General features: G+C 38.5%; 7 protein-coding genes, 1 non-coding gene and 1 pseudogene across 15 annotated transcripts in view; 4 read left to right on the forward strand and 5 right to left on the reverse strand.

The window, feature by feature from the left end:
* Positions 1-587, forward strand: part of LOC114824882 (uncharacterized) — a 1,007-nt gene extending 420 nt beyond the window's left edge. Inside the window, exon 2 of the mRNA XM_029102402.2 lies at positions 1-587. This exon is cut by the window's left edge and continues 70 nt beyond it. Coding sequence (XP_028958235.1) covers positions 1-495 — 495 coding nt within the window. The 3' untranslated portion in view covers positions 496-587.
* An 18,984-nt stretch (positions 588-19,571) lies between these two features.
* Positions 19,572-20,067, forward strand: LOC114824883 (uncharacterized; annotated as a pseudogene).
* A 6,633-nt stretch (positions 20,068-26,700) lies between these two features.
* LOC103420351 (uncharacterized) lies at positions 26,701-27,741 on the forward strand. Its single transcript, XM_029102403.2, has 2 exons — positions 26,701-26,957; positions 27,057-27,741. The coding sequence occupies exons 1-2, from the start codon at positions 26,950-26,952 to the stop codon at positions 27,622-27,624; spliced, it is 576 nt and encodes a 191-aa protein (XP_028958236.2). The 5' UTR covers positions 26,701-26,949; the 3' UTR covers positions 27,625-27,741.
* A 1,353-nt stretch (positions 27,742-29,094) lies between these two features.
* Positions 29,095-31,975, reverse strand: LOC103420350 (protein FAR1-RELATED SEQUENCE 5-like). 3 transcript variants are annotated; one of them, XM_008358412.4, is made up of 3 exons: positions 31,747-31,975; positions 30,778-31,232; positions 29,095-29,534 (listed from the first exon to the last, which is right to left on the reverse strand). In XM_008358412.4, coding segments are annotated over exons 1-3 (648 nt in total). In that variant the 5' UTR covers positions 31,748-31,975; the 3' UTR covers positions 29,095-29,342. The 3 variants fall into 3 exon arrangements, with proteins under 3 accessions (XP_008356634.3, XP_070678613.1, XP_070678612.1); XM_070822512.1 differs by having other exon boundaries at positions 30,778-31,272; positions 31,747-31,958; XM_070822511.1 differs by having other exon boundaries at positions 30,778-31,276; positions 31,747-31,958.
* A 3,485-nt stretch (positions 31,976-35,460) lies between these two features.
* Positions 35,461-37,786, forward strand: LOC114824884 (protein FAR1-RELATED SEQUENCE 5). 3 transcript variants are annotated; one of them, XM_029102410.2, is made up of 3 exons: positions 35,461-35,650; positions 36,337-36,758; positions 37,426-37,786. In XM_029102410.2, the coding sequence occupies exons 2-3, from the start codon at positions 36,384-36,386 to the stop codon at positions 37,627-37,629; spliced, it is 579 nt and encodes a 192-aa protein (XP_028958243.2). In that variant the 5' UTR covers positions 35,461-35,650; positions 36,337-36,383; the 3' UTR covers positions 37,630-37,786. The 3 variants fall into 3 exon arrangements, with proteins under 3 accessions (XP_028958243.2, XP_028958244.2, XP_070678616.1); XM_029102411.2 differs by having other exon boundaries at positions 35,470-35,650; positions 36,340-36,758; XM_070822515.1 differs by having other exon boundaries at positions 35,521-35,650; positions 35,777-36,758.
* On the reverse strand, positions 37,604-39,475 carry LOC114825126 (uncharacterized). The gene is made up of 2 exons (XM_070822517.1): positions 39,028-39,475; positions 37,604-38,469 (listed from the first exon to the last, which is right to left on the reverse strand). Exons 1-2 carry the CDS (start codon positions 39,124-39,126, stop codon positions 38,182-38,184), a joined length of 387 nt encoding a protein of 128 aa, XP_070678618.1. The 5' UTR covers positions 39,127-39,475; the 3' UTR covers positions 37,604-38,181.
* On the reverse strand, positions 39,392-42,167 carry LOC103445518 (uncharacterized CRM domain-containing protein At3g25440, chloroplastic). Of its 4 annotated transcripts, XM_029102408.2 has the most exons (5): positions 41,793-42,167; positions 41,380-41,698; positions 40,802-41,209; positions 39,764-40,356; positions 39,392-39,482 (listed from the first exon to the last, which is right to left on the reverse strand). In XM_029102408.2, the coding sequence occupies exons 1-4, from the start codon at positions 41,873-41,875 to the stop codon at positions 39,799-39,801; spliced, it is 1,368 nt and encodes a 455-aa protein (XP_028958241.2). In that variant the 5' UTR covers positions 41,876-42,167; the 3' UTR covers positions 39,392-39,482; positions 39,764-39,798. The 4 variants fall into 4 exon arrangements, with proteins under 4 accessions (XP_028958241.2, XP_028958238.2, XP_070678615.1 ...); XM_029102405.2 differs by lacking the exon at positions 39,392-39,482 and having other exon boundaries at positions 39,622-40,356; XM_070822514.1 differs by lacking the exon at positions 39,392-39,482 and having other exon boundaries at positions 39,622-40,356; positions 41,380-41,673; positions 41,793-42,084.
* Positions 42,168-46,679: 4,512 nt separating this feature from the next.
* Positions 46,680-47,711, reverse strand: LOC103420352 (calmodulin-like protein 3). The gene has a single exon (XM_008358414.4). It carries the CDS (start codon positions 47,424-47,426, stop codon positions 46,968-46,970), a length of 459 nt encoding a protein of 152 aa, XP_008356636.1. The 5' UTR covers positions 47,427-47,711; the 3' UTR covers positions 46,680-46,967.
* Positions 47,712-49,615: 1,904 nt separating this feature from the next.
* On the reverse strand, positions 49,616-49,711 carry LOC114825308 (small nucleolar RNA R32/R81/Z41). Its single transcript, XR_003773950.2, has one exon. It is a non-coding gene; the product is annotated as a small nucleolar RNA R32/R81/Z41 (small nucleolar RNA).
* Between the last annotated feature and the right edge of the window lie 8,381 nt (positions 49,712-58,092).

Consider the following 58,092-nt stretch of genomic DNA (forward strand, 5'->3'; position numbering starts at 1 on the left):
GTTCACGTCATGGCCCTGGACGGCCTGGTCAACGTGAACTCACTCTTCACCATCGCCGTCTTCGTGGGGCTTTCTCTGGCGACTCCGGGACAGAGGAGCCTCGAGAACCGGACATCCTGCGACGCCGGGATCGACGTGGCGAAGGAGCTGCTGGTGTTCGAGGTTGTCTCCTTCAGCTTCTTCCTGTTCTCATCGCTGGTGGCGCAGGGACTGAAGCTGGCGATCAACCTGCTCAACAGCAAGGATGTCAAGGAGGCGTTGCATACCAACATCAATATGAAGGTGTTGAGATTCGGGATGTTGGGGTCGGCTTTCGGGTCGGTCATGGGTTGCGTGTTTCTGGTGCTGTCGATGGTGAATGTGATTCAGATCAGGCTGGGGATGCTTTCGTGTGGCAGCAAATCCGCCGTCCATGCTGTGGCGCCGCTTGTTGTTTTGGTCACGACGGCTCTTTTGGTTTATATTTCTACTGCTGTTTATGCTTTTCTTCACTAGCTGCTGAATGCATATTTATGCAAGTCTCTTGTACGATATCATGAAAGTGTAAGATAGACCCTTAAGCAATATAAGAGCAATTCCACCCCTAAGGACTTTGCGCCAGCACCTAGCGCATTTATCCACTCAAATAAACAGTAACAGACTCTAATGAACAGTAATAGGTCAAGGCATCTCCACCCCTAAAAAAATGCGCTAGCACCTAGTGAAAAAATGCGCTGGCACAAACGATCTCCATCCCTACAAAATGCGCTGGCACCCAGCCCATTTAAAATATTTTTAAATTTTGTCTAAAAGAATAAAAAAATAAAATAGTTTTAATTTCGGATAGGATTTTTAATCAATCTCGTCACGCCACGTGTCATTATCTGAACGTACTATTTTGTGAATAGATTTCCGCTAAGATTTTCAACCAATCCCGACACGCCACGTGTCACTTCCGTTTTACAATAATTTAGCCAAGATTTCGATAAGATTTTTAACCAATCACGTCATGCCACGTGTCATTATCTGAACGTACTATTTTGTGGATAGATTTCTGATAATATTTTCGACCAATCCCGACACGCCACGTGTCACTTCCGGTTTACAATAATTTAGCCAAGATTTTGATAAGATTTTCAACCAATCACGTAGTGCCACGTGGCATTGTCCAGAACCTCATCCTTTCTTTTTTTGTCCATATAAACCATACATCCCTACATCCATCCTCACACCAAGCTCAATCCTTCTTTTTAGCTCAGAATCCTTGTTCATCGTTTTCAAATCTTGAGTTCTTATTACAATGTCTTCTTCAAGAAGGGTGTATAAACAGTTGCAGGAGCAACAACAAAGGTTGTTGGCACAACAGGCAGAATTGGCCAATCTCGAGGAAGGTGGAGGTGGAGGTGGAGATGAGGCTTTCTTCATGGAGGAGGATGAGGGTGGAATAAATTAAAATTTTGGTGCGGGTGGAATGCATATAAAAATTACATAAGAAATAACATAAAAATTACATACGAAATTAAATAAATCAAAATATTGATGTGGGTGGAATGCATATAAATAAATAAAAATATTGTCACCTGATCCGCTAAACTTGTCCCACTACGAAGGTTACCAGAAGCATGAGAGATGGCGTTTTTCTAACAAGTAAAGGATGCGTTGAATTTTTTCCAACGACCTTGAAGACCTTGACTAGTTCTGGCGTTTTCTCCATGTACATCTGTTGACCCTAGAAACTACCAAGCCTACGTGGCGCGCAGGCCGAGTAATCTATAAGCTAACTACGTCCTTCGGTGAATGCGGGGCGTGCCAACTCGTCGGCCGAGCTCGGCCGAGGAGTAAATTTTGCTGATGTCGCGTTGGATGCGCGGCTGACTTCTGCGTCTTGCGATTGCGGCCGAGAAAGGAACGCGTCTCGGCCTTTTGGGCTCTCGAACCTGAAGACAAGGTTACTATCCTTACGAAGTTCAATATCAAATTCGGCTCTCAATGTGCCGAATGTAATAACTGTAACACCTCACTTTGCCGAGAAGACTGATGAGATGACCTCGACCAATAAGGATTCAAAAATCCTTCTCGACCGAGACTTGGATAGGTAATCAACCGTCCTCGCCGCAGTGCTGTTGATGCCAACGGAAGATGCTGCGAGACCGGCTGATTCTACGGTGACAGAGCTATCTATGCCGACTTAAGATATCACCGGTTGCTTTCACAGTGCTGTTGATGCCAACGGAAGATATGTCAGCGAAAAAAGAAAGAAAAAATCTCAAGTTGTTGAGTTTGCGCAAGGCAGTTGTATTGATTTGCAGGTCATTTTTCCGTTGTTCGTGACTCTGTATTTATAGTGGCTGATGTACTTGCTTGGCACGGCTAGATAGAGTTTGACTGCAACTCTAACTCACTAAATAAAATTTGATCCATAGCTTTTAAAATTCTGCGACCTCCAAAATAAAGCCCATCCAGGCTTTATCACATCTAATCTACCTAGGCTTCTGATTTTATTAAAACCTCCAGCAGAAACCTTCACTTCAATCACACAAAAAGCCTAGTCTAGCTAGGTTTGTTGTGTCATCATCTCAACCTAGGCCTATCACATCACCACCAAAATCCAATCTAATCCTATCCTATTTAGGCTTCTTCATAATCTATGCAACCTGATCCCCACCATATTTTAAATAAACAATAATCAATTTGCACCACACACCACACATTCGCGCTCCAGAACACCCAAGTCAGATTGACTTGTGCTGCCATGTTTCCAGTTGGAAATATATCTCTTATCTTTCATAATAAATTACTATTAAAAGATAATTATGATAAAACACCATAACATTATCCTTTAATAATAATAAAATGAATTATCTCTACTTTTCATCTGACGGTGTGAAACTTTGCTCATTCAACGGCCTTGATTACACGGGCCGATTGTGTAAATTTGGGTCCAAACAACATCGCAAAACGCTTTCGTAATTTTACTCCACATTTCTCGCTTATCCATCACATTCCCCGTAATCGGGTCATGAGTAGTGTGAACCCAACATTCACACAACGTAATATCTTCAATGAGCCTCCACGAAGACATTTTTTTCTCTTAAAGTGTAGAAAATATTGAAATGTAGATAGTATAGAAAGTGTAGAAAATATTGAAATGTGGTGTAAAGGTGGAAGATGAGGGTTAGGTATTTATAGGAAAAAATTTAACATTTTTCAAAATTTTATGTAATTTTTTTAAAATTTTATGTATTTTTTAATAATTTTTCTGTATTTTTTTAATAATTTTTAATGAATTTTAATATAGTTAATTAATCTGGACCGTTGGATTTGAAAAATATTCAAATCCAAGAGACAGGGAGTTGCCACGTAGCCAACGGACATATTTCTGACCGTTGGGCCTTTTTTTTTTTTTTTTTTTTTACTTTTTTGTGAAAAAAAGTGGACCGTTGATCTTTGATCCGACAGTCTATTTTAAAAGTAAAATTAAAATTTTTTTTACCGTTGGATTTCCAACGGCACAAAGAGAGCCACGTCGCCAACTCGGGGGGGGGGGGGAACTGAGTGCGCTTGCACGCGGGCCCGCGCTCTGAAATCCTATCGGGCACTCGCTCCAGCGCCTCCGTGAAGCGCACGCGCCAGGCAAACTGCCCAACTTCTTGCTCAGTCTTTTTTGGGCTGGTCCAGAGCCCAGCTCGGGCTGGGTACCAGTCAAGTTGAGGGGGTGGACTTGGTTGACAGGGTCCTGGCCTTGTTTTTGTGCTGGGTCCTGGGCAAAGTCCACTGGGGTGGAATTTCTCTAAGGGCCAACTTTATATTAACTTAACCACCAACCTAAAGAGAATGCATATTTATGCAACTCTCTTATACGATATCATGAAAATGTAAGTTAGACCTTAAGCAATATAAGGAGTGACTCTATGGATTCATTTGGATGTACTTTTAAAAATGATTAAAAAAAATTTTGGTTAAATTGATTTGAGTTCCAAAAGCACTTTAAGTGACTTTTTGAAGAAGCATCAGATATGTATTTCTTGTAGGAAGCACTAAAGTACTTTTCCAGGATCCATTTGGATTTTTACTAAGGATTGGTATCAAAAACATTTTCACCAAAAGCGCTTTCACTCATTTTAAAAGCACATCCAAACGAGCCCTATATCAACTTAGCCACTAACCTGAAGAAGATATCGTCCCAGGAAATAAGGCAAGGAACTAAAGTTCTTCTACAACTCTACACAACTGGAAAACAAGGCTCACTAAATGGGGCTTGAGTATTTCTATAAAACTTGCGTGTAAAGTGAGAGTGTAGGGACCTTAGTTATATATTGTATGTGATGGGTCTTTGATTAGGAGTCCTCCCCTTAAGAAAACCTTATCAAAGATTGACCTTATCATCGAGAATCACTTATGCATTATATCGGCTAGTAGAGTTCTAATTTATCTAAGAGTGTTTCTAACTTGAATACCGAAGGAATACAACTCCTGAAAAGTGTACCACATGTGTCAATCCTAATCTCCTTGTTGTCCCAAAAGTCTTTGTACAAATTACAAAGTGTTTGCTCTCAAATAGTACTTACATTCTCCCACTAGAGCAAATACTTTGTAAAGTTGTATAATTATACTTGAGTTGGAAAGAATCTGTATTGGTCATGAGATTAGTATTCGACACTTCTTAGTTTACCAGTCTTTGTCATTGTCAAGCATTTATGTGAACTATAGGGTAACACACTCAATTCATTGAAGAGTACCATCCCCATAATTACTTACAATAAAACTTACCAACACATAAGACTCCAGCAAGATATATGATATGTAAGACACAGCTGAACATGTATTAAATGTGTTAAACATTTGGTCCATTTTCCGAATTGAAAACGATCTTTGTGCTTCTATATGAAGCCCTTAGGATGTCTATCACTTTATAATGAATGAAAAATCATAAAGTATCATGTAATAAACACATTCATGCATTATCATAACTAATAGTTGAACTCTTTAAGGGAACTTGAACAACCTTTCAACATTATTCTTTACTAGCTAAGAAAACTTCATCATTAATACTCAAAACTTATCCTCCATAGCATAAACTGTAACTGAATAAAAACTAACATAAAGGTTAAACCAATTACATAACTCCCACTAATTCGCTGCATCGAAATCAGCCAAGACTCTCATTCTAGTGACATGCTTCTTAAAGACAATCATGAGAACTGCTTTATTTAATGGATCAACAATCATTTATCCAGTCTCCAAATAATCGACTTTAACTAATCCAGCTACCACCTTCTCTCGAGCAATGAAATACTTTCTATCCAAGTTCCTTGTTGCATTAGACCTCTTATTATTCTTAGTAAAGAATATGGCTGCATTGTTATCACATAAATCTGTATAGGTCTCGATATAGAATCCACAGCTTGAAGCCCAAGTATGAAGTTCTTCAACCAAATAGCTTGATCCACTGTTTCACAAACTGATAAATATTCGACAACCATAGTTGATGCTGTCACAGTTCCGTGTTTCACATTTTTCCAAGAGACCGCACCACATGCCTTTAGGAAAACATAACCTGTCATCGATTTCATATCATATGGGTAACCTGTGTCTAAATCATTATATCCTTCCAAAACCAAACTCCGAGTTCTTCTATACACTAACATATGGTCTTTAGTTCTCTGAAGGTATCTCAAAACCCTTTTGGCAGCATTCCAGTGGGCTTCTCCAACATTGGATTGAAACCTACCAAGCACAAAGATGGTGAAAACCAAGTCAGGCCTTGTGCACACCTGTGCATACATCAAACTTCCCACCAAAGTACATTTGGTTTGTCTTCCATAGTCTTCCTCGCCAAGTCTGTTTTTGGACATTGCAGTTTACTCAATTTATCACCCCCTGATATAGGCATTTATGTGGTTCCACATGAAGACCTGTTGAATCTTTTTAACTCTTTTTCTATGTATGCCCTCTGTGACAATCTCAGTAAACCTCTCATTCTATCTCTTTTGATCTCAATCCCCAAAACATGTCGCTTCTCCCAGGTCCTTCATTTCAAAATGCTTCTATAATAATGTTTTTGTCTCATCCAACAAATTGTGACTATTTGTGGCAACCAATTTATCATCCACATAGAGAACTAGGATGATAAAGTTGCTCCCACTGAACCTTAGATAGATGCAATTGTCTAAAGGGTTTTCAGTGAAGCCATGTTCTTTCACAACTCTATGAAACTTCAAGTACCGCTGTCATAATGCTTGCTTCAATCCATAAGTGGATTTGTTGAGCTTGCACACTAAGTTTCTTCCTTCTCCCTCTTTAAAACCTTATGGTTGTCGCATGTAAATACATTATTTCAGATCCCCATTCAGGAATGCCGTTTTTACATCTATTTGATGTAAAATTAAATCAAAATAAGCCTCCATAGACATGATAACCCTAAAATCATCTTTTGTTGATACATGACTGAATGTTTCTTTATAGTCTACACTCTCATTCTGTGTGAAGCCTTTTGCAATGAGCCTGGCTTTGTGCATTTCTATGTTTCCATTTGAATCCCTTTTTTGTTTTAAAGACCCATTTGCACCCTATGGGTTTTGTTCCTTCTGTATGTTCCACTAAGTCCCATACTTGGTTGTTTGCCATCGAGCTTAATTCACTCTTCACGCCTTTATCCACTTGTTTGCATTTGGTCCTGCAATAGCTTCTTTGTAACTCATCAGATCATTTAACTCTGAAAGATCAGTGTCAACCTCTGTCAAATACACGAAATCACTTAAGGTTGTAGGTTTTCGAACCCTAGATGACTTTCTTACAGCACCTGCAACCATAAAATTGTCTTCTTGTGCTTGTTGTTGTTGATGATTTTATGTCATAGCATCTTCAAGAACATCTTGAATAACTGTATTATTATGCAGTTCAGTGTCATGTGCAGCCTCTATCTCGTTGTATGGTTCATCAGAATCATTACTTCTCATGTTCTCAGTTACTATAATCATTAGTGCCATTACCCATGTGTTACGATCAACTTCCTCAACTGTAGCTTCTATTTTCATTAGTGTCTTCTTCAAATACGAATTCTTCAACCCTTGTTCCAGAATCATTGCTTGCATCAGACTCTATGAAAACTGCTTTTCCAATTTCGACAATTCTAGTAGTTTGATTAGGGCAATAGAATCTAAAACCCTTCGATCTCTCAACATATCCAATAAAATGACAACTAATAGTCTTGGAATCGAGTTTCTTGTAGCCTGGGTTATAGATTTTTGCCTCTGCCCTACAACTCCATACATGCAGATGGTTCAAACTTGGTTTTCTGCCTGTCCAAAGTTCGAAATGTGTCCCTTCCACAGATTTTGAAGGTACCCTATTAATTATAAAATTCACAGTTTTCACTGCTTCACCCCACAAACAACTTGGAAGATTGGTTTTACAAATCATGCTTCTTAGTTTTAATTTGCAACCTTTTTTTATTTTTAAATTTGTACTAATTTTCTTTTTAGTTTTAATTTGTAACTATATATTAATCTAAATTTCTAATTTTTTATTTGTAACCATAATTTATTTATAATGTAACCATTCTACTTTATAAATGTACCACTTTGTTATATGTAAAATGTTCCAATTTTTGTCTAAATGTATCATTTTTATGTGAAATGTACCCATTTTGTAGTATAAAATCTATAAATGTATCATTTTTCAATTTCAAATTAACCCTGATTTAGAAGTATACAATAGAACATTTATTTTGTTCAAAAAAAGAATATACAAATTGTGTGTGTGTGTGTGTGTGTGTGGTGTATTTTTTTTTTTTAACAAAAGGGTGCACATTGTATATTCTTTTCCTTGGGTACATTCTTTTTATTTTTTATTAAATAGTTTGTTGAGCCAAAATTAATGTGTACATTATTTTCCTCTTGTTTTAAATGTACCCATGATTTTTTTTTCTCTTATCCTTTTTTATTTGGGTACGTACATTGTTGTGTCATGCAGGAGTACATTTTTGCTGTTGTCAAGTTCATGGGTACATGCAAAATTAATTTACTAGGTGTATATTATTTCACTTGACACTACTCATTAAAATTTGCAAAACTTTGTGCACAATGGTTTGTTATGTACATTGTTTTTAGTCTCATAATCCATGAGACTTTTACCATTTATAGTGCGAAAATGGTGAGATTTGTTAAATACAATTTAAGTTAAAAGAGAAAATAACTAACATAAAATATATTAATGCTAATATGCTAATGTGTACAAAGTTAAACGACTTTGATCAAAATATAAAAATCAATAAGGTTTCAATTAAAAAATATTGGTGATTAGAGACCGCATCCAAAGTATCTCTTATTATTAATAGGTAAAATAAAAACCCAATAACACTAGCTTTGAAATAGAAATCAACTTTCTTTTCATGGAAGGAGCATAAACAACAGTATCGAACTCTAAATAAAAACCAAATTCTAGTTTTAGCCTAACACTTCCTAAGGCTTTGACTTCAACTCTCCTTCCATTGCCAACCGAAATTTTGACTTCATCCTTATTTGGTGTTCTCCTTGTTGTGAAGTCCTGCAATGAATTTGTAACATGTATAGAAGAGCCTGAGTCAAGCCACCATTAAGTGCTAGGTATGTTAATTAAATTAAATTTAAAACAAGCAAAAACATTTTTACCTTTCTTTACTTCTTGTTTGGCAAGCCAAGCCTTATATTTGGGATAGTTTCTCTTCATGTGGCCTTCTTTTTTGCAAAAATAACACTCGAAAACTGAAGGTTTATTAAGTTTGAAGTTTCTTTTAGGTGAGGGAGCCCTTTTGGTAACATCCTTTTTGGCAGCATCAGGGACATAAGGTTTGGTAGCTTTAATGGTACTTTGCACGAAGTTCACATACTCATACTTCTCTTTTTCAGACTTTTCTTTCTTCATCCTCTCTTCTTCACTCACACAAATGGCTATCAACTTATTCACATCCCATTTTTCACGCAGACCATAATAATAGACTTTGAGTTGTTTATAATTCTCAGGCAAGGAAGGAATTCATTATCACATGTAGGGCTGGAAAAAAATCCCAAAAATCCCAAACCAAACCAAAAAAATCCCGATCCCAAACCAAAAAAATCCCAAACCAAAATTCCCGAAAGTTTTGAGATGTAATCCCAAACCAAACCGAAAGTTTCGGTATGGGATTCGGTATTGCATTTCATTTTTTCGGTATTCCCATACCGAACCGAAAAAAAAATATAAATATATATATATATATATAATTTTTTAATTATAAGAGAATTATTTCAACCGTTGATTGTTTTGGATTTAATCTGTGCCGTTGATTTGTTTTTAGGTCATATCACATTTCACTTTTGTAGTTCCTCCGTTCATTTGTTTGGAAGCGCAACCCTGAGCCTCCGGTCCTCACCAACGTCGTCCCTCACCATACTGTCGAATTCCGACCAGCCACCGGCCCACCACCACACCATACTCTCATCTCTGACTCTCCAGCCTTCCTTCACCACACAACCACCGCTCTCTCTCGCGATCTCTCTCTCTCTCTAGGGCGATTGTCTTTCACGGACAGGTCAGGTCACAGAACTGGGGATCTCTCTCACGGTCTCACCACTACACCGAGTCTGAGTCTCACTCTCACCCCAAATTAGGTAATTAATTTAGTTTTCTGAAATCTCTCTATCTCACCGTCACACACACACCTCTCGCTCTCTCTCTTTTCTTTTGCGATTTTGTCTCTTCATCTGGATCGTCTTTGAAATGATAGTATATATTCGTCATTTGCATGTTAGTATATATTCGTCATTTGAAATGATAGTATGTATTCTCTCTGTAATATGAAGTTATGAACAATCCTCTGTAATATGAAATGATTGCATATTCTCTGAAAGAATTTTTCGAATTGGGTAGAAAAAAATACCAATTACATATGTGATTCACATGTGCCAGAAACGTATCAGAAATTGGTACCTCAAGTGCATTGAGTTTTCTAGCCACATCCACCATCTTCAATATGTACTCTCGCACACTTTGGATCCCATCATATCTCATGTTAGTAAGAGCATTCATGAGATTACCTGTCTCAGTTTTTGGCGACTCCCTATACTTGTCATCAATGGACTTTAGAAAGTCTTTTTCATTTGTTGCATCAGGAAAGCCACTTTTCACCACATCTGTCATGATCCTTTTGATGTCAACAGAAAGATTCTGTTGGATTTGTGCCATTTTTAATACTTGGATTTCTGACTGGATGTGCTGTTATCAGTAGGTGTTGGAGGCTCCTTAGTTCTCAGCGCCATACCCTAGTCCATGACTCCTAGAACGATTTCGAGATCTTGTTTCCACTTTCTGTAGTTGACACCAGTAAGAGGCTCAACTGTATTGAGGTTCATCGAGTTGGGATTCACTGAAGAAGACATTCATTATGTAAGGAGTATTAATCTTTAACCCCAACCTATAAATCACCTTTTTCAACATCTTTAGGCTGATTAATATGTGAAAGCTGTCTGTAATCACATCGCTGATTAATATGTGAAAGCTGTCTTTAAGCACATCACTTTATAGTCAACAATCGAATTTTTGTAATTAAGATCACAAGCCTTCGTGGTTTGAAAATATTAATTTGATTCAAATATATAATATGCTGCTTAAATAAATTCGAAGCATGAAAGAAAGATCGTCCTTAGATGAGTGATCATGTCTTGAATTTAAGCACCATTACTGGTGCATGTATCGACTGAAAAATATGTATATCCTTATGATCAAGAAAACTTTAGTCATCCTTGAACGTGTTTATATATTTTTCCCTGATGATACAGTTCCAGTTCCATAACATGCGAGACAAATTAAAATTTCTTGATGCCTTCTACGTAGGGTCGAATGATATGTGAGGGCTCTGATATCAAATGTAAGATAGACCCTTAAGCAATATAAGGACTGACTCTATATCAACTTAACCACTAACATAAAGAAGACATTGTCTCAGGAGATAGGGCAAGGAATTGAAGTTCTTCTGCAACTCTACACAATTGGAAAGCAAGGCTCACTCAATGGGGCTTGAGTATTTCTATAAAACTTGCATGTAAAGTGAGAGTGCAGGGATCTCAGCTATATAATGTGTGCAATGGTCTTCGATTAGGAGTACTCCCATTAAGAAAACCTTATCAAAGATTAACCTTATCACCGAGAATCACTTATGCATTATATCAGCTAGTAGAGTTCTAGATTATCTAATAATGTTTCTGACTTGAATACCAAAGGAATACAGCTACTAAAAAGTCTACCACAGGTGTCAATCCTAATCTCCTTGTCGTCCCAAAAGTCTTCGTACAAATTACAAAGTGTTTGCTCTCGAATAGAACTTATTGAAAATTGCATATTTTTGTCTCCAGGTATTGAAATATCATTGTAATGGTATCTATGCGAATTTCACATATTTCTTTGCACGGAAGTTCTTTGTTCGAGATTTTAGGTGACCCTGTTTTGGTAGAGAGTGACAAATCTTGAAAAGAGGCAACTTAAAATAGACTTTGCTTCATTTGAGTACTTAGGTAATGTTGGTCGGACACTTGGAATTAGGGGGGTTATGGGTTACAGATATTTTGGAGATAAACTTACCCAGACTGGCGATGACCTTGTGGCGATCTCATAGCCAATCGATCACATATGCGTTATCATGTGGAGTAGGACTCTCGGTCGCGATATTGTTATGAGATATTGTCACGGTAGCATCCCGTTGCGATATCCATTAATTCCATCCAGTTGCTAGTGAAAAATATGGTTGACTTTTGTACGACACCATTAGGTGATATTAGAATACGGTTTTTGGTGTCTTTCCCTTCTTGACGGGAGGAGACATCAACTCATCGGAACAGCCATAATTGGCCATGATAAATCTGTATAAACTCGGATTGACATGTTCATTTGGTTGCATTGGACTCGTTTCAACATCCCGATTAACTGTTGGTCTTGGTCTTGCATTTGAGACCCTTGTTTTTTCGTTTGTCGAACATTTCCACCCAAATCGAACTCGTGCTTGACTTGGGGCTAGGGTTTCCACAACAACTAGAAAAGGGAAATTATAATCTCATTTCAATTTTTGTTTACTGATATGCTACTTGGTATCAACATCGGTGATTTATTGATACATTTGATACTAAACGATATCTGATTCGAATGATTTTTATAGAGATGATTTTCAAATGAAGATTAAGAGATTGAATGGTTACGATTATAAAATTTTTACATTTAAGATATGTTTTTTGCAAGTGGAGAAATGAGATCATTTCAATATATGAGAATGAAAGTATTCAGTGTTCTAAAAAGCAGCCTAGGCAACTCCTAGGTGTTAGGCGGTGAGTTGTCACTGCGACAATTCCTAATCAGTCTGAAAATCAAAACGCTTGTTAAGCGGCTCCTTGGGTGGAGCTAGGTACGGTAGGCGGAAATTTGTAGAGAGCTATGCCGGAATCTGAATTTTTTTGTATGCAGACCGACGACACATTCGAAGAAGAAGATGGCTTGTCTACAAGTTGTCGTTTTGCCAAAGGTTGTCAGTTGCTGTTTCAGTTTTTTATTCAAACTTTTTTGTTTTGAGAGCCCACCATTTTTTTTTTTTTGATTTTTTTAATGGGAAGCTCCCAATGAAAAATCATATTTTTATATTAAAAAGTCAATCCTGGTACTATTCACTTTACTTTTTATTTTGTCTTTATCATTAAAACTCAAAATTTTGAAGTCATTTTCATTTTTTTTATCACTTTTCGTTTTCTTTTCTTTAATCAGTAAGTGACTTTTTCACCTTTATTGTTATTATTTTTTTTCTCGTTTTAAGACACCATTGTCTCTCACCAATAATATTTGTACTTTTTTATTTTGTTTTGGTTATGTTTATACTACATATTAATAAGGGGTGTGTAGATATACACACCATTTTTTACTTCTCACACACCTCTTATTAATTTATATCTGTTGATCTTCTTCATTTCATCCGATCCGAAAGCCGAAAATTGGAAGGGTGTATGAGAAGTAAAAAATGGTGTGTGGAGATCACACCCCATTAATAATAGCATACCTTTTATCAATCAAAAGATAGGGTAAAAACAAGTATACGGGTAGATAATTACTTATTTATATGAAATATAATAAGTTTACTTAATCTGTCTAGTTCGTCTAGTCGCTTAGATGCTATGTCCTAACTCGTCACTCGTCTAGCTAGGCCGTAGCCCGCTACTCAACTATAGCTTAGCGTCTTTTAGAGCCATGCAATTATTATCCTTAAAAAAAATCTCCAGATTCAAGAGAAAAGAGATTAATTTGGTTCATCAATGAATGAGAAGGAGTTTCTCTTTAATTCACCATGTGGCCGATTTATGGAGAGATTTTTTCAGTGTGATCGAAACATGGGGTGATACACCACTTGTCACTATACAAATGGTGGGATATGTGTGTTAAAAAGTTAATAACTTAAATATTAAAATTTTGGGTAAATTACACTTTACCACCTTATACAACACTTCAAAACATTTCACTTTCATACCTCACCTACTATTTAATTTTAATATAGTACCCCCGTTACATTTTCCATCCATTGATCCATTAAGAGCTGGTGTGGCGAACACATTTGTGCCACGTGGCAAAAAAATTAATTTTTTATTCATTTAAAATATTATAATAATTTACCCCTAAAAAAAACTCAAACTCAAAACCACCTCTCTGCAACCCCCACCCCTGCAAACAAACCCAGAAACATTCACCCCCACCTCCCTCTCCTCCACTCTCTTCACCTCCCTTCCCAAAAATCCTTTTCTCAGTCCTCTCCTCACTCACCATTTCTGACTGTTTCTCTCTATCTCCCCTCTCTCTCTAGGAGATGAGTCCTCAAACCCTAACCTTAATCTCATGCACTATTCTCTCTTCTTCTTCCTCTTCCTATCGCCGATCAATTCGTAGAGACACTCGTCGACGATCTCCGCTCCCACAGAAAAAGCAAGAGCTTGGACGGAGGGGGTGGCTTGGGTGGGATTTTTGGGCATGGCGGTGGTCTCCGGGAAGGTAGGGGTGGGGTGGGGGGTTGCGGGGGAGGTGAGGGTCGGGTGGAATGGGGTGGGATGGGATGGGGTGTTTGGGTTGTAGGGAAGGGGGAGGGTCGGGGGGTTCTAGGTTTGTTTGGTTTTTTTTTTAAATAGGGTAAATATTATTATATTTTAAGTGCATAAAAATTATTATTTTTGCCACATGGCATAAATTTGGCAGCCACATCAGCACAAATATGGATCCCATATTTACCACGTCATCATTTAACGGTTTACTTAATGGATTTTCTAACGGATGTATGAAATTGAAATAAAATGATAAGTAAATGTATGAAATTGAAATAAAATGATAAGTAAATGTATGAAATTGAAATGTTTTAAAGATGTTGTAAGAAATTGAAATTGACCACAAACATGAGGGGGTAAAATGTAATTTACCCTAAAAATTTTCACCACTTATATAAAAACACGTGGTGTACCACTCATGTTCCGGTCACAATGAAAAAATTTCCGATTTATGGGATTTTATGCTCTTATGATCTGAACTATTCATATTATAAAAACACTTTGTAAAGATCACTCTTCAAAAAAATCAATAAAATATGAGATCGTTTAGTTATCAAACTGTATAAAAACATATAAGCGAATCTGGTAAAAGAATTACAAAACCATCTATCTATTAGCTTCAATCAATTGATTAGACGACTTTATTTTCTGTTGATCTTTTTTTTTTGGTTGGCTACAGGCATAGATTTAAATATCGATATTATCGGCGAAATATCGCCGATAATATCGATTTTTCGGGGAATGGATATTTAAATAGGTATCCGTGTGATTTTCGTCAAAATATCGCGATATTATCGATAATATCGCGATATTTTGGAAATATCGCGACATTTTTTGGAACTGTGCAATCGGACTCTGAGAATAACGCCGGAGATGGTGTGCCTATTCCCGAGCCGATTTCGTCCCAAAAACCTTGCAAAAACACGATTTTTAACATCAATTTCACATATAAACTTCAGATTTCACGCATGCAAGAGGTAATCAACATAGGGTTTAGTCGGATCTCACCTGAAAACTTGGGTGTGCCTGGGTGTGGGTGCGATCGGGGAAGCCGAGCTTCCTCTGCGCGTCGCCGTGCTTCCCAGAGACGGAGGAGAGGGAGGGAGGGTGGTGGAGACGCTGCGCTGGCATCGGGGTGGACGGATTTGGGTGTGCCTGGGTGTGGGTGCGATCGGGGAAGCCGACCTTTCTTTGCGCGTCGCCGTGCTTCCCAGAGACGGAGGAGAGGGAGGGAGAGTTCAGGAGGGTGAGAGTTCAGGAGGAAAGGGAGGGAGAGTTCATGGGAGGGAGAGTTCGAGAGAGAGATAGAGTTGAGAACTCTGAGAGAGTGAGGGGTCCGAGAGGGACTCGGGAAAAGAGAGAGAGATAGGGTGAGGGTTAGTGGGCTGCCACGTGGCAGCGTGACAGAGAGTGAGAATCAAGATGAAGGGTCCATATTAGATTAGGATAAAGGACTCAATTGCACAATTTATATAATTTCAGAAAAAGAGTGAAAATATAAATTAATCTGGGGGTCTAGATTAGATTAGGATAAAAGACTCAATTTCAGGGAAAAAGTGAAAATATATAATTTCAGGGAAATAGTAGAAGTTGTATTTATTGGTTAGGCATATGGAAATGCAAAAAATTGTTTTTCTAATGATTCTAATCAATTTCAAGAAAAATAATGAATTTATAAGGGTAAGATGAGTCTATAAAAGTGATATAATGAGTCTATAAGAGTGTCGGTCAGTTAGACAATTTAGATTTTTTTAATCATTTTTGCCAATTGGCTTGTTATCGCCTTTTTTTATTATCAAATTGGATTATTATTCATTAAATTGGATTATTATCAAATTGTATTATTATTCATCACCATGTTTTATATTAGGATTATTTTTTTATGAAATTGGATTATTATTCATGAAATTGGATTATTATTCATTAAATTGGATAACTACTCTTCACAATACACTCACTATACACATAGAGATGATGAAGATAGTGAAAATTTTGAACCTCATAGGAACTCTATGTGGTACTAAGTCACTTATGTATCTTACCATGCAATGTATAAAGTGTAAAATATTGTACTAATTCATTATATATAAATGATTATGGTGTGTTTAGACTTCTTTCATTAATTACTACATATTTTCTACACTCACAATGTTTGTCAGCTCGCTATATAATCAACTTGATAATGTTAAATCCATCATGCAATGCATTTCTTTCCAATTTTTTGTGATAAACTAATAGATAATTGACTAAATAAACATCCTACAAAGTTTCAATAAAAATTTCCAAGTTTTTCTTACAATTTTCGTGGTTTCCATGTAATTTTTATCGATATCGATATTTTACCGATATTTCCATCGATATTTCCGTGTTTTCGGACTACCGATATTTCCGATATTACCGATATTTTCTTCCTTGGCTACAGGGCATAAGCCCAAACGACAAAGGAAGTTACATAAGAATATCACGAGGCCACGAGACCCCAGCTATATTTGCAACTAGCAACTGATGGCAAGGATAAGCCTGCTAAAAAAAACCAGACTCAAACTGCATGACAAACCCAAATGAACCAAATCATCATCAACAACATTCTTTTCACGATAGATATAACGAACTTCTATTGATCTTTTAATCCTTACAAAGTTATTTATAATATAAACGGTTCCAATATAATCAAAAAGTACAATGAATTGATCACAAAATATCTTGAAAAAAAACTTCAATCGTTTTAAGGAGCCAACCTCACTCAAGAGAAAATCCAAAACCCAATAACAAAAAACAAAAGCATCTTCGTTTGTTCCCCTTCGCCCTTCCCTTTCATTTCCTTCCATCTTCTCAAGAAACAAACAGAAGGGTTTTTATCACAAATGGTTATTGAAATTGACTCTCACTATCAAGATGATATCTGAAATTGAAAATCAATCAATGTAGTCCTTGAAAATAGGTGTCGTAAATCAATGTGGTCATTTCGTCACAATTCTGTTTAAAATTTCGTTAAATGCTGACGTGGCATATAAATGGGTCCCACAAGATTTACAGGTTTTTATCATAAATTGCCCCTGAAATTGACCCACACCATCAAGATGGTCTCTAAAAGTGAAAATCAATGAATGTAGTCCTTGAAAATAGATGTCACAAATCAATATGATCCTTCTGCCACAATTTTGTAAAATTTTCTGTTATGTGCTGACGTGGGTTTAATAATAAATTAAAAAAGTTGACTAAATATCTTTTTGCACAATGATTTTTTTTTTTTTTTTGGTTATAGTAGGGCCTACTTCGAAGAGAGACCCTTCCATAAATTCTCAAGAGCACAAAGCTTAACCAAGGCCTAAGAGAGGGTTTGGTAATAGTTTTCAACCAACAATAGACACACCTCGGTTATAATATCATTATCTCAAGGCAGACCTCGTTGTTCTTTGAATCACCGTACCGCCAGGAAAGCACTTAACAAACTCTCCAAAATTAAGATTGTAAGGATGTTGATCGCCTAAATGTTAAGGGTGATGTCCTAGAAGTCTTTGCCAGTCAACTAAGCCGTCACCAAAAGTGATCTCGATCCAAGTTCAATTCGATGAAGAGTATCGAAGTGTGTAAAGATGGGTGTATTGAGATTTTTTTTTATTATAGAGAATATGCAGCAAAGGAGGTAGACGAATGTGGACTGGGATCGGAGGTGATTACAGGACTGGATTTTTGGGTTGACAACTATTTATTAACTATTAAATTATTAAACCTATTTTTAATTTTTTTAAATTTAATTAGACTTATGTGACCGATTTATGTGTCAAATCAGCACATAACAAAATTTTTGACCGAATGATGACGGAATGACTATATTGACTTGGGACACTTACTTGCAGGACTGCATTGATCGATTTTCAATTTTAAAGACCATTTTGATGTCGTCAGTCAATTTCAGGGACCATTTTGATGTGGCAAGTCAATTTCAAGGACCATTTGTGAGAAAAAAAAAAGAACTTATGGGACCCATTTATGTGTCACATCAACACTTAATAGAATTTTTAACAGAATTATGACATAATGACTACATTAATTTGCGACATCTATTTTCAAAAATTACATTAATTGATTTTCAATTTCAGATACTAACTACGATAAAAACCCCAAACATACACCACTACAAGCAACAACATTAGCAAGAAAATAAAGAAATACATAAACCCAATAAGCACCATTATAATCTCGACGCCATGGATGAGTACGGCATACAACCTCTCTCTCATGATTTCAGCTTCAGAATTTGACATCTGAAAGTGAAAAATTATTTTTTTTGTGTCTTTTCTCTCCATTTCCAGATCTGACGACTACCTAGGGGCGGTTCGGTACGATTACCGTACCAAAACTCTTGTACCAATTACCGTACCAAATTTTCGGTTTGGTAAAATCTATTACCATTACCGTACCAAACTTTCGGTATACCGAAGTTTGGTATTGCCAAAAGTTTGGTTGGCATGGTATGACAATGGTAATTGCCATTTTGTTTTGGGACAAAATTTGTTTTTGTTTTTTTAACCCAATTCAAGGGCAAAACTTTTTTTTTGTACCTTTATCTCATACATTATAGATTAAATTCATCTATTATTCATCATTCACAATTCACACACATAATAATTCAAATGATGCATTAAGATTCATCATGAAAATTAAGCTTACAATCCAAATAAAACTTACGAACCAAAACAAATAGAAGTTAACAATCCAAATAGAAATTAAAGTTTCAAACCAAATGAAAATTGGAAGTAAACTTCAGAAGGGAGAATTCATTGATCAGTTATTCAAGCTTGAGATGTTGAAGCTTTTGGAGGAGGCATTGAACTTCTAGAAAATTGAATTTGTGTCAAGCCTACATTACAAACAAAGAAAACGTATTAATTAGTAGCTAAAAGAATTAAAGTTGAAAACCATTTAATAACAAATTTACTAAAAAAATTAAAGCATATCTTTCTTGTTTTCTCTTCTTCCATTTCCTTGTAAAATTGAAGCATATCTTCCGTTGGTTCCTTATAGAAGTTTACTTCGTCTGCCCTAAGCCAACCACTAGTACGCACTAGTGCCTCCATTATTTTAGGAGTCAAGGATACCCTAAAAGAGTTCACAACCCTCCTCCCTAAGCTAAATGCATTTTCACTAGCAACAATAGAAGTGGGGGTTACAAAGATATTTTGGCTATTTGTGAAAGAATTAGGAACTCTTTTGTGTTTGATTTCCACAATTTTAAGAGATCAAAGTCACCAACAACAATGCTAATATAAGTAGGGTTTTATTTTCAAATTATTGGAATATTATAAATATGTGTTATATAATTATCTATTATATAATTTATAAATTATAAATTATATTGTATTTTCAGTATGATACGGTAACACCATGGTAATAGTATCCATTACTAATACCATACCATGAAATTTCGATACGGTACAATACCGTACCATTACCGTTTAGTATAAAAAAATTGGCACAAAAACGGTATGGCACGGTTGACAATTCGGTTCGCAAGGCAATTTGGCAAAAAAAATCCACCCCTCCGACTACCCAAAAGAGTGCAACACCCAAGACGGCCGCGAAGTGATGTCATCATCGTCGACAACAAGCGTCCACGTCACGGCCCTGGACGGCCTGGTCAACGTGAACTCACTCTTCACCATCGCCGTCTTCGTGGGGCTTTCTCTGGCGACTCCGGGGCCACATCAATCTGAAGGTGTTGAGATTCGGGATGTTGGGGTAGGCTTTCGGGTCGGTCATGGGTTGCATGTTTCTGATGCTGTCGATGGTGAATGTGATCCAGATCAGGCTGGGGATGCTGTCGTATGGCAGCAAATCCGCTGTCCATGCTGTGGCGGCGCTTGTTGTTTTGGTCACGACGGCTCTTTTGGTTTATATTTCTACTGCTGTTTATGGTTTTCTTCACTAGCTGCTGTGCTGAAATTGTATATAATTTTGTCTCTGGATATTAGAATAATGGAATGTCAGTGGCGGTTTTCTCTGTAAATTGCACGGATTCTGTTGCTGAGAAGTTCTTTGTTTGAGATTTTAGGTGACCCTGTTTTGGTTGAGAGTGAAATCTTGAAAATATGGCAACTTGAGGGTGGTGAGGTCACCGGAGAATGAACCACGGTGGTGGAGGTCACGGTGATGGTCTCGGCGTCTCAACACCACGAGCACAGAGAAGGTGAGGGAGACAGAGGTTGAGGTAAGGGAGAGTAACAAGAAAGAGAGGAAGAGACGTGGTGGTTGGGGTGGTGCGTGGTGGGCGTCTCGCCGGAGTGGCGAGGGCATGCCGGTCTCGGTGCCAGAGTTTGCAGAGGAATAGAGCTGAGGGAATTGACAGGGAGATGGGGTGTCGACGTGTCGTGGCGGCACAAGAGAGGTGAGTGAAGAGAGGGAGCTGCGGAAATGTGCGGAGGAAATGGACACATGGCAGCAAGAGAGTGGTCCAAAAGTTTTAAAAATAAAAAAGAGAGTGTTAGGAAGAGAGAAGGGACACGGGACGGGCAGGAGTGGGGTGTGGGCCCACGTGACTCACAAAACAAGCCACAAAATATCTCTAAACATGAAATTACCAAATTGTCCTTCATATTCATAAATCTGTAAAATCTCCCTCGTAACTCTAAATTCGATTACGTGTTCATATCGTCGCGTACTACGCAATTACGCAAAAGAATGAGTCCTACATCTCTCTAAACGATGGTCAACGAAAGTCAAAAACCTTGTCTTTAGGGGCATTTTCGTCAAATCATTTTTTTAAAATTAATAAAATAGTAAAATTAGGGATGGGTTGTCACAGTTCATGTTATAAAACATTTTGTAAAGGCCATCTCTTAAAAACATCAATTAAAATATAAGATCTTTTAATCATCAAACTGTATAAAAACATATGAAATAATTTAGTAAAAGAATTACAAAACCTGTTGAATTTTGGCCAAGTGGCCATCACCTTTTGTATTAAACAAATAAAAAGAAAAAAAAGGGGAGACATCATGATGTTGTTTCTTACTTTGTGATGATGACAAATGATGATGTTTGAGAATTATTTTTTCTTTGGCCATGTGGGAAGTCACGGGGTGACTTGAAGAATTTATTTAGCAGCAATTGCTGCTTGTGTGGTTAAAAGAAGAAAAGAGAGAGCTGAAGAGAGGAGAGAGCTGCAGAGAGAAGTTAGAGTTTTTTTCTGCAGAGAGCCCAAAAGGAAGAAGAAGCTGCTGCTTCATTTGGTTAGTAATCATCCACCAAAATAGGTGTTGTTGTAATAGTTTTGAGCTATATGTATAGAGAAGAAATTATTCATTATATTTCTTCCTCTATTTGTTTCTTTGGTGTGTGAGAGCTATTGGGTGTATTGGGCTTTTGGGTTGTGAGATTGCCAACATTTTGTAAACTCCCATTTGGTTGATAGTGGATTATTGGGTGAGCTCCTACTGCTCCGAGGACGTACTCCAGTTACACTGACTGTTGAGGAACCTCGTTAAAATCTTGGTGTTCTTTCATATTTTGTTCTTGCATTTTCATTTGATAAATTTCCTGTGGGTTAGCTTGAGTTGGTTCCAACGGGTTTGGTGCTATCCTAGCACAACAATTGGTATCAGAGCACTGGTTGCTCTTGGGTACTGTCTAGTTGCCAAAGATGTCAGACGGGCAAGATGAGAATCCTTTTGGAAGCACCTCCGGGTTTGCAAGAACTACGGTGCAAAATGCAAAGTTCGAAGTGGAAAAGTTTGATGGCACAAACAACTTCGGGATGTGGCAATGTGAGGTCAAAGATGTGTTGGCTCAACAAGATCTACTTGCCGCTTTGGGAGAGAAGCCGGAAGCTATGTCGAAGCCGGAATGGGAGAAATTAAATTTGTGGGCTTGCTCTTCAATTCGGTTGTGCCTTGCAAAAACTCAGAAGTATTTTGTGATGCGGGAGACGGTAGCAAGTGTGTTGTGGCAAAAATTGGAAGACAAGTATATGACGAAGAGTGCAGAGAACCGGCTACACTTGAAGAAAAAACTCTACCGCTTCCAATACAAAGAAGGTACAAAAATGATTAGACACCTTGATGCTTTTAATAAGTTGATTGCCGACTTGTTAAATTTAGATGAGGATATTAAGGATGAAGATAAGGCCTTAATATTGTTGAATTCCTTGCCGGACTCTTACGAGCATTTTGTTACCACTATTATGCATGGTAAAGAAACTGTGAAATTTGAAGATGTGTCAAATGCCTTGATGAATTATGAAATGAGGCATAGAGATAAAAATCATGATAGTACATCTGAAGCTTTATTTGTTAGAGGTAGATCATCGGAGAGGAGGTCATCTTCTAGCAGAAAAAAATCACAGTCTCGGCCTAGAGGAAACTCTAAAGGTAGAAAACCTTTGGAAAGGGATGAATGTGCATTTTGTCGTAATAAGGGCCATTGGAAGAAAGATTGTCCTAAATTGAAGACCAAAGGCAAAGAAAGTTCTGAAGCTAATGTTGCTGAGGTTGAAACAGATTTTTCTGATTTTGCTTTAACCACTTCTTCATCATTTGATTGTGCTACTAAGTGGGTGTTGGATACGGGTTGTACTCATCATATGACTCCTCATAAGGATTGGTTTTCAAGCTTGAAAGAGTTTGATGGTGGCGTTGTGTTCATGGGAGATGACAATCCTTGCACAACAAAAGGGATTGGTACAGTTCGTTTGAAGTTGCATGATGGCATGGTTAAAGAGTTGACAGGTGTTCGGTATGTACCGAATTTGAAGAAAAATCTTATTTCTTTGGGTACTTTGGAATCCAAGGGTTTCAGGTTTCATTCAGATGGACAGACATTGAAAGTTACTTATGGTGCACTTGTTGTGATGAAAGCTCCTAGATGTGGCCATTTGTATTTATTGCAGGGAAGCACTGTGACAGGTGAAGCATCTGTAGTCTCTGAAAATATGGGCACATCTGATTCAGATACTACTAGATTGTGGCATATGAGATTAGGCCATGCCGGTGAGAAAGCTCTACAAGGGCTTGTGAAACAAGGTCTTCTAAAAGGTGCCACGACTTGTAAGCTTGATTTCTGCGAGCATTGTGTCTTGGGGAAGCAAACTAGAGTGAAGTTTGGTACTGCTGTACATCAGACGAAGGGCATTCTTGATTATGTGCATTCGGATGTTTGGGGTCCTACAAAGACTCCCTCTTTGAGTGGTAGACATTGGTTCGTGACCTTTGTTGATGATTATTCAAGAAGGTCTTGGGTCTACACTATGAAGCACAAGAGTGAGGTGTTGAGCATTTTCTTGAGTTGGAAGAAAATGGTTGAGAACCAGACTGGGAGAAAGATTAAGATTTTGAGATCGGATAATGGTGGTGAATACACATCCGATCCTTTCTTTAAAGTTTGCAAAGAGGAAGGAATTGTGAGACATTTCAGTGTTCGGGGAACTCCACAACAAAATGGAGTTGCAGAAAGATTGAATCGAACCTTGCTTGAGAAGGTTAGATGTATGTTGTCTCAATCGGGTTTAAGCAAGTCATTTTGGGCAGAGGCAGTTAATTATGCATGTCACATCATCAACCGGTTACCCTCAGCTGCTGTTCAGGGTAAGACACCAATGGAGGTATGGACTGGAAAACCTTCTTCTGATTATGATTATATCCATATTTTTGGTTCACCTGCTTATTTTCATGTGACTGAAAATAAACTTGATCCTAGAGCCAAAAAGGCTATCTTTCTTGGTTTTAGTAGTGGTGTCAAAGGTTACAGGTTGTGGTGTCCAGAGATGAAGAAACTGGTAATTAGTAGAGATGTGACATTTGACGAAGAAAGTATGTACAAAGTCTCTGAGAAGAATGTGAAAGATGTCCAACAGGTGGAGCTTGAGAAAGTTGCCTCTGGTACTTCAAATTCTATTTCCGCTGATGTCGAAGCCACTACAAGTGAAGAAGTGGGAGACCATGAGGATGTTGAAGAAGTTGAACTTGAAGATTCTATTCAAGTTGAAGAGCAAGTTTCACCTCAAGAGTCTATTGCCAAAAACAGAGGAAATAGACAAATTACCAAGCCAGCTCGGTATAGTGACTATGTTTCTTTTGTTCTTCCTATTATCACTGATGATATTCCATCTAATTTCGAGGAAGCCATTGAGAGTGAGGAGAAGAAGAGGTGGTGCAATGCCATGGGTGATGAGATGAATTCTCTCTTGAAGAACAAGACGTGGGAGTTAGCTAAATTGCCTAAGGGCAAGAAAGCTATCGGTTGCAAATGGGTGTATGCCAAGAAGGAAGATGCTGATGAGAAAAGCAATGTGAGATTTAAAGCAAGATTAGTTGCTAAAGGGTATGCACAAAAGGAGGGCATTGACTACAATGAAATATTTTCTCCAGTTGTGAAGCACTCCTCAATTCGTATTATGTTAGCTCTTGTTGCACAATATGATCTTGAGCTTGTGCAACTTGATGTGAAGACGGCTTTCCTACATGGTGATTTGAATGAAGAGATTTATATGTGTCAACCGGATGGGTATATAGTGAAAGGGAAAGAAAATTTGTTTTGCAAATTGAAGAAATCACTTTATGGCTTGAAGCAATCTCCAAGGCAATGGTATTTGAGGTTTGATAAATTTATGAGAGGCCAAAATTATTCTAGAAATCAATATGATCATTGTGTGTACTTCAAGAAGTTGCAAGATGGGTCTTTCATTTATTTATTGATATATGTTGATGATATGTTGATTGCCTCAAAAAATGTTGAAGAGATTGAAAAATTGAAGAAGCAAATGAAGAATGAGTTTGAGATGAAGGATCTTGGTGAAGCGAAGAAGATCCTTGGCATGGAGATCACTAGAGATAGAGAGAAGGGTTTGGTCAGTTTGAATCAAAGACAATACCTTGAGAAGTTGATTCGGAAGTTTGGAGTTCATGATTCAACCAAACCGGTTAGTACCCCTTTGGCTCCTCATTTTAAATTGAGTTCTCTACAATGTCCTAAAAATGATAAAGAGAAGCTGCAAATGAAAAATATACCATATGCAAATTTAGTTGGTAGTTTGATGTATGCAATGGTATGCTCTAGACCGGATATTGCTCATGCAGTTGGCATGGTGAGTCGATATATGCATAATCCAGGTAAAGAGCACTGGCAAGCAGCTAAGTGGATATTGAGATATCTCCATGGTACTCGAGATGTTGGTTTATGCTTTGAGAGAGATGACTCTGGTATTGGTCATTTTGCAGTTGGTTATGTTGATTCAGATTATGCAGGTGATCTGGATGGAAGGAAGTCTACTACAGGCTATGTGTTTACTATGGCTAAAGGACCAGTTTGTTGGAGGTCTATTTTGCAGTCGTCTGTTGCCTTGTCTACTACAGAGGCTGAATATATGGCAGTTGCTGAAGCTATAAAGGAGGCCATTTGGATACATGGGCTGATTAGAGATTTAGGGGTTGATCAGAAGCAGGTGGAGGTACATTGTGATAGTCAGAGTGCCATTTATTTGGCTAAGTATCAGGTTCATCATGCGAGGACCAAGCACATAGATGTGCGTTATCACTTTGTTCGTGAAATTGTTGGTGAAGGGGAAATCATTCTCCAGAAGATTCCAACTAAAGACAACCCCGCTGATATGTTGACTAAGGTTGTTGGTGTAGCCAAGTTTGTTCATTGCTTGAACTTGGCTCACATTTTGCCTATATAAAGAAGGCGTTGAGCAGTAGGAGTTTTGGAGCATTTGGCTCGGCATGAGTTGTTCTCTTGCTAGTATTTGGGAGTGATTTTTTGGGTCAATTGTGTTGGTTGGCTTATCATGGCGTTTTCGGAACTTGGCCAAGGTGGAGATTGTTGAATTTTGGCCAAGTGGCCATCACCTTTTGTATTAAACAAATAAAAAGAAAAAAAAGGGGAGACATCATGATGTTGTTTCTTACTTTGTGATGATGACAAATGATGATGTTTGAGAATTATTTTTTCTTTGGCCATGTGGGAAGTCACGGGGTGACTTGAAGAATTTATTTAGCAGCAATTGCTGCTTGTGTGGTTAAAAGAAGAAAAGAGAGAGCTGAAGAGAGGAGAGAGCTGCAGAGAGAAGTTAGAGTTTTTTTCTGCAGAGAGCCCAAAAGGAAGAAGAAGCTGCTGCTTCATTTGGTTAGTAATCATCCACCAAAATAGGTGTTGTTGTAATAGCTTTAAGCTATATGTATAGAGAAGAAATTATTCATTATATTTCTTCCTCTATTTGTTTCTTTGGTGTGTGAGAGCTATTGGGTGTATTGGGCTTTTGGGTTGTGAGATTGCCAACATTTTGTAAACTCTCATTTGGTTGATAGTGGATTATTGGGTGAGCTCCTACTGCTCCGAGGACGTACTCCAGTTACACTGACTGTTGAGGAACCTCGTTAAAATCTTGGTGTTCTTTCATATTTTGTTCTTGCAAATTCATTTGATAAATTTCCTGTGGGTTAGCTTGAGTTGGTTCCAACGGGTTTGGTGCTATCCTAGCACAACAAAACCATCTATCTAGCTACGATAATTAACTAGACGACTTTATTTTCTATTGATCGTTTTTTTCAGTTGACAACGGGGCATAATCCCACATTTTCTATAGATCGTTTTTTTTCAGTTGACAACGAGGCATAGTGCCAAAAGAAAATGATTTTCTATTGATCCTTTTTTTCAGTTGACAACGGGGCATAATGGCAACAGAAAATGAAGATTACATAAGAATATAGCCAACCTCGCTCAAGAGAAAATCGAAAATCCAATAACAAGAAGCAAAAGCATCTTCCTCTGTTCCCCTTCGCCTTCCCTCCCCTTTCCTTCCATCTTCTCAAGAAACAAACAGAAACCACTGCAAGCAACAACATTAGCAAGATAATAAAGAAATACATAAACCAAGCACCATTACAATCTCGACGCCATGGATGAGTACGGCATACAACCTCTCTCTATCAAGATTTCGGCTTCACAATTTGACATCTGAAAGTGAAAAATTATTCTTTTTGTGTCTTTTCTCTTGATTTCCAGATCAGACGACTACCCAAGGGAGAGCAACACCCGAGACTGCCGGGAAGTGATGTCATCATCGTCGACAACAAGCGTCCACGTCACGGCCCTGGACGGCCTGGTCAACGTGAACTCACTCTTCACCATCGCCGTCTTCGTGGGGCTTTCTCTGGCGACTCCAGGGCAGAGGAGCCTCGCAAACCGGATATCCTGCGACGCCGGGAACGACGTGGCGAAGAAGCTGCTGGTGTTCGAGGTTGTCTCCTTCAGCTTCTTCCTGTTCTCATCGCTGGTGGCGCAGGGACTGAAGTTGGCGATCAACCTGCTCAACAGCAAGAATGTAGAGGACGCGTTCCGGGGTCACATCAATCTGAAGGTGTTGAGATTCGGGATGTTGGGGTCGGCTTTTGGATCGGTCTTGGGTTGCGTGTTTCTGGTGCTGTCGATGGTGAATGTGATCCAGATCAGGCTGGGGCTGCTGTCGTGTGGCAGCAAATCCGCCATCCATGCTGTGGCGGTGCTTGTTGTTTTGGTCACGACGGCTCTTTTGGTTTATATTTCTACTGCTGTTTATGCTTTTCTTCACTAGCTGCTGAATCCACTTTTATATTTATCTAAGTTTCTCGTTCGATATCATGAAATTTGTATATATTTTGTCTCGGATATTGGAATAATGGAATGTCAGTGTGGCAGTATTCCCTATGAATTGCACGGATTCTGTTGCTGAGAGGTTTTCTTTGTTTGAGATTTTAGGTGACCCTGTTTTGGTTGAGAGTGAAATCTTTAAAATATGGCAACTTGGAATAGAATATGCTTCATTAGAGTACTAAGGTAATGTTGGTTGGACACTTGTAATGAGGGTTTATGGAAACTTACCTACATTGGAGATGACCTTGTGGTGATCTCACAGCCAGTCACACATGCGTTGTCATGTGGAGTAGGACACTCGGTCGCATTAATGTTTTAAGATATTGTCACGATAGCATCCCGTTGCAATATCCACTGATTCTATCCAGTTGCTGCTGGTGTTGAATGTTTGATTAGATTATGATTGATTTCGATCACATTACAAACTTACCTGAGAAAACAAAGCCGTCATTTCATCCGAACTAGTCGCTGAAGCAAAATATGGTTGAATTTTGTACGACACCATCAGATGATGTTAGAGTACGGTTTTTGGTGTCAGTTGCTAATTGTTTTTGTTTGAACTAGGTTCTCACTGTCGGGACCTCGGGACCCAGCATTATGATTGGCTTGCTTATTCGTTGTATGCCGAATAGCATAACGGATGACATTTAGGAACCTCAACCGTGTCTACGAGCAATATTGGGCGGTGCGCTGGTCGGTATTGTAATCGGCACATGACAACCCCCAAGAAGTCGTATGCCCGCCCCCTAACCTCCAACGGGTGCCGAGAAGAAGCTTGTTTAGTGCGCCAAGGGTGCGAGCACCGGGGACGATTGGGAGCTTGTTTAGCCGTAATAAATCTATATGAACTCGGATTGACATGTTCATCAGTTGCGTTGGACTCGTTTCAACCTCCCGATATGGTCTTGCGTTTGAGACCCTTGTTTTTCGTTTGTTGAACATTTCTACTCGAATCGGACTCGTGCTTGACTTTGGGACTGGAGTTTCCACAAACAACTAGAGAAGCGAAATTATTATCTCATTTCAATTTTTATTTTCAGGTCTCTCGATTTATAATAATAATAATAAATAACCATGAATGTTGGAGATAAAATAGATTAGAAAGAGATAAGAGAGACGAGATAGATTGGGAGGCGAAATAAGGGAAGTGAATTTCATATCTCATTGTCTCCTTCTGCACTCCTCCCTTTGTCTGTGTCCTTGATTTACTCTGAGTCGTATGGCTAGAAAAAGAGGGAGGAGCGAGATAACGGGAGGGTCAAAAATCACTTTGCTAAATTAAAATGAAATTGAAGAAAAATAATAGAGTACGCAAAAGATTATGGAGTTAGAAGAACTTGCTACTTATACGTATGCTATTTGTACAACCTAATAAGGGTAAATCAACCGAAAAACTAAAAAACAAAAAACAAAGAACGAAAACTACAGGATAATTTAGTTTGTGCTCAACCGAAAACTGAGATCTTCAGTTTTTCTTTTAACAAGATGATAATTTAAACTACTCTTATCTAATCTATGGGGAGGGGATTTGAACTCAGATGCAAGAGGCAGACACATTGCCTTGACCAACTGACCAGACCCACATTTGCAAATTAAGTCTTGAATACAGGGAATAGCGTATGAAAGGAGCTGAAACAATCAAGCAGCCTTTTAACCGTTTCAAGGTGCTACCCTCTTTGATTCAATTTCTTTCACGCTCTGGACTATAGCGTCAATGTTTCTCGACAAGTGATTGGAATGTTCTTCCATCTGCCTCAAAACCATATCAAGCTGTTCTTGATAGTTGGCAGACCTCTTTCGCTCACGTTGCAACTCAGCAGTCAACTCCCGAATTTTCACATCTTTTTCGTCCTGGAACAAACCAAAAAGCAAATCAATAGTAAATATCGATTGCTATGGGAAATATTATGGTGGCATAATGCAAAGAACTCTTCCCCTGCCCTGCCCTCACAAACATGCGTCGGGTATCTGCTAGATGACTTTAACAAGCCTTGATCAAATATGTAAAACGTTACTGTAACCACTGTAAATTAGAGCACAAACCCTACATGTAAAACGTTTACTGTAACCACGATAAAGTTATAAACTAAAAGCACAATACCAAAAGAAACTATTATTACTCAAACTGAACAGAAACGAGACACCTATGACATCTCACAAAACGGCCAGACAAGCAATTACAGATAGCACTCGAGGGGACTTGTCCAAATTCTAAGAACAGTTACTAACAAAAGAAACCATTAAAACGTCTTTATTTAATTATTTTATTACTTCTTGAGTAAGTTAATAAAGCTAAGGACCCATTTGATAAACATTTTGGTTTTAGCTTTTAGTTCTTATTTTTTGTGCTAGAGACCGGGGGAAAGTATATTGGATGAAATAAGGAATGGAGAAGGATAAAGGGAGGCGGTGTGAGGGAGGAGGGAGAAATGTAGATCATATGAAAACAAAAACGTTAAAGTGAAATCAACTCAAAATTGTTTTTAGTTTTCATTTTTGTCATTCCTTTCCTTTCCTTTCCTTTCCTTTCCTCCACCCTCCTTCCTTCACCCTTCTTTATCTCTCCTTCCCTTTCTCCCACAAGTACTTCTCCACCATATATATCACAAAAAATTAAAACTAAAAACGAAATGGTTATCAAACAGGTCCTGAGTTTTAGATTGAACATCAAAACTGGTTTTAACAATTTGGAGGTGACAAAAAATGGGTTGCCTAGTACGCCTTTGAGAAATATATGAACTACATTCTTCAAACAAGGAAAACCAAAAGAACGATATCATCAGGGAACCTTTTCAAGCAAGGGGCATCTGCTAACTTCATCCAATTAACCAGAATCCCTACTAATATAATGCAGGGTTGCATTAGCAAAAGTAACTTTCCAGCTTGCAAAAGCTCCAAATCACTTGCAGGCAACAGAGACTAGACCATCTGATGCAATTTCAAATATACAACGGACAGAAACTAGATAATCGATTAACTTAACCAACACAAGGAAACAAAATAAACCGCTATTTTAACAGATATCACAATGCATCTGTCTTACAAAATAAACCTATAAGCGAGCAACTCAAAGATGCAGATAAGAAGCACTCACTGGTGTTTGAGACAGAAGCATACTGCGGCGACCATTTGCAGGTGTACCTACTAGTGGATGGTTATGCTCCTTTATAAATCGTGTTACGATCCATTTTCCTGATTTGTCTTTCTTTACCACAAGCATCGCTTTGCACCCTTCTCTGGTGATTGCTCGAGGCTTCCTGTTCTCAGTTCTTTTGGCTCGGGTCTTGCGAAATCCCTCTTTGTTACACACAAGCCTCCGCCAAACTACCTTACCATCACGCATTGATCTCCGGAAGGCATCGACTCGCATAATGAAGCCCACTTGTGTTGCATATCCATCATAGAACACTTTGGCAGCCTCTTCAGATTCAAACTCCATACCCACAAATGGTTCTGTATCCGAGTTCCCCTCATATGTGACTGCCTCTTTCCTATTGGAACTCTCTAACACGTCCTCATCCTTGCTTATAGAAGGTTCTTCATCATCCACTGCCCAAATAAGCATTGTGATAAGATTCCATCTAAGGTTCTACCTTCCAAAATTCAAGCAAAACAATAATTTTGCGAAGAAAAAATGCGATTTTTTATACCAAACTAGTTTTCGATTACCTAATGAATTGTGCAAAGTCTCACATCATAGTGTAACCAAATAAAACCCTACTAAAATATTTTACCAATGTAATGATTCTGATCACACACGCAGAATAACACATCTATATCTCAACTATCCACTGGAAAACATAACCTGGGTTATGTTTGGCTGCCGAGAAAACACAAGAAAATACCAACAACAGACTGGAAAACTGAGAACAACCCAAGATTGGGGTTACTGAATTCTAAGTTACCCAACTCTTATAGTTGTCTACTTTTTCTCAGCATCCAAACAGATAAAGGAAATTCCAAAAACAACAAACAACACAATCGAAGGTTTAACGTGAGTGCAGATTAAGGAATGATTAGGAAATTAAAGAGTGAAAATGCTAAGATAAAATGATTAACTCACTTGCTGTGACAGAGAGATCGCGACCCAACAGTTTGCTTGGCTTCTGCAATAGAGAGGAAGCAGAAAGTTCGTTCCTTTTTGGTTCTTCTGGTTTTGGGGAGGTGGCGGGCGGTTGAAGCGTTTGAGCTCGAACTCCAGTCCAGGGTGTTGGCAGGTGAATGATCCACTGCGGCGAAGAAATGCATCTTCCTCTACGGATTCCTTTTTTTTATTTTTCTGAATTTTTTTTGGAAATTTTGTAAAAGGTCGTATGGACTTATATATTCGCTAGGACCTTCCAATTTATTGTGCTATTATTTAATTTGTAAATTTAGTAAATAACATATCGTTAACTTGCATATCATCGGTTTTATAAAATTTAGTTTACAAATTTATTTTGTCTAAATTTACCCTTAAATGTCGTAAATGAAACATTATTTTCTAAAGTAGAGTACAAGTACTCACTCTTACTATCTTTGAACTGTTAGGTATTTCTTACTATGATATCTATTAGAGGCACTTTCTTGTGCACTTGATAAAGCTAGCTCTACACACTCAGCGGCCAATCTTGTGTTTCGTGCTTACTCTAAGAAATTTGGATTCCATCCGATTCTAAATTGTGGATATCTTAGGAATTCTCACATCTTAATCATTCAGCATGCATCGTGAGGTCCGAAATCATTTGACTTTTTTTATTTAACATTAAACACAAATAGTACCTAATGAAAACTGATTGCACGATATACGATGAACGGTTAGGATGTGAAAATAGATATGGGGAAGATCTATTCCCCACTATAAGCACATAGAAGTTGACTACCACTTCATTCTCCCTTCCCTATCTCACTAGCCGCTTTACTCAAGTAGCCGATGGCTTCCATTCTAAATTCTATAATTCCATTTATGGAATGTTTCTTCTCTCCTATTTCACCACCCGGGTGATGAGGGAAAGTCTCGTTACATCTCCAATAAACTATAGTTTTGAGTTCTTCAAAAAAGGAAAAAAAAAAACTATAGTTTTGACTTATCCGGTTATAAAATTTGTCGATGATTTTTTGTTTCAATTTTTGATGAAAATGTGTGAAAAAGAACTACAAATTAAACCTCCAAAGGCTTATACAAACCTCTAGACCTAACCTATGAATGGTTGAACTATTGAGAGTTTTTATAGTAATTCATTGTCTTTGGTAATACATTTAGGGGGTGTTTGTTTGCCCTCACTAAATGTCACTAGACCAGACTAACTATTAGTCCAGTGCTGTGTTTGTTTGGATTATGTTCAATGAGACTAAAAAGGACTCGCATGGACAAACTCCTTCGCTAGGAGTTCTTAGCGAAACCCCCAAATACCCATGGGATTACTAATACCTCGTCTGCTCCGTCTCATCCTCTCTCTGCTCTCGGTTCTCTTGAGCACCGACAGCCACCATCACACCATAACTCACCAACTCCACCGAGACACACCACCAGCCCACCACCACTCTCTCCCTCTCTTCTCACCCCGAACCCATAGTTTCAAACTGAGGAAGACCTCGTTCTTACCACCGTCCGTCCAGCTCTAGCCATCTGTTTTGCTTCACTACGCTTCGAACTTAACCTTGAATTCATTTGCTACACTTCGAACTCAACCTCGGACTTGTCGACTACGCACGATTGACGGGATCTTTGTGAACCCATTGGTGGGTAAGCCACCCAGTGCGCTTGAAGGAATATTGCAGGCCAAGAACGTCGGAGCCTACGAAGGCGATGAAGACGTTAGTTGGATTGGGACGACAGCGGCGTGGTCTCCATCAAGGGCAGCGACTTGGAATTTTTGTGTACTGATAAGCCTACAAAGAATACTTACCAAAAATATATGATCTTTTCGTCAATGGACCCTACTGCGAACGAATCAAAAAATTGTTTACACTCTCAAGCATAAATTAAGCTTCTATAAAAAAAAATTACTAGGATCTATCTTGCAAAAGAACAGATAATTAGATGGAGACCTCAACCATATAATACAAGCTGGATGGATGAAGTGGAAGAGTGCATCCGGCGTGTTGTGTGACCGTCGTAAGATCTATCTTGCAAAAGAACGGAGAATTAGATGGAGACCTCAACCATAGAATACAAGCTAGATGGATGAAGTGGAAGAGTGCATCCGGCGTGTTGTGTGACTGTCGTATGCCACTGAAGCTCAAGGGAAAATTTTATAGGACAACAATAAGGTCGACGATGTTGTATGACACAAAATGTTGGACGGTGAAACATCAACACGTATATAAAATGAATGTAGCGGAAATGAGGATGCTTCGTTGGATGTGTGGGCACACGAGAAAATATAAGATTATGAATGAGAATATCTGAGGTAAAATAGAAGTAGTCGAAATTGAAGGAAATATGAGAGAAAATCGGTTACGGTGGTTTGGACATGTTCAATGAAGGCCTATTGACACTCTAATTAGAAGATGCGACTACGAGATAGAGGTCCAGGGCCGAAGGGGTAGAGGAAGACCTAATAAGACTTTGGAAGAGACTCTAAGAAAAGACTTAGAGTACTTGGATCTAACGGAAGACATAACACAGAACCGAACGCAATGGCATTCTAGGATTCATATAGCCAACTCCACTTAGTGGAAAAAGGCTTTGTTATTGTTGTTATTGTTGAATAAATAAAATTCATGGTATTCTTCTTATTATTAATTACTTAGAATTTGAACAAAAAATAAATTCATTTGATAAAAAATATTAACAACAGAATTTTTTTATGTAACATTCCACATCGCCCAGGGGAGTGGATCTTGTAAGCCTTACATGTATATTATCATCTCTACCTAGCACGAGGCTTTTTGGGAGCTCACTGGCTTTGGATTCCATCAGAACTCCGAAGTTAAGTGAGTTCGCGAGAGAACAATTCCATAATGGGTGACCCACTGAGAAGTTCTCGTGTGAGTTACCAGAAACAAAACCATGAGGGCGTGGTTAGGGCCTAAAACCGACAATATCGTGCTACGGCGGAGTTGAGCTCGGGATGTGATATTTTATTTATTAAATTTAATCAATGAATTGGTTGTAAATATATTGGATTAAATAATATATATTAAAATTTGTTATTAATCAATTTTTTAGTCCGACGTTGTATTAAACGCTTCACTAAGTTAGTCTAGCTTAGTTTAGTGCCAATCCAGCTTAATCCCTGAAACTAGTTTAGTTCGAAATAGTCCGGTGCAATAAGCGCACCCTTAGATTATATCGTAAATTGCAAAATCATTATGTTACTTATATATAATCACTAACTAATCCTTTAGGTAACCTTTTATTACATATGAAAACTAATCATGATATTCAAACTTAATTCAAATAATAAATAACTGGTAATTTTGGTGGAATTTGGTTTTAAACCGAATTTGACCTTTTTTTTCCTCATATATTTTTTGGTGCGAGTTTTTAATTTATTTTAAAACTTATAGTCACAAGTACTACAATTTAGTGACATTGTTTTTCACGTATCAACAAGAAGTCTTATATTTGACTCTTCCAAATAGCAAACTCCGGATCGAATCATTAAACGATTTCATTACGAACCTTAAACCAATCTCCTTCCTTAAAAGATATTGTTACATAAAAAATAAAGTAAAAAATTCTGACATGTGAGTAAAGCCCAGCCCAACCCAAATCCAAGATTCTCCCATAAATCATGAGCCCATATCACCAAAAGTAGATTTAAATAAAAAAGTAAAAAGAAAATAAAATAATTTTACTGCTGAGTTGCTTTTGAGTTTGGAAGTTAGAAGTGTTGAGTCCCTTTCGTCTTCGTCTGCAGCTGCTGAGCGGTCTCCATCTTCTTCCATTTGGATCAGTCCACGAAACCCACCAACAAAATCCTCAGCTTCCAATTCCATTCCGAACTTCTTCGATTACCCACTTCCCGATTTTTATTAAAGTAAGTTCCTTTACTTTTTTTTCACTCTCTGCCACTCTTTCAACTCCAATTTTTTCCTTTAATTTTTTTATTCAATGATTATAACGAATCTGTGCAATCCGATATCTTTGTCTCTTTAAATGGCAGTAAATACTGGGCTTTCCTTGCAAATGTTTTGAATTTTCTCGAGAAAATTAGCTCATGCAAAGCATTGCTTGGTGAGAAAAAGTGGGGAAGGGAGAAACTTATATCTCAGATCTCTTGTGATTTCGTACACTTGAAAAAATTATATACCACCATTGAACTGAGCATTCCGTAGATGTGTGCGGCTGTGAGAGCTTATGCTTATCTGGATTGTTTTGGGTTTTATTTATCTATCTGCATTTTTGTTCTTGATGTTAAATATTGGGTTGTTGGTCCAATTTCATGAAGGATTTGTGTTTTGAGTTTAAGTAGTATTTTTTCGGTTTTCTATGACAAAAATTCGGCGCGATAAATGACCCAAGTTTTAAAAAAGTTAAAACTTCATGATGTTGTTCAAAGATCAGGGCGGTTTGCTTGAAACTGCATGTTGATAGCTTGATTAGTAAAAGTAATGCGTGGGTAGATTTATTTAGTGTGTATTAGATTTTTTTTTCAATGACAAATTACGCAAGTAATCTGCCTGAAATAAAAGTTTATGGATTCTGTTACATGTTATATGACAGTAGATTTGGAAAAGGAAGCTGAGGCAGAAGTAGACAGTGCTGTGGAGATGGATGTAGGTACTTCGGGAGGTTTGGTTCCGGAACCTTATGTGGGTATGGAATTTGATTCCGAAGATGCCGCCAGGAAATTCTATGCTGACTATGCCAGACAGGTCGGGTTTGTTGTCCGTGTTATGCAGCGTCGTCGATCAGGAATTGATGGGAGAACTCTTGCCCGTCGGCTTGGGTGTAACAAACAAGGGTTTTCTCCTAACCAGCCGGGAAAATTTGGACCTGAGAAAAAGCCTAGACCTAGTGCACGAGAAGGTTGTAAGGCAACAATCTTGGTGAAGATGGAAAAATCTGGAAAATGGGTTGTTACAAGATTTGTAAAGGATCATAATCATCCTCTGGTCGTTACTGCCAATGGTTTTAGCACAGAGGTGAGCATCCTTATATTATTTAACTTCAGTATTAATATTCTCCCTTTTCAAATGTTTTTCGAGGTCGTTGTTTTTTGCTTGATTATCCCACTTGTTTCTTGTTTTTTGCTTGATTATATCCCACTTGTTTCTCTCCCATATAAATCATTTAGTGATCTTTCAAAACTAACTCTGCCTATCGTCTTTCCAAATCGTTTACAATAGTTAAATTTCTTTGCCCTTTGTTTTCTTTCACACGTTAGAACTTACTCGGCAAACTTATGTTGTGTAAGGGTAAAGAAACAAGAGATAGATATGCATGGTAGATCTACTCCAGTAATAACTTTAATGAGCTATCTATGATTTCGTCATGGTCCCTACATGAAGCATCATGGTGGGTCTTAGGGCATGGTAGGTAAGGTTCTTTGATGACATGCATGAAAGCATGTTTCCCGATATCTCACCAGTTGTTGAATGAACCACCGACGAAAAAAATTTCAAGGAGAATAAGGAAGGGTGAGTTTGGAATAAGTAACCATTGGAAGACTTTCGAATTTGTTCATGAATCAACCTTAGAATTCTATGATAGCGATCTTTTGAGTTTATATTTACTATTTTTAATAGGTCTCAATACTTTTGACTCAGTTCAGTTTCCGCAGTTGACTAATTTGCTTGTTGATGATTGCAGGGTGATAAGGATCGGAAAATTGAGGAACTTACAATGGAGTTGGAGCATCAGGATCAACGATGTGCAGCTTATCGAGAAAAATTACTAAGCTTCATGCACAATGTTGAGGCGGAAACAGAAGAACTGTCTGGAAAGATACAAGTTATTGTCGAAAATGTGAGAAAAGTTGAATCTGAAATGCAAAAACATTCCTTTCGTAGATAGCATTGGAGATTAAAACTAGGATTTTCAGTGAATTACTCACCATTCAGCTCCATCATCCAATAATGTACAGTGTTAATTACAATTAATTTCCTCTTATCACAAATAGAGAAGTTCTTTTATTCTACGGTTCAATGAAAATCCAACATTCTTCTACAAACTTTCATTGTTTGTTTCGTTCGATTAAACGAAATGTTCATCCACTTCGATTTGCTTCTTGTCTTGCACGCTGCCCCGAAAATTAGAATGCGAGGCATTCTTATATCAGACTTTATCAGCATCATGATCATAGTTGTGCAGTATCTGCAGTAAGAGGGGTCCAAAAATACCTGGACCGAAAACAGAAAATTAAAGAAATTATGAACGGCAGCAATAAGGCCTCGGCCGAGCACAATGGGAGTCCAAAGCAACTATTTGCCTGAAGGGCATTCGATTCACTAAATTTTTATGGTTCAAGTCTTCAAGACATTTCTGCTGTACAGTATGTTAGTCTGTCAGAATACTCTCCAGGAGAACATCAGTCGAATCCTCATGCACAGAGCCATAATTCTGTCTCTAATTGTGGCCTGATTGACTTTGTGGAAGCCCTTGAACTTCAGTCACCGTTTGATTTGGAGGAAGCCGTCGAACTTTAGCCTCCATTTGATTTTGTGGAAGCTCTTCAACGTCAGTCTCAAATTCTCTTACATGGTTAACGACTCCTCTAACTTTCGTTGCTATCAGTTCCGTCTCCTCCTCAACATTATTCAGCAATGTAAGTAGTGGCTCATGGTATTGTCCACATAATTGCTCTTCACGCCCCAGGTCCATAGTGAGTTCCGCAATCTTCATATCCTTTGCGTCCTGCGAATGTTTATTTGAAAGAAAATCAGACTCAGAGGTTGCAGGTAATGCACTTCTGCAATCATTTAACGATGCACACTTTCAGATCCTTTGTCAAACCATACTTCCTAATAATGAAACAACCTAAATAAAAGACTCTTCGTCTTAAAAGAAAAGGAAAATACTCCCATCCTGACTAATATGATCCAATTCTCTGGAACATCAGAAAACAAAACGCGTGTAACTCCATTGCATGGAAACCCGGAAAGTATTCATTCGTAGATAAGCTAGTCAATTACATTAGATGGGAACCATGCTAGTTATAGCAGGGATGAAGAATCTAAAGCACCTTAGACAGACTTGCCTTAGATCTGATCAAAAAGTACATAAACCACGGTTTTGAAATCGATATTACTAGTTTCAACAACACAGTCAATAAGCAAAGTTCAATCAATCATGTTTGCTTTAGAAGTTCGATAAGAAGAGTAACAGGCATAATTGCAACTCCATTAATCAAGGATCACATCAAGATTCGAGCAATGGTTACTTTTTTCTTGGATTTAGATTAGATGAACTTACCATAGAATTCCCGGAAGAAGCTATAAGTGGATGAGCATGGTCCTTAACAACTCTTGTAACAACCCATTTTCCAGACTCATTAAGTTTGACTAGCATCATTGCTTTACAACATTCTCTTCTCGTAGGTCGTGGTCTTCAAACTGACAGGACTCGGTCTCTAGCTTTTACAGAATGCCCTCCTTGATTATTGCAGGATAGCCTACGGGAAAGAACTCTCTTGTCAACATCTGATCGCCGACACTGATCTATACACATGATGAACCAACACGCCTTGAATAATCTTCGTAAAAAACCTCGGCAGCATCTTCAGACTCAAATTCCATACCGATATGTGGTTCTACAACTGCCCCCCCCCCCCCCCCCCAGTTTCCTCCTACCTTGAAGCCTTTAAGATTTTATATGCTTTTGTTGAACACCAAAGTTTCTTCCTCCCGAATCACAGTTACAACTATATCCTTGAAGTAAAAAACAATATTTTGAGTAATTAAACACTGGAATTACAGATATGGAAGCGAATATAGTAACAAGAGACACGAGTCGATGTAGATAGAGTTGAAGATACAGTAAGATACATAATATAAGAGAAGTTGAGGATTGAGGACATTTTAATCTTAATTTTTGAGAGTAACTCTTGCTCAATTTTGGGAGGAATAGGCCTTGAAATCAAATATTACCTTTAACTAGAAATCACAAGTATCTAATTAGCAGGAGACTAAAAAAAGTGCAAGTATCTAACCATCGAATTGTGATCATAAGCAATTTACAAGTGTCTCATCTTCTTTTTTTCTTTAAAAGTGAAGCAGCACGCAGAAATACTCGATCAACTTCATCAAAATTTGGCAAGTCAGCATCTTCGTCCAAGGATTTATCCTTCTTTGCGTCCCTAGATATTTGACGCAGGTGATCCTCAAAATCGTCAGGTTCACCATCACCTTCAACTGGAAACTTTTCAAACTCTTCCAAATACAGAGGTCGCTCTGCCTTCTTCTCGGACTCCTTCTCAGAGTCAGTATCAAAAATATCGGATAAATCTTCAGAGTCTGAAGCTATATCCACATCTGTTGAAAGGTCATCCTCAAAGCGTTCCTTGCTCCCATCCATCATTTCTTTTACCTTATTTGAAGCCTCCAGCTTCAACTTTGAGGAGCTCTCAGAGTGTACACTATCAGTAGATTCAGTAGCAGTTTCTTGCGTTTCTTCAATGTAATCTGTATTGATGTCTACTTTCCTTTTAGCCTGTGCTCGAAGCAACTCAAGATCTTGTTCAAGTTTTGGAATATATTTCCTTACAGCTCGAAGACCATCCTTATACTTCGATTTATCCAAAGCCTGTATGAAGGAGCAGAGAACATAAGGGAAAACACGAAAACAAATAATGACAGACAGTGCTTCAGTATATGATCAGGGAACCTAGTTTTAATTTCAACACCTGTCAAAAGTCTAACCATGTTGTCGAACATATACGTGCATATCATTGTATATTTGTGTTTTATTTACTGATGGATCTTTTAAACGAACATTATATAAGGAAAACTTGTTAGTTTTCCGGTCATGAGGAAGCAAGCAAAGGACTTGATTGTCATGTTATCAGGAATTGATTTAAAATGTTTATCAGAAAAGAGCAACGAGGCGCTTACAGTATCAAAATTAATTTCAAATATGGAGTTAAAAAGCACTCGGCTTGCGCTTGACATGCAGTGTTCTAGTGGAGACAGTTAAAAGTCTAATTTCTCCGAAAGATCTAAGTTTAGAAAAAAATAGACGATAAGCGAACCTTCTTCCTGGAGAGAGTGACCCTAGGTGACATGATTTCTGTTGGAGGCTGAGAATAGTTCTTCCCTCTATACATAATTATCGTGTATTCTTCATGAATGCCGAGCACAATCCCTCCGGTTAATCTAGCCAGCTCAGAAGCAATCTCCTTAACCTCTTCAGGTGAGAATGTTTTCACCACCACCTGCAGAGTTTGATGTTTCTTCCAATGCAAGTGCATGTTCAGAATCACACCCTGGTATATCCCCCGTCTACCAACGGGCACATAGTTCTTGCACTTGAGACCCATCTTCAGAAAGTAGAAGTGTTCCTCCGGCGTCAATATTTCTGGATCATGGTTTGTCTCCGATGGCTCCGAGGGCTCAATCTTTTTGAGAGCTTCAACAAGCCTTTCCTCTTTCCTTTGAGCCTGCAAAAACAGAAATCACATATTTTCATCAGTCTCTAAACATTTCGCAGAATCGTGCTACCTTTGTCATGCAAACATCAGTTGAGAGATGTGCTTAAAACTCCAAAATTGCCAGATAACTTGTACGAAATCAAAACCCAATGCAACTCTTAACGTACAGATTATTTTACCTTTCTTAACTTGTGGAGAATTTTCTCCTCAGCAGTCATTCTCTCATAGTCTTTCTTCTTCTTATACCTGAAGAACTTGAGCCACCTAACCACTGCCCTTTTTCCCTTGAGCTTTTTCCTCTTCACTTTACCATCACCAGTGGCCTCAGCACCCGCGCCGTCTTTTGAATTTTCCAATGGCTCCACAGCCTTGTGTTCTGTGTTAACACACGGAGCCGAATGAACCCATTTTTGGCACTCCAACGGAAACCTTGCAATGCCCACCACGTCCCACACAGGCTTTTCATCGAACACCTTGCATACAACATCACCCAAGCTACTGCATTTTGAGGTCCAAACATGAAATGCTATACATTTCAATGCAATTATCACAGAAAATTCACTACTTTTTGGGATTTGGAGAAAGAGGGTACCTGGGTCGGTATATTTTGGGGTGGTTGTGGGATTTGAGAAGGCGCAGTGACCGGAAAACGCTCGGCCGCGCCAGTTTCTGCATTGGGGCTGAGCTGCGGTAGGAAATAGCAATCCTCTGTTTGGAGGATCCGAAAGAAGGCGAGTTAGGCCATCTGGAATTCCAAGTTCTCAAAATCCAACGTTTGGGAGCTCGGTAGTGGTAAGGTTCAACTGAATTTCTTCCAATGTGTTTTCTGGCGTGTTGCCATTAACCCCAATTGGGACGACGAGAACCAGCAGCGTATGCACCAAAACGCCGTCGTATTTATGTTAGGGTGGTTGTTCTGTAAGTTGTGATTTTACCAGGGTTATTTTTTAAGAAAACTAATGAAAAATCTTTAAAAATGTTAGTTTTAATGAAAATAACAAAATAAAGGTATAAATGAATAGTATCAGGAGTGACTTTTCAAGATAAAAATGTTCTTAACGTTAAAAGTGAACAATACCGAAAGTGTTTCATTAAGATTCTCTTTTTTTTTTTAATGGAAAGTGATTTTTTGCACACATTCATTTTAACCTTTTACTTAAATTTTTTAATTTATAAATTGAATAAATGAAGTGAAAATAATAATCAAAATTAAACAGCGGAATAAGAAGCTGAACGGGTGTTTGTTTATTATATCCCTCTCCACATTTGTAATAGTTACTTTTATTTACCTATTGTCTTGAGGGAAAAAAATAATACCATTGCATTTTTTTTCCTCCATCATGGAAATCTTAGTTTGGGCTTCTTTATGCGACAACACATCACAGACAAGTGTTCAACTTAAATTTAATCGTTTGAAATGAAATGTCACATAACATAAGTTAACTTGACGGTTTATCGTACCATTTCCATCAATTAGCAACCAATACCATAAGCACACATGACTTGGTAATGTCATGAGACATGAAATAATTCACTTTAATCGTGTTGGACTTCCAAATTTACTTATTTTCTTGGCTAAAGAAGAGCTACCAAAAACATCTACATACATCATCTCTCATATATACCCCAACTCCTAGAGATCAAAATTGATGAAGGATTAAGCGAGAGAAAGTGGTCATGAAACAATCTAGGAGAACATAGAGAATGTCCTAAATCTGCAAGAATATCACCCACAACCTCAACCGCAACATATTTGCTTTCCAACACACATGTTCAATGTCAACTTCGTAACATATTCGACCTAAAATGTCTCAAATAATCGAGTAACAAAAACCTTTTATGACCTACTTTCTTTTCGAAGATTTAAGACAAACCCAGAGAGAGAGAGAGAGAGAGAGAGAGAGAGAGAGAGAGAGAGAGAGAGAGAGAGAGAGAGAGAGAGAGAGAGAGAGAGAGATGTCCCTCCCTAAGGAAATTTTATTTCTCTAAATATGCGAAAATTTTATTGGAGTACACCAGTGTATGACATGCATTCGATGAACATGTGTGCATACTAGAAAAAACTCCTAAATAGGATTATTGAAAATAAATGTGACAAGAAGATAATGTTAGGTTTAGAGGGTTCGAGATAGCAAAGTATTTAACTCCGTGGTATAAAGTTTAGTGCAAGTGATGGATATGGTTCAAATCATTGTGTCCTGAGTTCAAACCCTCCACCTCCCTTTAATTTAGATGAATTTAGTATAAAGTACCTATTGTTTGTCCAAAAAATAAATGGCATAAAGTTAGTAATTTAGGGTAAAATATTTTTATGAAGACTTGAGAATCTTTTTTGGCTCATGAACTTGAAGATGTCTCTCATGATCTCATTTTGGATGGATGTTTTTATAGAAACTGAATATCTTTCTTTCATCTCGCCTCACGACCTTCTCTCTCTCGATCCTCTTCGCTTTCGCTCCCAATTTCTGATCTTTCTCTCTGAATTTTGCTGTGATTCTTCATTGTTCTTCTTCGATTGTCGCTTCGATCTTGTTGTTTGGTGTATTTCTCGCTGCAATCAGCCATGGCGACTCCGTCAAATTCGTCTTCTCCTCTTGAGTCGGTGCAAGCTCCAAACCCTAATTCGTCAAATTCTGCCATGTCTTCGTCTTCATATGCTTCTCTAACGATCCAAAACATTGGAAGTATGGTGCCAATTAAACTCAAACGCTCCAATTATCTCCCCTGGCGTGCTTTATTTGCTCCAATTCTGCGCAGGTATAAGCTCCTTGGCATCATTGATGGTATTGAGGTCTGTCCATCACCTCTTCTTTCTGATCGCTCTATCAATCCCGACTTTGACATTTGGAATGAGAAAGATCAGAACCTTCTCATCTGGTTGAATTCTACTCTGTCTGAAGAAGTGATTCCTTTCACTGTTGGTGTCTCGTCGTCTCGGGATCTATGGATCAAGCTTGAGCAGCGCTTTGGAGGAGTCTCTGATGCTCACATTCATCAGTTACGATCTCGTCTCCAATCCATTCAGAAAGGTTCACAGTCAATTTCTGATTATCTTCAACAAATCAAGGAAAGCTCTGATACCATATAGAAACTGAATATCTTTCTTTCATTCAATACAATCAGATAATTACACAAAGTTTGATATATATATTGTGGGCATTCTAACAGATTACACTTATGCCCTTAACCAAACTAACAATTTACAAAACAACTAAAACAAACTATAAGCAATTCTTATCAACACTTTGATGACTCTTTAGTTTTAAGAGCAAACGATGAAAGCTAGATAAAATATAGAAAAAGCTAGCATGAGCGTGATTTCAACCAGATAGATGTGAGATACGTTGGACTTTATCTCCATGTGATGCATGCAACCCACATCGAGATCAAATGAAACAGTTTATTTAGTGATTACTATATGTATATATTTGCTCTTTAGTCTTTGATTATATGAATAAAAATTGATCTAAGGAGGTTAGTTGCAAATTCTAAGGTCTTATATGCAAATTGCTTAAGATCGATCGATCTTATCATCAATCTGAATTGATATACGAACAAATTAAGTCTGGTTTAGTGGTTCAATTTTCTTTTGGTGGAGAATACGGCTAAGGCTGTTGTTTCCTTTGTGGCCGAAAAGCTTGGTGACTTCATAATTAAGGAGGCAAGTTTCTGTGCGGAGTTGGCGATCAAGTTAAGCTTGCACAAACCGAGCTAAAAATGATGCAGGGCTTGTTGAAGGATGCAGATGCAAGACAAAGAGATAAAGAAGTAATACGTGTTTTGGTTGCTGAAATTAGAGATGCTGCTTATAATTTGGAGGATGTCAGTGAAAACTTTGCCTTGAAGGTGACTTCCAAGTTCCAAGAGGAAAGGAGGAGGTGTTTAGAGTTTTATGAAAAGGTTCCGTTCCATCTTGATTGAAGGAGTCAATCTTCATGAGATAGGGTCAGAAATTGGGAACATTACAACCAAATCTCTCATTTGAGGTTGAGTAGTTTGCAGGCTCACAACATAAGGGACATAAGGGAGAGCAGCGGTTACACGTTAATGAGAGGAAGCAACAACTAAGGCGAACCTAGAATGTGATGTTGTCGGGTTAGAGAAGAGTGTCAAGGAGTTGGTTCTGCATTTGGTAAGAGATAAACATCACCGCCTCCGAGTTCTTTCTATATGGGGGATGGGTGGCTTGGGCAAGTCCACTCTTGCGAAACAGATTTACCATCATAACGAAATTAGATGCAGTTTTAGCTCTTTTGCTTGGGGTGTGTATATCTAAACAGTTTCAAGTGAGAAATGTTTGGCAAGAGATTTTAACGAAACTCATTTCTGCTACCTGTGAGCAAAGAAAAGAAATCGCTTGAATGAGTGATGCTGAAATAGCCAAGAAACTTTGTCTTCTCCAGAAAGATAAAAGATGTTTGGCGGTTCTTGATGATATTTGCAGTATTGAGGCATGGGACTCCTTGAAAGCTGCATTTCCATACGAGGAAACGAAGAGGAGCAGTAGCGTTGCATGTAAGAAACTTGATGTGAGTTTCATCAAACATTTGACAAGTGTAATATTATAAGTTAAGTGAGTTATATATATTGAACTTAGCCTAACTAATGTAATAATGCAGTTTCCGGAATTAAGACTTGGAGGGAAACTTAAGGAGATTCAAATTAATTTGAATCGGACAGTTACATTGAAGATGTAACTGGTGATAACTCCTTTCTTGATGGGAGGAAGGAACTACTACAAGTATATATATAGCGATATGGTCCCTTCTCTTGGTGTGAAAAACATGGTCCCATCAATATTCTTCTCACAGGACTTCTAGCTACTAAGAACACAGTTGACGAGTGGGATGCGGTGCATAATAAGAATGTTTATGCAAACATAAGGAGAAGCAAAGGCCAAGAAGAAGAGTACACAGGTGCAACGTGGCTGTTAGCATTGAGTTATGACGACTTACCGTATCATTTAAAGCCATGCTTGCTTTATTTAGTAGGTCAGTTTCCTGAGGATTATGAGATTCCAGTGAATAAGTTGGCTAACCTATGGACACCAGAAGGTTTTATTTCTTTAGCCCAACATAGACAAAGTTCAGTCGAAACCATGGAAGGTATAGCATATAACTGCTTAACAGAGTTGGTCGAAAGGTGTGTGGCTGAAGGTGGGGAACGAGGTTCAGTTAGGAAGATAAAAACCTGCCGTATCCATGATCTTATGCGACACATGTGCTTGTTGAAGGCAGAAGAGGAGCATTTCCTCCAAATCGCCAATTTTATGGCTAGAAACAAGGTAATTGGTAAAGTTCAAGGAGTTGCTATATTCTTGGACGAGAAGGTTGAAAAATTGGTTCCATCAAAAGATGAAGGAGATGTCCACCTTAGATCGCTCTCATACTTTGGCTCAATTCGTTGGATCGCAGGAAGTAAAAAGTTACTACGATCAATGTTCAAAGATTTCAAAGATATCGAAAAGATACCGATCAAAGAAATGAAAGAGTTTGCATTCTTTTGAAATAAAAATGAAATTATACAAGAGAGAGAGGCCTCTAAACCTCTAAACAACAAGGCTGCTCTTCTTTTGTATCTCCTTCTCTATTGAAAAAAAAAAAAAAACAACAACAACGTGATGCTTTTCGTACTCCCCATGCATTCCCCTCCTGCACCCCTTGTATCCCTTAGATCGAATAAACTCGAAGGCGAATAATGGGAGGAGTGTAGAAGGAGAGAATGGAAAATCGAAAATCACTACCATGAAAAATAATGCTTCTGCTAGCTAATTTGAGCTTAAAGCAGCAAACCCACCACCTTTCATCATCTGCTTAAACTCCTTGAAATTCACCCTCCCATCACCATCACCATCAACCTTCTTTATCATGATCTTGCAATCCTCCAATGTCCTTCCTTGCTTCAGCCCCAAGGAAGATAAAACCGACTGCAGCTCGTCCACCGTGATGAATCCGTCTCCGTTCCGATCAAACACATTGAACGCCTCCCTCATGTCTTCCTCCTCGTCCCTCTCGCCTATGATCGTCTGGTACAACGCCCCGAATTCATCAATGTCCACGAACCCATCTCCATTGACATCGATTTTTTCAATCATCTGGATCAAGTCTTTGTCCGGAATGTAAATCCCCAGTTTCTCCAACGAGTCCCTCAGCTCCTTCTTCGTGATCCGCCCGTCCCCGTTCTGATCAAACATCTGGAAAACCCGCCGTACCTCCGCCCTGTCCATTAAAATTGCTAAAAAAAATAATGAATCACCACCAAATAGTACGATTCAAAATTCGATCGGGATATTGAGGAACCAGCAAAAAAAAAACCCAAATGGTAAGAAAGATTTCAATTTTTGGAAGAAGTGAGGAATGGAGGGTAGAAAATATGGGAAAAAACCCTGAGGAAAAAAATGGTTGGGAAACTTGGTTAGTACCGAACTGAGAATTTGTGGTGGGAGTTGTACGGAGTTGTTACAAGGAAAAAGGAGGTGAAAAATCGATTAGGGTCAAACGTTTGTACGTTGATGATTGATTGGCTTAAAATTTTGGTTTTTAACGTTGTCAGTTGAAAAACGCGGGTATTGGTTTGAAGTCGTTTGGAATGAAACCCGCCGTTTTTGCGGCGCTGCGTTTATAATTGTGGCGCCGTATTTTCTCGAATTAAGACTTGATTTTAGGGTTTTTTTTTTTTTTAAATTTTAACGAAAAGATTTCCGTACTGTTCATTTTAATAAAAAATCACATTTATCATGGTATTATTCATTTACAACACATTTTTATCATTTTCATTAAAACTTAAAATTTTTAATCCCTTTTCATTATTATTTTTATTTTTTTGGTGATTCAAAGGTTGCATTTTTGTTTGAACAAAAGTTTTGTGCAGATCGTAGGTTTGCGCATGCCCAAAATATAGAATGGAGTTTTGGGTAATTATCAAAGCTAGCTTGGTTTTTTATGGTGAAATTGAACTATCATTCAATTATCATACTCAGTAACAAGGACGTGAGTTAAGCTAGTTTGCAATGATAAAAAAATGAGGTTTGAAATCGTTTGGAATTACTTTTAAAATAATCGAAATCGTTTTTAAAAAAAATATTTATAGGGTTCCAAAAACACTTAGGGGGTGTATTCAATTGAGATTTTGAGGGATTTTAATTATTTTAATGAATCCAAGAGTATTCAATCAAGATTTTAAGTGATTCTTTGAAATTCAATGTGTATTCAATCAGGATTTTAAGATAGTTTATTAAAATCCTTAGAAATCCGGATGTATTCAATTAGAATTTTAAAGAAGTTTATAACATTTCAGTTGTATTAAATTAGAATTAGAATTTAAAGAATTTAGAAAAGTTGAGGAATTAGAGGGGAATTCAAGAGATTTTGTAGTGTATTTTAAGCATTCACAAATCTCACCTCTCCCGATGAGATTTCAAGGAAATTAAATCAAAATTTTACTTGAAATATCTACAAATCAGTTAAACTCCATAAAAATTCATGGATTTATAAATCCATTAAAATCTTTCAAATTCTCAATTGAATATACCCCTTAAAGTGATTCGTGCAAGAAGCACTAGCACCAGTTATGTGATTTCTGTAGAGAGCACTTAAAGTATCTTTTCAAAATTCACTTTTATTTTTACTAAAAATTTGTTCCATATATTTTCGTTTTCAACAATTTTAAAAGTAATTTCAAACGAACTCATAAAGTAAAGTGGTCGTCCCGTTGCATCCAAATTCAAATATAAAGTGATTTATAAACACCCTTTTTCTCCAAAGAACGGGCAAATTTAATTAATTTGAATTATTATTATTATTATTATTGAGTAAAACGATAATGTTAATAAGTTAAACGTTATATTAGCTACTAATGGGATTCGAACCACGCTATCATGCAAGGACACAACACATTTCCACTACTATAGTAAAGGGTTACTTCTCCAAAGAAGGGTCATGTTTATTTCATTTGAATTTATTAAATAGAAGGTTACTTCATCTGAATTGAAAATAAAAAGTAAACAACATAACCAAGGGGAGGGTGTCTAAAGATTATTTCTCATTCAAATCTTCCATCTCCAATTAGCTATTGTTTATATAACATAATACCTACTTAAGAGTTCAATTATGTTCAACTCCGTTTTATTTTTAAGAAAACTAATGAAAATAGCTTGAAAATTTTGAATTTTAACGATAAGAACAAAATAAAAGGTAAAATAAACAGTACCAAAATTGATCTTTTAATGTAAAAATATGATTTTTCCTTAAAATTTCCTTTATTTTTTTGAGCCTTAATGAGAAACTTCTAGTGAGACTTTATTTTCAGTCCAATCTCCAAAGTCTAAGATCTTTTTAGTCCCACCATTTTTAGCGTGCAAAGAATGTGTTAGAACTTGTTTGTTTTAATTCCAAATAGTAGCCCTTATTTATTTGTTTTAGAATCAGAAAGAACGTAGCGAAGAGATATTATTCTGATCATGTTAAATCGATAGATCATCACCCTTTCACATCTCTTTCATCATTTTCTTCATCAATCAAATTCAATTTACAGAAAATATCAAATTAAATTTAAGAAAATAAAAACAAGTGTAATCCAACCATGTGCCCACAAAACCAACCAAAGTAATAGGGATAATGGGCGAGTAGTTGGATAATCTAGAAAAACTAGAACTCGATTAATATTGCAAACGAAGAAATTGCCTCAAAACATCGACTGTTTAGGGACAGAGTGCGTTTGCTTAATATAATTATTAATTATTTATCAAACTTTATAAATTAAATTGGGGGAAATAAAGGAAAAGAAGATGTGACAGTAGTAAAAGGGCCTGAAGAATCAGGAGGAAGTCAGATTCAGGCGAGTGCTACTGCCGATTTGGATTTCGCAAGGTTTGTAATTCATTTGGCTGGATCGTTGAATCGACACCCAGTCAAGAAGCTGAACTTGCTTACCCTTTCAAAAAATTCAAAGCAAAATTTGATAAAATAAATAGAGAGATTAAATCGAATCAAAACAATCGAAGAAGCGACGGCAGGGATTTATGGAGGAAAGAAAAGGAATTAGAATCGGACGGGAGCTGCCGCGGAAGAGAAGAAGAAGAGGAACCCTGCACAGGACGATACTTGCTAATCTCTCTGATATCGTAGTATTTATATAGAAAATTAGCAGGAACTAGGGTTTTCTTTTGCTCGAGTGGGCTCAGCCCTATAGACTTCAGACTAATTATTGTTCGGCCCATTGGCTCGAGTTTGGGCATTGTATCACAAATTAATCACTTATTAGGGAGTCTCCAAAAAAAAAAAATCAAAATATTCAAATTAGTACTAACATTAATAAATGGCAACGACAATATTTTTCAACCGAAAAACAAAATATAATGTGGCATGACATGGATTTGTAGCCCTCACCATTATTGACAAAATTGACAGCAGCTTCAAAACTCTTTTTAATTAATTATTAAATGCATTTTATTTATTTTATTAAAATTTATAATAATATTTGCATTTGACATATCAAGTGAAGAGCAAAACTTTAAAACATGTCAAAATACCACATAGGTTGTCAAATTTAAATTTTAAGTTAAAATTTGACATCTTTTTTACAGATGCTCTTCTAAGGCGTTATAACTTTTAAACATAACTGATTAACTTGAGAAGCAGCGACATGAGCGGAATGAAAGTACTTCTCAGTACAACACGACACATGATAACGATTTGAAACAAATAGGTTATTGAGGGAAAAATTTAGTTACCCCTTTGAACTATCGTTTGTGGTCCACCAAATTGCCACATTGAGTTTCAATTTTAGTTTGAGCCTCCTTATAGTTTCAAAAATCAATGTGGCAATAAAAACGAGACAATATCACGTCAATTAGTAGTTTAGTTCAATGTTTTGGTAAATAGGGACATGCAAAGCCCGTGAGCCATTTTTTGAAGTAATATGGTGATTTAGTTATGTCTATTTCTCCCCCTCACTTCGGGTTAAAAGCCTAATTTAGAAGGCGCTGCTAGATCATGCAAACCAGGAAGCAAAACAATACACAAGGCAAAACGGGAGCTTCAGTAGTCACTACTACAACTATACATCTTCTGCCCCTCTTCTGTTAGGTTCTAGGATTCTAGAGATGATGTGAGAGCACTGCACAATCACATCCTCCAACCACTAATACGAGACGCATAAATAGAAACTTAACACCCTATTCACTAGGATATTGGACCACATGCACATTCTCCAACCACTATAATTTCACCATTCAATTATACGAAAATAAGAGGAAGAGACTGAGAGTCTGAGAGACAATGACACTTCTCATACAACAATAACAACAACAACAACAAAGCCTTTTCCCACTAAGTGGGGTCGGCTATATGAATCCTAGAACGCCATTGCGCTCGGTTTTGTGTCATGTCCTCCGTTAGATCCAAGTACTCTAAGTCTTTTCTTAGAGTCTCTTCCAAAGTTGTCCTAGGTCTTCCTCTACCCCTTCGGCCCTGAACCTCTGTCCCGTAGTCACATCTTCGAACCGGAGCGTCAGTCGGCCTTCTTTGCACATGTTCAAAATCACCGGAGCCGATTTTCTCTCATATTTCCTACAATTTCGGCTACTCCTACTTTACCTCGGATATCCTCATTCCCAATCTTATCCTTTCTCGTGTGCCCACACATCCCACGAAACATCCTCATCTCCGCTACACCCATTTTGTGTACGTGTTGATGCTTCACCACCCAACATTCTGTGCCATACAACATCGCTAGCCTTATTGCCGTCCTATAAAATTTTCCCTTGAGCTTCAGTGGCCTACGACGGTCACACAACACGCCGGATGCACTCTTTCCATCCAGCTCGTATTCTATGGTTGAGATCTCCATCTAATTCTCCGTTCTCTTGCAAGATAGATCCTAGGTAGCGAAAACGATCGCTTTTTGTGATCTTCGCTAGATTGCTCCGGTCATTAGTGTGGATAAGTATATAAATGGATAGAGATAGGAAAGCAAACACAAGATGTACGTGGTTCACCCAGATTGGCTACGTCCACGGAATAGAAGAGTTCTCATTAATTGTGAAGGGTTTACACAAGTACATAGGTTCAAGCTCTCATTTAGTGAGTACAAGTGAATGATTTAGTACAAATGACATTAGGAAATATTGTGGGAGAATGATCTCGTAATCACGAAACTTCTAAGTATCGGAGTGTGGTGTCGTCTTGACTTGCCTTATCTGTCTCATAGGTAGATGTGGCATCTTCTCTGGAAGTACTCTTCCTCCATCCAGGGGTGGTATCTTTAACTGGTGGAGATGCACAAGGTAATGTATCAATTTCACTTGAAGCTTACTTGTAGTTTCAGGCTTGGTCAAGCGCGATACAAACCATGTAGTAGGAGTCCCCCAAGTCACCGAGCTAGGGGGTCTGCTGAAAGAGGTGACAGACAAGGTAAGCAATCAGAGCTCCGACTGATTATTCACCTTCTCCCCATCTTGCAGCAGCATGAAGGATAAAGAGAAGAAAAATGAGAAGAGATGATATGAGATACTTTTGCTTTTGAAGAAGTAACTTTCCACAGGCTTATTCTTGAACTGAGCTGGAGGGTTTTCTGGTTTCCTCCAAAGTATAAGGTCGACTGAAGAATTTGAGGGTCAAAACAAGTCCATCAAATCTAGAGTACGTTCCACCCTGCTGATATGGGATACTTTTGCTTTTGACAGAGTAATGAATGTATCGGCACGTGTGCTGTTACGCTTGTCTCCACATGCTTCCTTGTATCCTTCGCACTTGCCCTATCTGTTCCTCAAGCAGATGCGGAATCTTCCCTGGAAACATAAGATGTTGAAGATGAGTACTCGAGAGCAATGCCAGGTAAGTAATCAGGTAAGGGGTTCCAGGCAGTCAGTTCCTGGCTGGAAGCTTGATTCCAAGTGCTGACTGATTGCTCTCTTTCTCCTTGTCTTGCAGGTAAAAACAAGGCCAAAAGAAAAGACAGGGAAAAAGCATGATATGGGATACTCTTGCTTTTAACCCTGATGATATGAGATATTCTTGCTCTAGTATAGCTTGTTTGCAGAGGTATTATCGGGGGGAAAGAAAGCTGAATATTTCGAAAGGCTTCGTTGGGAGTGCCCTCTCAGATATGATGAAGGGTTGAGCATTTTTGCAGGTCTGCCTGTCCGTTGGGGATGGAGGTCGACATATATAGGAGTCTCCCTAACAACAAGTAGTAATGCTATTCCTTTACCCTGCTTGGTCATAGCACGGTAGTGGGAGCTGCCAGTTTCACATGTTTTAACTCTGTCAGAGCACTTTGAAAAAGTGGTCTGTGGTATCTGGCTCTCGAGATTCGGAGAACGATGCCTCTTCGATTTTTGAGAAAGCAATCATGCTGGGGGTATGACTCTCGAGATTCGGAGAGCAGTGTCTCTTCGATTTTTGAGGAAGTAATCATGTTGGGAGTCTGGCTCTCGAGATTCGGAGGGCGGTGCCTCTTCGATTTTGGAGCAAGCAATCTTGTTGGGAGTGTTGTCTCGAATGTGAGTAAAGGTTGGGCATGTTTGCTAGTCTACCTTGCCACGAAGCACAAAGGTTAACACACAGGGACTTTCCAATTATCCAGCAATGGTACTGTTCCTTTACCCTCTCTTCGATTTTGAGAAAGTAGTCATGTTGGGAGTCTGGCTCTCGAGATTCGGAGGACGGTGCCTCTTCGATTTTGGAGCAAGCAATCTTATTGGGAGTGTTTTCTCGAATGTGAGTAAAGGTTGGGCATGTTTGCTAGTCTACCTTGCCACGAAGCACAGAGGTTGACACACAGGGACTTTCCAATTATCCAGCAGTGGTACTGTTCCTTTACAGTTGTGGGTAATAATATGGTAGCTAGACCTTCAAAATTTATGTGTCTAAACTTTTGTTAGTGCTGTTTCTTTGCTATTCTTTTACCTTTCTTGGTCAGAGCGATGTAGTGGGAGCTGCAAGCTTCACGTGCTCAACTTTGGCAGAGAACTTTGGCAAAGTTATTTGTGGTACCCATGAGCTATTGTTGCGTGTGGGAAGTGGGTGATTGAACAGTAAGATTCATGTGCTTTCTACTTCACCAGAAGTCTTCGACAGAATGCCCATAATTTCTGCAAAGCTGAGTGTGCGTGTGACAGGTGCTGACAAGGCTAGAAAAGTAGGTGCCTCTTCGATTTCTGAGATCGGCCCTCGTGGTCTCTGAGCAGCCCAGCTTTTGAGAAAGCGAGCGCCTCTTCGATTGATTCGGAGAACGATGCCTCATCGATTTTTGAGAAAGCAATCATGCTGGGGGTCTGGCTCTCGAGATTCGGGGAGCAGTGTCTTTTCGATTTTTGAGAAAGTAATCATGTTGGGAGTCTGGCTCTCGAGATTCGGAGGGCGGTGCCTCTTCGATTTTGGAGCAAGCAATCTTGTTGGGAGTGTTTTCTCGAATGTGAGTAAAGGTTGGGCATGTTTGCTAGTCTACCTTGCCACGAAGCACAGAGGTTGACACACAGGGACTTTCCAATTATCCAGCAATGGTACTGTTCCTTTACCCTCTCTTCGATTTTTAAGAAAGTAGTCATGTTGGGAGTCTGGCTCTCGAGATTCGGAGGACGGTGCCTCTTCGATTTTGGAGCAAGCAATCTTATTGGGAGTGTTTTCTCGAATGTGAGTAAAGGTTGGGCATGTTTGCTAGTCTACCTTGCCACGAAGCACAGAGGTTGACACACAGGGACTTTCCAATTATCCAGCAGTGGTACTGTTCCTTTACCCTTGTGGGTAATAATATGGTAGCTAGACCTTCAAAGTTTATGGGTCTAAACTTTGTTAGTGCTGTTTCTTTGCTATTCTTTTACCCTTCTTGGTCAGAGCGATGTAGTGGGAGCTGCAAGCTTCACGTGCTCAACTTTGGCAGAGAACTTTGGCAAAGTTATCTGTGGTACCCATGAGCTATTGTTGCGTGTGGGAAGTGGGTGATTGAACAGTAAGATTCATGTGTTTTCTACTTCCCCAGAAGTCTTTGACAGAATGCCCATAATTTCCGCAAAACTGAGTGTGCGTGTGACAGGTGCTGACAAGGCTGGAAAAGGCTGGAAAAGTAGGTGCCTCTTCGATTTCTGAGATCGGCCCTCGTGGTCTCTGGGGAGCCCAGCTTTTGAGAAAGCGAGCGCCTCTTCGATTTTTGAGATCGGCCTTCGTGGTCTTTGAGCAGCCCAACTTTTGAGAAAGCAAACGCCTCTTCGATTTCTGAGATCAACCCTCGTGATCTCTAAGCAGCCCAGCTTTTGAGAAAGCAAACGCCTCTTCGATTTCTGAGCAGGCGCCTCTTCGATTTCTGAAGCTTCGTCGAGTGCAGATTTTTATAGGGGCTGGCATTAAGTTCCAAAGCACACTTGAATCTCCACCAGTAGAAGCTTCATTCTTGCACTTCTAAGATCTTGATTTGTCCGACCTCTTCTCTCTTCAACACCTTTGAAAATGTCTGGCCCCTCCGACCGTCGTTTTGACTTGAACCTTGTTGAAGAGGCAGCCCCGCCTTCTCCAGACAACATATGGCGCCCATCCTTCGTCTCCCCTACTGGTCCTCTTACCGTTGGGGATTCCGTGATGAAGAATGATATGATCGCTGCGGTGGTGGCCAGGAACCTTCTCACTCCCAAAGATAACAGACTACTTTCCAAACGGTCTGATGAGTTAGCTGTTAAGGATTCGCTGGCTCTCAGTGTTCAGTGTGCAGGTTCTGTGTCTAATATGGCCCAACGCCTATTTGCTCGAACCCGCCAAGTTGAATCATTGGCGGCTGAAGTGATGAGTCTCAAACAGGATATTAGAGGGCTCAAGCATGAGAATAAACAATTGCACCGGCTCGCACATGACTATGCTACAAACATGAAGAGGAAGCTTGACCAGATGAAGGAAACTGATGGTCAGGTTTTACTTGATCATCAGAGATTTGTGGGTTTGTTCCAAAGGCATTTATTGCCTTCGTCTTCTGGGGCTGTACCGCGTAATGAAGCTCCAAATGATCAACCTCTGATGCCTCCTCCTTCTAGGGTTCTGTCCAGTACTGAGGCTCCAAATGATCCCCCTCCGGTGCCTTCTCTTTCTGGGGCTCTACCGACTGCTGAGACTTCTCCTAAGCAACCTTTGTGAAGGCTCCCTCTTGTGTGCTTATTTTGACTCATGTATATGTACATATTTGTAGCTTATCGGGGATATCAATAAATAAGCTTTCTTTCATTTCAACGTATTGTGTTAAATACACCAAAGCCTTCTTCGCTAAGTTCTTTGAATTTTCTTTTGTTAAAGCTTGTATGTTGAAGCTTTCTGAGTGGAGCATGTAGGTTGGGGTAGTGTTCCCTTAATTTCCCGAGTGAGGAAAACTTCTCGGTTGGAGACTTGGAAAATCCAAGTCACTGAGTGGGATCGGCTATATGAATCTTAGAACGCCATTGTGCTCGATCCTGTGTCATGTCCTTCGTTAGATCTAAGTACTATAAGTCTTTTCTTAGAGTCTCTTCCAAAGTTTTCCTAGGTCTTCCTCTACCCCTTCGGCCTTGAACCTCTGTCCCATAGTCGCATCTTCTAATCGGAACGTCAGTAGGCCTTCTTTGCACATGTCCAAACCACCGTAACCGATTTTCTCTCATCTTTCCTTCAATTTCGGCTACTCCTACTTTACCCCGGATATCCTCATTCCTAATCTTATCCTTTCTCGTGTGCCCACACATCCAACGAAGCATCCTCATCTCCGCTACACCCATTTTGTGTACGTGTTGATGTTTCACCGCCCAACATTTTGTGCCATACAGCATCGCCGGCCTTATTGCCGTCCTATAAAATTTTCCCTTGAGCTTCAGTGGCATACGGCGGTTACACAACACGCCGGATGCACTCTTCCACTTCATCCATCCAGCTTGTATTCTATGGTTGAGATCTCCATCTAATTCTCCGTTCTTTTGCAAGATAGATCCTAGGTAACGAAAACGGTCGCTCTTTGGTATTTCTTGATCTCCGATCCTCACCCCTAACTCGTTTTGGCCTCCATTTGCACTGAACTTGCACTCCATATATTCTGTCTTTCATCGGCTTAGGCGAAGACCTTTAGATTCCAACACTTCTCTCCAAAGGTTAAGCTTTGCATTTACCCCTTCCTGAGTTTCATCTATCAACACTATATCGTCTGCGAAAAGCATACACCAAGGAATATCATCTTGAATATGTCGTGTTAACTCATCCATTACCAACGCAAAAAGGTAAGGACTTAAGGATGAGCCTTGATGTAATCCTACAGTTATGGGAAAGCTTTCGGTTTGTCCTTCATGAGTTCTTACGGCAGTCTTTGCTCCTTCATACATATCCTTTATAGCTTGGATATATGCTACTCGTACTCCTTTCTTCTCTAAAATCCTCCAAAGAATGTCTCTTGGGACCCTATCATACGCTTTTTCCAAATCTATAAAGACCATGTGTAAATCCTTTTTCCCATCTCTATATCTTTCCATCAATCTTCGTAAGAGATAGATTGCCTCCATGGTTGAGCGCCCTGGCATGACACTTCTCATGATCTGGATAAATTCTCTTCTAGAAGCAACGACAAACAGCCATCCAACAATGTGGATATCAGAAGAGAAAATAATTCGGCAATTCTAAACCACATTGTAGCCATCAAAAAAGGATTTCCTGAGAAAAGCATCCCGGGTAATCCAAAGAAAATTGTACGTCCATCGGGAGGGTCATAGACAGAACAATTCATCCTTAGACCCCATTAGCTATTTCATTTTCCTTTTTTGCATGTAAAACTATGTTCATCTTCAAACAGATTCCCAAATAAAGATATATGTGCTTCCTGAAGGGCTCTAGCCACTTAACACCTATCATGATCTTCTCATGGTTCCCTATCCCGCACGATACCTATCCCTTATT

Source organism: Malus domestica, chromosome 05, assembly GCF_042453785.1.
Source record: "Malus domestica chromosome 05, GDT2T_hap1".
NCBI classification, from domain to species: Eukaryota; Viridiplantae; Streptophyta; class Magnoliopsida; order Rosales; family Rosaceae; genus Malus; species Malus domestica.

What these genes read in the sequence shown, in the direction of transcription:
- LOC103420350 (XM_070822512.1), bottom strand. Translation starts at nt 31,248, where the DNA reads ATGCTTATTTGGGCAGTGGATGATGAAGAACCTTCTATAAGCAAGGAT. An exon ending in TGCTTCTGTCTCAAACACCA is followed by an intron (nt 29,535 to 30,777) that starts GTGAGTGCTTCT and finishes GGTTTGTTCCAG; the next exon opens with GACGAAAAAGATGTGAAAAT.
- LOC114824884 (XM_070822515.1), top strand. Translation starts at nt 36,309, where the DNA reads ATGGATTCTGTTACATGTTATATGACAGTAGATTTGGAAAAGGAAGCT. An exon ending in CCAATGGTTTTAGCACAGAG is followed by an intron (nt 36,759 to 37,425) that starts GTGAGCATCCTT and finishes TGATGATTGCAG; the next exon opens with GGTGATAAGGATCGGAAAAT.
- LOC114825126 (XM_070822517.1), bottom strand. Translation starts at nt 39,126, where the DNA reads ATGATGCTAGTCAAACTTAATGAGTCTGGAAAATGGGTTGTTACAAGA. An exon ending in CTTCTTCCGGGAATTCTATG is followed by an intron (nt 38,470 to 39,027) that starts GTAAGTTCATCT and finishes AAACATTCGCAG; the next exon opens with GACGCAAAGGATATGAAGAT.
- LOC103445518 (XM_029102408.2), bottom strand. Translation starts at nt 41,875, where the DNA reads ATGCAGAAACTGGCGCGGCCGAGCGTTTTCCGGTCACTGCGCCTTCTC. An exon ending in CCCAAAATATACCGACCCAG is followed by an intron (nt 41,699 to 41,792) that starts GTACCCTCTTTC and finishes CTCAAAATGCAG; the next exon opens with TAGCTTGGGTGATGTTGTAT. An exon ending in TCACTCTCTCCAGGAAGAAG is followed by an intron (nt 40,357 to 40,801) that starts GTTCGCTTATCG and finishes TCCTTCATACAG; the next exon opens with GCTTTGGATAAATCGAAGTA.
- LOC103420352 (XM_008358414.4), bottom strand. Translation starts at nt 47,426, where the DNA reads ATGGACAGGGCGGAGGTACGGCGGGTTTTCCAGATGTTTGATCAGAAC.